Source organism: Cryptomeria japonica, chromosome 10 (genome assembly GCF_030272615.1).
Source record: "Cryptomeria japonica chromosome 10, Sugi_1.0, whole genome shotgun sequence".
In the NCBI taxonomy this organism is placed as follows: Eukaryota; Viridiplantae; Streptophyta; class Pinopsida; order Cupressales; family Cupressaceae; genus Cryptomeria; species Cryptomeria japonica.
The window spans coordinates 734,406,335-734,478,423 of NC_081414.1; the positions used below are offsets into that span (position 1 = coordinate 734,406,335).

Genomic DNA, 72,089 nt, shown 5'->3' on the forward strand with positions numbered 1-72,089 from the left:
TAATTTTAATAGAATATACTATAAAGTCACAGTCCAAACCCAGTGCTTATATTATTAGGTAGATTGATAGCACATATTTGTCTAGTATGAACTATTAAGCAATGTTCCAACTTCCATTATAATCACTGTAGATATTCTTGTTGAAAGGAAGATCTGACTTATTGGCAAAAGGGTCCATGGATATTTTCCTGTTTCCTCTCAGACAATAAGAGCGTTATCCACCAATCTAAATAAAGGTTTATCCTATAGGAAAGGAATATGAACTTCTTTACCATCCAAAATATTTCTCCTACCTCTGAACTAGCATCGTCTTCTCGGAATCCTGACTATAATATGTTGAATAAAGACTTAGAAGAAAGCCATACTCCTTGCTAGCCTTCATCAAAAGATTACACCCTCTGCAACTAAGAGAAAATACATGCCAAACATGAGATGCTACCATATACCATTGTCCAAGTGGGTGCTACACTTCCACAAGGAAAATTCCTAGATAATATATCACTACAAATTTAAGTTGGTGAGAACCTTGGTGTGAATCGAAGCATTTAGAGATTGTAGCTATGTGCACTTTCACTATATATGTGTGCTCAAAATTAGGTTCGTTGTCAACAATGTGGAAATTTTGAAAATTACTGCTTGGCAATCTATTTAAAGAGCTGCTATTAAAAACTTATATATAGAGTGATATCCATGACAGAACGTTAAACTATATCCAATTCCATGGTTTAGGAATGCCAGACAATAAAATCTAATCAATCTTAGACTTTGGAATAGGGTTTTCTACCTGAGAATTTATTCTGCTCATCCACCTCAAATTAGCATGTTATCAAACATTTCTACCATTTAGTTTTCCATTAAGATCTGATGCTTTTTGGGCGAGACATTCTTTCGTTTTTTTTGCTCCAGGGTATCCCTGCAACCCAGGCCAGCACCCAGCCTGCCTTACCTTCTTTACTTAAATGTATGTATAAGGTCATACACTCTTTATTTACATATACGTATAAGGTCATACAAGACCAATGCTTTAATCAAATCTTGCCATAGTTCATACGATCCTGAAGTAGTCTCCCATCTGCAGTATGTCATCTGCTTTAAATAGTGACCCCATGTTCCAATACCATCTGATTCCTACAAAATGTATTGCCCTAAAAATTTGGGGTTATGAATAGACTGTTTCCTATTGAAGTTGATCTCGAACAAAAATATTTTCTAATCTTCCTAGCATGCTTTGGCACATCCACACAAAGGTAATACAATCAAAGAACTTAGGCATCCACTGTCAATAATATAGAAATGAACTATGGGCACATCTGATTTACTACAAACTGTATTGGCCTAAAATTTTGGGGTTATAGATAGACTATCTTTCCTATTGAAGGTGATCTTGAACGAAAATACTTTCTAAATTCTTCTAAACATGCTTTGGTACATCCACGACAAAGGTAATTTAATTAAAGAACTTAGGCATCCACAGTGCATAATATTAGAAATGAACTTTTGGGCAAACCTGTGAAGTTTTTTGAATTCCAGATCTTTATGATGAAAATTAAAAAAAAGTTAGCATTTGAGATTATAACTACATTTCAACTTTCATTCTATTTGAGATTATAACTACCATTTAGAAAAATTTCTATTTGAGATTATAACTACCATTTAAGTTTTTTTCTAAGTTAAAGAACCTGGTAGTCCAAGGCAACAATCATTTTTTGTATCTTTGAATGAAACAAATCACAATAATCTTATTATGATTGAACAACTGAAATTCCACCATTAATCTTACTACTCAATCCTAGCATGTGCAATTAGTTGAAGACTGACAGGCCTTATTTATATTCATTATGGGCTTACACATCTCCATGGCTCTGTTCTCAGAGGCTTATTTTACAACTGAAACAACAACATTGCTTCCAACAATTGATGGTAATTTTCAGTAAACTTATGCAAAATTTGGTATATATTAAGGATTTCACAAGTTATGTAAATGGTTGGGTGAAGCTATTGAAAATATGTAATATCTTGTATAGTTTTTGGACTATTTCAGAACCACTGAAGCAACTGGTGGGCATTCTGCTTCTAATAAAAATTATCCTTGCTCTAACGAATCATAAATAGAGGAATCCAATGATTTAGGTATGCTCTAACTAATCATGATCCTAATCAACAGGTTAGGGTTCTTGAAGATTGCCTTCGGTATTTTTAATTGAGACCTGCTATATTTTTTTAAATGGACAATTTGAAGCACAAAAAACTATAAAACATCTTTGGATCGTTCCACTCAATGTAGAACATTTTTCCCCAGATCACATGAGCAATGAGCATAACAGGCCTTTTCACTTTGACCCTAATTTAGAGTTCCATCAAATATTGTAACCCAAAGCTCATCAATTGTCAGGTCCTTACAATTATGATTAGTGAGAGCAAGGGTAATCATCACACAATACCCACCATTTGGTTCACTAATTTCAGTTTGCAAAACCTACACAAGATAGTTCATATTTTCTAAGGGTAAGCTAAATTGTCAAGTCAAGGATAATCATCATACAATATACAACACTAGGTTCACTATTTGAGAATGTGTAAGAATTAGGTGAGATAGAATGGCTAAAATGTCACGTCCTTGGAAGAGGCAAGATGTGAAGAGTAATGAGTAATGAGTAATGGTGTGAATATGTTAATAAAATCTTTTATCTTTAATTTTAAATTTGACCACCAGCTATATGACAAAATATTAATATTCAATAGTAAACACAATAGTTTTGAAATTGCACTATCTACTTTTCAATTTAAGATAAAAGACAAGTATTTTAAGAAAATGTTTTGATTTACTAATTTGAAATGAAAGAAAAATGATTTGTTAATTATAGCTGAAAATTTGATAGAAGAGGGCTGAGTAAAGATATGGATCTTACATAATTAGATATATAACCAACAAAAATTATAGAAAAATAAACACAATTTTTTTTCTGAAAATAAACTATAATTTTTATTAGGTATATGTGTATACATTTAATTATCATTTTAAAAATTGAATAATTAATCAAAAATATAAAAAATAAAAAATTATATTTTTAAGCCTTAATGTAAATATGTATTTTTTAAATTATTGGTAGACCAAAATATAATCCCTTTTTAAAATATATTTTATAGTTTTTAAAGAATAATAATCTTTTAAAACTATATATATATATATATATATATATATATATATATATATAATTTAATATTACCAAACTAATGAAGGGTGGGTTTTTTCAAAAAAACAAAATTAAAAGTGAATAATGTAGAAAGAATCAAATTTATTTGTCGATATATGTAATAAATAAAATAGTTTTAAACAAACTAAAATAACTTTTAATACATAGTGGCTCCAAATTGATATTTTTAGACATTTTTTAGACATATATTTAAGATATCTAAACAAATTATGATTAATTAGAACATAACAAAATTATTTATAGTTAGCTACAATAAAGATGATCTTTATTAGAAATATTACAAGCATGATGCCTACCATTTGATTCACTGATTTGAAACAGTCCAAAGACAACACATAATAGAACACATTTTCAATAACTTCTCCCAACCATTAACATGTAGCAAATGTTACAAAAATTTACTGAAAATTATAAAAAAATTACTGTAAATTACCATAATAAATGTTGGAAACAATATGTTGTTTTAGTTGTTAAACAAGCCTTTAAAAATAGATACCTAGAGAAATGTAAGCCCATAATCGATGGAAATGATCAAACTCAATAAATTTTTTGATATTGGTGCCTTTGTTTGAAATCTCAAGACTTTTGTAATCTAATAGTACTTTGAGTCATGTAATGATCATTGTGCGTTTAATTCCATGAGTTTTAAGTCTCCCTTAAAGAAAATTTCAAATATTATTTTAAATGTCAAATTTTTTCACTTCATATTGTTCTAGGCATAAAATAATCGAAGCTTTGTATGGTTCTAGGAATTGGCCACACCCTCAATTATTTCCATAGGATTAGTGTTCAATCCTCTGAAAAGGTATTCGATGGAAAGACCTTTTCAAATGTTTTTAATTTTTATTATTCAACACTTTGAAATTGTTAGGGAGCTTATTAGATTGACGAAAACATTGTATTGGTGCCAAAAGAACTTTAGTCATATAAAAATCCTTATTGATCACGTGAAAGTAAAATTCAAATTTTGGAATGAGGGAAAACATCCAGTCATAGCAAACTTTAAACAACCACAACCAACTTAAAACTTGTTTTGTTTTGATCTCCTCCACCCAGATCTTGAGGTAACCCAAATTACCTACATATTTTTATCTTTTTTTTTTTTTTAAAGTGGTAAAAATTTATTATTCACAAGAGAGAGTTATAAAGCAAGAAAGGTCAATAAGTCCAAAAACAAATAAACAATTAAATATTCTTATTTTTCACAACTACTTGTTCAAACAATTGAGATAACTCCAAAGGCAAAGCACTCTTATCCACAACATTCCAATTTTGCAAGTGTTCAAAGCCCATTTGGTCAAGAAATTGCTACTCTATTCCACTCCCTAGCAATGTGAAAAAAGGTTACATATTCTAAGGACCTACTCAACCTAAGAAATTGTCTAATAACCATAGATAAATGATGATTAGTTCCATTTAGGTGTTGCATATTTAACATATTCACCACAACTTGTGAATCAGATTCATAGATAATCCTTTTTAAGCCAAGGACACAACTTTCTCCACTGCATACAAGATGGCAAAAGATTTCATGAAGTTATTCGTACGACACCCTTTGTAAATAGAAAAGAAAAATTGAACAACACCAAAACTCTCTCTACCAACATCGACGATACCAACATGGCCAAGATTTCCTCTAGAAGAGCCATCAGTGTTTATGTTGGAAACTTCTTGAGGGGGAAAAAGCCATAGACCCACATGATCAATCTTCCTCATATCTTGTCTAGCTGGTCTACATCTTGTCCCAATAGAAATACTAGCCCTCTGATAAAAAATGCTATCTTTTAAAACCTTTCGTTTATTATAAATCATCTACTTTGTAAAATTTGAATTACCCATTATTTGTTCTAAATCCTCTCGAACAATACCCATTTTAATGTTTGCTTGAATATAACCTCATCCCCATCTCTTTTTCACAACATTGTTTCCCCTCAAACCCAAATATAGTAATTCTTGCATATTTCCAATTCCCCCACCATGAAATATGCAGAACATGGGCATGAGAGGGAGTCATTTTTAGACAATCCATTATCAAATGTTCGCAACAATAAATTAGGGCATCTTGAATATTCATATTCAAGAATAATGCACAGGGATAAGAGAATGGTGACAACAACTGCTTTTGCTGGGCGGAGGAACGATTGCACCCCCTAGCCCTGCATTTCTCTTTCTTTCTACACATGTGGGGGGTGTTTGTGGGGGCGTCTGGGTGTCGTGTGAGCTAGGGGTTTCGCTTAAGGTGTGGGGTCTTTGCAAAGCTTTTTTGGTGGGTTCTCTTCACAACCGTGTGCGATTGATTTGGGAGGTGTTTTCTGTAAGCGTAAGGAGACTTTTTTCTGGGGGTTTGTACGGGTTTTGCTTGGGGTTGGTGTGTTGGAAGCACCTTTTCTGCAGGATGGAGAGGCATCGGGTTTCCTCATGTTTGGTGGTTGTTAGTGCTGTGACGAATGGTGGCTCTTCTTCGAGTGTGCATGTGAGGTCATCGAATTCGTTTTATGCGAGTAAGGGTCCCAAACTTAGGAAAGTGAATGGTTGTTTGTTGAGGTCTTCGATTTTGGTCATCCCTCTGGAATCGGTTATGGAAGATGTCTCTTACTTGAGTAGACATGCTCTAAGGGATCTATATTTCTCTATCAGCATTGGAATTCTAGATCCGTCATTCTTGGCTTGTCAAGGGTGATATGGAGATTATGCTGGCTGCAAATAGTTATTTCATGGTTGTGTTTCAAACGTGGCTGATCGGAATCGGGTTTTTGAGGGAGGGCCCTACTTTAACAATCACACATGCTTGTTCATTAAACTTTGGCATGTGGGCCTTAATTCGGCTAAAAAATTGCCCTCGAGGGTTCCTGTTAGGTTCGTCTCTCGCAAATTCCATTGGAGTTTTAGAGAGGATATTTTGCAAAGAATTGCTGCTCTTCTTGGGAACCTAGTTGTCATAGCTCAACAAACCCTCACTAAAAAGTTTAATTACATTTGCTCATATTTGTGTAGAGATTGATCTGAATGATCCCTTGCCAGATTCTTTGAAAATTTGCCTAGGCTCTTTGTCTTGGGTTCAATAGTTAGATTATGAGTCTCTTCCTTTTTAGTGTTAGATTTTTCATGACTATGGACACCTTTAGCGACAATGTCATAGGGTCAATAAAGCTACTGGAGCTAATAATTCTCCTTCTTCCCAGCTTCGATGAGGGATAAAGGGGACAAAGAAAAAACCCTTGTGATAGATAGTGGTTTAGTTAAGGATGGTTTTGTGACAGTTAAGCCTTGGGATAAGGGAAGGGGTCAAAAGAGGTCTTATAGGGATAGGTAGAATGATGAGGACTTCAGTCGTCTTGAGGTATTGGAAACTTTGGCCTTGAAAGAAGGGGGTTCCAATTGATGTGTCTTTTGGGGCCACTACCATGGGTATGGATGACGTACCAGAGCTCAACCATCACAACAAAATATAGAGAAAAAACAATAGCCCCAAGATCCAACTCATAGAGTTCCTTTACAACCTTAGTGGATGGAACATGAACAACAATATGAGGTGAAGAGAACAAAACCATCCTTAATAATTCAAACTGATCAACTCCACATGTTGATTTACTAAACTCCATCTCTTTCTAGGTAGAAGATATGGGTAAAAATTGATTCACATTATTGTAGGCCAAATTGGAGGAAAAAGCATCTATATAAGGGAGGAGAAACCCTTTATGCAAACCCAAAAATAGTTCTCCATCAATGATCTTCAAGAAGGATATGCAAGAGAAGTTCATCCTCCTCTTCAACTTAATCATACATTGAAGAAAAGCCCTTAGCTCTATCCCCATCAAAGGGTGAGCCATAGGTAGGTAATGAAAAAGGCTTCTCAACTTCCTCCACTCAGTCAATAGCCCAAACATCAATCTATTTACCATCCTCTTCAATTGCATCGTCAACACCATCAATTTTATCTACAATGACTAAACTAGACACCACTGTTGTTAAGGTTCGAGACTCACATAAGAGCTCACCTTCATTGTCTTGTACAAAATATTATCTTCTACACCACCATCATCTTCAACATCCTCCTCATTCCCTTGCCCACACTGGAGGGCAAAGAACTTCCTATAGCCAGTAGGTTTTTCCCTTCCTTCCTTCGAGCTCATTCATCTAGATTAAATTGTCAAGACATTTTTCAATGAGTTACATAGGGGGTGCTGATAAAGACACAATAGATAAAATAATCAAACATCAAGCATATGGAAAATCCTTAGAAATATGACCTAAACAAATAATGCTAGATATGAGTAAAGATTATGCTTCTTGGACTATTGTTCAAATAAATAGTCTTGAAAGAATTATTTAATTAAGAAAGTGTTATTTAAATATATTGAACAAATTATTCTCAATGTCAACTATGATGTCTAGTAAGAAAGATCTATTTCGTTTCTTTACAAAATTATAGGGGATGGTAAACACTTGAGCACCATGAAAATTGATATTATTTAGCATAATTATTCAAGTGTCAAAGCTGATTACACCAACAATCAAACAAATTCAAAATTTACAAGGGTGTATCTTCTTAAAAAAAAAAGTTCAAAGCTACAAAAGAGGCAACTCTTGAGCAAAAAATTTAAAGACTATTTAATTTTTTATTTTTTATATTAGCCATTTATACGATTCAACGTATATTCATTTTATTTACTACTTAAATTGAAAAATAAATACTATATATTTAATGTTGTAAATAAAAAGTAGTTATAAGTTAGTAATTGGGAATGAGCCTATGTATAGTAAGCTACTCGATGGACTTTTTGGATTCTCACAATTTTTTAAAAATAGTTTGGGAGATGTATACTTTTGCAAAGAAATATAAAATACTAAGATTGTGATATCATGGTGTCTTTTGTATGTCATTTTAAATTTCTCATATGTTAAATTGACATTGGTATTTGTACTCGCTAGTTTGTTGTGAAATCAATTATTCTTATTAAAAAAATTTATGGACTATACAATATTGAAGGTGTATACAATTGTATTTTGGAAATGATAGATCACATATTTCAATCATAAACTTATATTTTCAAAAGTTAAGACTTGTGAATTTTTTTCTCTTCTTTGTTTTGTACATGTTAAATATTCATCAAGAATGTACAATAAATTTGTAGTGAAACCAAATCTTCCTTTCATGGTGAAACTATTTATGATTGTCATTCACCAAATGCATGAAACTTGAATCAACATTAGTATGCTTGATGTTAGGGTTTCCTAAAAACATGGTCTTTCTAATTTTATTTAGCTTTTGGTATTTTATGTTGAGGAATATCTCAAAAAACTAAATCTTTATTATACAAGGTAATTGCTCCTCTAAATGTTAGTGGAAGTTATTAAATAATAATAAATTTTTCAATTGTTGGTAAAATTATAAATTACACATGTGGCAAGTTATATCAAGAAATTGTAGTGAAAAATCTATTTCTCAATACATATTGATGCCATTTCCTATTTAATTTTGTATCCATTTTAGGGAAATGTATTGATACATGTACATTTTGACAAATGATTTAAGTTTGTGTAAAGTTCGGCTTATTACTCTAGTCTTCACCCATCTCTATACTCATATTCCTAATTATTTATCCCCCAACTTTTCCATACACACACATACCCTAGTAAACATACATAGACTATACATCCATTACATCTATTATAATTTATCTATTATCCATCTAGATTTGATAGTTTCTCGACCTAGATCATTTCTATATTTATAGACATAACCCTTAAATCTTCAACATTTAAATTTAAAATTTAGCTCTTGCCTATTCTATTAGTTATTTCAAATTGATTGGACACATATTTACACAATTTGATGTTAGGTGTTTGTCTTTAAATGCATTAATTTGCATCCATCTCACATTCAAAAAATCTTTCCTCTCTCATACATAATCTTTTATCTTAGAAGGATTCAAAGTGATAACTAAGGAAAAAACTATTCAACTTGGTGCATTAAAAGTAGAAAATTTACATACATCATTCTAGGGAACTTATTGTCTTCAATCTTTTACATGCGTTTGTTTTATGACCCAGGTGAACATGTCCTCTTATGACATAATGCCCAACCTTCCAATTTATTTTTAGATATTAAGTCACTAAATATTAGAATAGAGTAAAATAGACAAAGATCACTTAGATGAGATAGAAAGAAAAAGTACACACTAAGTAGGGTTATATCCACACATTGAAGATTAATTTTTGATTATGGAATAGACCTAGACTTATGAATTAGAATTGAAAAAGAAAAAGTCTACAATACAATCCAAAATAATATATCATGTCCCTTCTTTCCTAAGCTAAAGACAACATTATTAACTAAATATATAATAAAACCACTTTTAAATTTTAAACTTGGTGCCAAATGTGGTCCATGTGCATTAAGAAATGAAAGATGTATCTACAAGTTACTTTCCTCATTTTGGTCATAATGAAATCAAAATTTACTATTATTTTTAATTTGAGAAATCCAATTCAAGGATGAAACCCATTGGACAAAATTAGGTAAGGTGAGGATGAAGATCCTCTCCTCTTCTAGGCAATTTCAAGTAGGGGTTGTAGGCATATTGATCGGTTACATTAGGATTTTTAGGGATACCTGGTATTAGGAAATTTATATATGAATCACTTTAGATTGTGCTTAGGCCATAAGACACAATGGCAAACATCTTGAGGAGATATGCCATTATTTTTATATAAATAATTATTGGAAAGATCACTAATCAGTAGACAATGGAATGAAATTTCTTGCAAAACTAAGCACTATCAGTCACAAGATAATAATGAGAATGTCATTGCTATTATTTTTATTTTTGAAGGTCACTATAAGGTAAAATGGTCCTCGACACTTAAGTGTTACTTCTATTGGAGGTGAAGCACTACAAATCAACAATTTTAGATTGGGTTAGAGAGATCATCATAGGAAGGTTGGAAATATTGCATCACAACCATGATTTGGGCTTTGATGAATTTTCACTAGTATATTGCCAGACTGACCTTATTGGCTTGTATCAATCCTAATTTCCTTGCTAGGAATGAATGATAAAATTTGGGGAGACAAGTAATAATAACCCACTTGTCCTAACATTAACCACCAAGGTTAATTATGACATAAGCATTAATTTTTCACAATTATTGGGCACTTGCCACCACAAATTGATGTAATCTATTTTATAAACTTTCTCTAATTTCTAGATTTGTGGATGTAGTTTATTTTTTTATTTTTTTAATTGAATATATATTACCAAAAGAAGATACAGGCCAAAAAGAGCAAACATACACAAGATGTTTCCAAAATACTTAGTAACATAACATGAGGCATATTAAAGATCAATCATTCTTTCACTTGCTTTGTCCCATTCCAAAAAAATTAATAAAAAATTTAATTGAAAGAGTAATGACTAAAAAATTATAATTAGATTTCACTACTTCAACTTCAATACAACATATTGGAACCTTTAAGACACATATCTTCAAATATCTTCAAGAAACATCTTATAGGTGTAATTGTTCCAATTTGTTTTCTAAAAAATCATGTAATTGTTTGTAATTTACTAAAAGGTGTTAGTTTTTATAAGAACTTATCTTGTTTTTTGGCATTTAATTTGGAATTCTAGGCCATTTAATAATCGTCACTTTAGTTGTCTCATAACATAGGATTAAGACATGTGTCACAATCTTGTCTAATCCTATCCCTTAACCTTGTTTTTATAAGGAAGGAATCATATGTACATTTCACATTAAATCAATCCTTCAAGCATCTAATCAAGAAAGCTATTCTTACCATTTTCTCTATAATGAAAGGTTATCTTTGTTTTATAGGTGATCCTAGGGTGTGGAGAGTTCACAATCCAACTCCTACATTCAATAAGTTATTACAATAAATAATTTACATCACACTAGTCACAAAATCAAACAAAAAAAAAACATTAATATACTAATTTCAATATTAAATTTTATATTTAATTAATTCAACCACTTCCAAAAATAATCTACTACCAAAATAAAATAAAAATAGGTTGCTCAAATTATAAATAAGTAAAGTCAATTTAAAAAAAGTAACATGGAATTACACGATAGTTTAGTTACAAGTAATTTATTTTAAAATTGATTTTATTTTAATATTATTAATTTTAAATAACCTCTTTAAAAATTAAATCATCCACTAGAAAAAGTAATTGAGTTATATATAGATATTGTTATATTTGTTTTTAACTAATTAATTATAATATGTTTAACCAGTACATAAGTGTGTGTGTGTATATCATAATCGCCACACACACACACACACACATGAAAAATTATAACTATTAAACAACTCTAAGTAAATAAAATAGTTTAAAATAATTCTTCAAAGTTAAAACTATAAAATACCCAAGCTCCACCTTCTAAGGATGTTGGGCTAGTGGATTTGGAAGAGGATGTGGTATCAGAGGAGTTTGATTCCTCCTTGGCCTCGGAGTTTGACTAGTCTCCTATTGATTCTGAGGAGGTTGCCCCCTTTTCCCCCAGCCCATTAGGAGCCTCCTCACTTGTCTAGGGTGTTTCTACCCCCAATCTTGGCATGATAAAGTGTCTAAGATGGCAAAAGAAGTTGAATGGCAGGATGTGATCATTCAGTAACTCCTCTCTAAATTTGGCATGGCCAAAAAAGATAGATAGGCTTGAAGCGATTGTTGATGTTGAGGCTCAAGGTGACAAATGGGTGATGAAGGATAAGAATGAGAAGATTTGTAAAGTTGCCAATGATATGACAAAGAAATTGGATAAATGGGAGAAGTTTGAGGTGATGCTCAAAGACCTTAATGCGAAAGTTCCTCAGAGGGACGAGAGGACTGTTGTGCCTGAGCTGAAGGAGAATTAGGAGATCTTGAAGAAAAAGGTCGAGGAAATGTTTTCTTTGAGGCGAGCGATGGCATTAAAGAATATGGTCTCTTTGCATGCCATATGGAGGAGATAGAACGAAGAAAGATGAAGAGGAAGAGACACATGGAGTCTCTCTCTGTGGCGATGGAACTCCTCACCTTTGTTGTCAAGGTCACCCTAGATTCAAGCACTTTGGCCTCTGCAAAAGATTCAAATGAAAATATCTCTTTTTTCTGAAAAAGTTAAAGTGTTGTGTAATGGATGGCGTGATGGTAATGCCCCCGCTTAGTAGACCATTCCTTTGTGTCTTTGGCAGGTGGTTGGATGTTTATTGTTTTTTGGCTTTGTCTATTTTGGTCTTATACTAGTCGTCTCTTGGGTTCTAGAGTGTTTTGGTGTCCTGTCTTTTTTGGTTGGGTGTGCACTTCACCCCGAGTAGTTGCTTTATAGTGGTTATGTAAAGGTTTGGGCCTATCCCACTTTAATTAATCAGAACTAAAACTATTAAATAATTTCTACCTATATCTATATAAGATAAATAAATAGTTAGAAAAATCTATGAATAAATTTAAGCAGTATATTTATCTTTAGACTTTTTTATAAAATAGTTAAAAATTTTCTTTATAAAAGATTTATTAAATAAATTATGATATAAAAATAAAAATATATACTTTTTAAAATAAATATATTAATAGATAGAACAAAATTACCTCATTGATTTTTTTTAAGACTAATAAACCTAGAGGATGGATCTAAGGTGGATGATGAAGAGGAGATGACAAATCTCTTCATTGATTTTTTTAAAAAAAAAAAAACCTATGACCCAAGGGATGAATTAGGATATGAGTAACATGCTAGAAATTATAAGTTATTGAAGATTCGGATCTCCTGGACCTCAACAAGAGAATTTCTATGTAGGAGGTCAAGACTGCTATGTTCTCCTTCTCTACTAACAAGGCCCCAGGCCTGGATGGCTTCCCTCTTGCTTTCTTTCAAGACTTATGGGATATTGTCGGGAATGACCTATTTAATGCTGCTAGTGACTTCTACATATCATGTAATCTCCTTAAACAACTTAATGCCACCTTTGTTGCTCTTCATCTGAAGAATGACAATGCTATTTCCACCAAAGATTTCAGGCCTATTAGTTTATGTAATACTGTGCACAAAATTATATCCAAAACTATGGCCAATAGATTATAACCTTTGCTTGATAAAATGATCTCCAAGAACCAGAAAGGATTTGTGGAAGGAAGACATATTCTTGATGCAGCCATGGTGGCTCATGAGATGGTTCATTCTATGGATTGCGGCAAGAAACCTTCGATGGCTCTAAAACTTGATATTTCTAAAGCCTATGATAATGTTTCCTGGGACTTTCTCCTTGAAGTTCTTAGGAGATATGATTTTAAGGGTAAATTTTTAGACTTGATTGAGCAATGTGTTTGTACCCCCAGGCTCTCAATCCTTTTTAATGGATGCCCCAAGGGTTATTTCTCCTGTGGTAAAGGGCTAAGACAGGGTGACCCCCTCTCACCCCATCTCTTCATTATTATTGTTGAAGTGCTAGGGATGAATTTTGAAAAACTTAAATGTGAGGGTGCTCTCAAAGGCTTCAAAGCTACCTCATCCCTAAACCCTATCACTCCTCAATAATTTTTTGATGATACTATCATCTTTGGTGTGGCTTTTATCTCTGAGGCTAAACTTTGGAAAAAGACCTTGGATATTTATGCTTCCATCTCTGGCTAGTGTATTAATTTTGTTAAAAGAAAACTATTTTTTCTAAATATCAAACCCTCTCTCCAAGCTAAAATACCATCCATTCTTGGTTGCCAATTTTTTACTCTCCCGGATTCCTATCTTGGTTTACCCCTATTCTCTAATCGCTCTAGTCAGAACTTCTGGAATGGCTTGCTGGAGAGATTTCAAAAGAAGCTGGCTGATTGGAAAGGGAAACTTCTCAGTTTGGCAGGTAAAATTCAACTTATTAAATCTTTCCTTCAAAATGTGCCTATTTATTACCTCTCTCTTTTCAAGTTACCTGGTGTGGTGGCGGAGAAAATTGAAAGGATACAAAAATGGTTCCTGTGGTCTGGTATGGAAGAAAAAAGTAGACTCTCCTTGGTCTCTTGGGACAAAGTGTGCAAACCCTAGAATTGTGGAGGATTGGGAATTAGAAAGATTAAAATATTTAATAAAGAACTTATTACTAAGATAGGCTGGCAATTATCAGAGGAACAAAAAGACTGGACAAAGATCTTGAAAGCTAAATATTTCCCGAGTAACAATGGGGAAAAATTTATTTATCAAGAGGAGCTCCCCATGGGCTCATCAACCATTTGGAACAATGTGGCCAAAACAAGACAAGACGTCATAAGAAATGGGAAGGTAATTATAGGTAATGGAAGAAAGACTATTCTAGAAAGACACTTGGGTGTAGGGACAACCTTTGGATTCTCTTCCACATCTAAATAATATCAAGAAGTTTCTAAATTGTCATCTGGGGGGACACCTGTGAATGACCTCCTAACTTGGAACTGGGGTCTTGCATCCTGGATTGATTTGAGCAGACTTGTCTCCTCTGATCCATATGTGCTCCCATAATTCAAAAGTATAATCTTGAAGGAAGTTGTTGACCTCTCTGCCATTCTACCTAACTACTCTCTTTACACTCCTAGGGGGGAGGATGACTGGATTTGGAAATGGAGTAATTCTGGCAAGTTCACTATTAAGTCTGTCTGTCACCTTTTGGCGGATAACAATAAAAAAGATGATTTATGGAAAGCTATATGGATAAAGGGGTCAATTCCTAAAATTAACTGTTTCTGGTGGGCGACTTCTCATGGTCAAATTCTTACTATAGATAACCCAAATAAAAGGGGTTTTTTCTTGGTCAACAGGTGTGAACTCTGTTATATGGACTCTGAAAGTATTGATCACATCTTTCTACATTGTAGCTTTGCTCATGAAATATGGGATGAAATATGAAGGAAGCTTAACACTTATTGGGTGCAACTTAAGTCTTTCAAAGAATTCAATGAGGCATAGCAGTTTTCCCCCTACTCCCACTAGATTGCTAAGAGCATATGGTAGAAAACCCCCCTTTTCTTTCTTGGAACATCTGGAAAGAACGCAACAACATGATATTCTAAGGTGAGAAGAGAAGCAACAAAATTATTGCCAATATAATAATACAATAGATTAAAGAAAATGTGAATGCGAATGCTATTGGTTTCACCAAAATCCTCCCCTCTCTACTCGATCTCAGGCTAAAACAAAGTTGGGGAATTCGACATAATTTTTTGAATGTAAATTGGCAAAAAATGATCCTGAGAACCTCATGCTCGTGGCTACCCCCAAATGTTGGATGGATTAAATGCAACTTTGATGGTTGATCTACAGGTAATCTGGGAATATTGGGGGTAGGAGGTTTAATCTGTGATCATAGAGGGTTTTTAGTTGTGGGGTATGGATCTAGTTTAGGTACTACCACTAACAACAAGGCGGAAGATTGGTTGGCTTGGATGGGTCTGCAATGTGTTTCTGACATCACCGGAAGAAATGTCATTCTAGAAGGAGATTCTGAACTCATTGTCAACTGTGTCAATAATGTCACCTCTCCTCCATGGGAAATCAAGGAGATTATTGGTAGATGTAAATGGCTGATAGAGTTGTTTGATGAAATTAGAATACAACATGTCTATAGAGAAGGTAATAGGTCGCCTGACCTTATAGCGATTCAAAGTCTCAATATGTTGGATTGGCAGGTATTCAAGTTTGAGAATAGCTCTAGAGAGCTAAAGGAAATCCTCGCACAAGAAAGAAGAATCTTAAGAAGAAGGCGGGAAATGGAATAGAGAAGATAGGTTGAGTTTCTTCAAAATGTTTTATGTGCGCGCTTCTTATATTTTTTAAAATTATCATTAGGCTCACCAAGGTGGGAGGCCTTTTCCTACATAGGAAAATTCAAAGTCAGAAGAAAGAGCGGGATGAAGTTATTCTTGGCTGGAGTATTGGCTTTTTCAAATTTTATACCTTGATAGACTTTTTTCAATATGGTTTTTATATGGTGGACCCCTACATGAGCTTATGTAGGCAGGAGATGACTCAGCGTCATGACCCCATGGGTTCTCTTTCCAGTCGGATGACCTACGTGGTCTATGACGTGGACAAGAACTTTCTCAATGTAAGTATGATGGCTTCGGTTGAAGATTACTCTTGGATCAGGAAAGTTTTGGCTTTCATGATAAATACAAGGTTAAACTTAGATTTTTACGCTACCTTTCTGAGTAATGATTTCAATTGGTGTCACACATGCAAGGACCTCAGAAAGATTAAATTTTGGTTTGATAATTTTAAAAACTTATCTTCCAAATGTAGTAGGAGATGGGGAATTGGTAATCTTTTGTCTGTTCGCTTTCACAAAATCTCTGTTCCCACTGCTCATACCAATTCTGAAATGGGGGGCCCTCTCAAATGCACTGAACCTAAAAATTGTGAAGGACTTAGAGATAATAAGGAGTTGTGGGATATTTTTCATGAAGCGGATTTTACTCCTTTCTTCTTGGCAATTAAAGGCTACAACAAGGAGCTCTCAGCCAGGGTCTACAACTCTTGGCAGAATGGGAAGGTCGCGGTTGGTAGAATCTCCTTCACTGTTACTCCTGAATACATTGCAGAGGTTACCGGTCTTTAGAATGATGGTGAGCTGGTGGAAAGGAAGAGTGTGGGGGATTACAAGAAGTTTATGAGGAGATTTTTTAGGAAGGGCGAGAAAGCGGTGCGTCTCCAAAATGGGTATGATCGTTCTTCTTTTCCTCAACCCTATCTGCTGGTTAGCTATTATGTTATGAGGTATTTTACTCTTAAGGGGCAGCACCCAACTGTGCATGGGTACCACTTCCCTATCCTCAACCATTTTAGGAATTTGGAGAAATTTAATATGCCCTTTTTTCTCTTTTCCTCCCTTAAAACGTGTATTCAAAATGGGGCAAATCCCCCTCTCCATCAAGGTCTCATTTACTTGATGTACAAATTTGTTGTTGATCATTCCCCAACGGTTACCAGTCTTGCCCCGGCCTCTAGAAGTGTTGGTAACTCCAAGAAGTTTTATACTAAAACCCCTAACCTACCGCCCTCAATTCTGAAAACCCACAACTCTCTCAGCCTTGCTGATTCTATGATAACCATTTCTACTGGTTAGGTTGCGTTCCTTGAAAAGGACTCCTTGGAATTGGCCTTACTTGACATTAACCCTAATAAATGAAAGCTTGAAACCCCCAAAAACACCCCGCGAAAAGAAAAGAAGACCAACACTGACTCGATTGGGCTGAGTATCACCATTGACTTAGAGATGCATAACTCAGAGAAAGAAGAGGAAAAATATGAGAATCAGGAAAAGTATGACTACGACTTGGGGGAAAGAAGGTCAGCCCATCTTCAGGCTAAAGGGAGAATTAATTATGAGAAAAATGAGTTTAAACAGGTTAATACCCCCCTTCGGGAAATATATGAACTTGATGAGGAAGAGGATTTGAAGGATAACCCTAAAGATGAAGATTTCCAGGTGAAGGATGAAGAGAAGAATGATAACTCCAATAAGGATATGGAGGAAGAAGAGGAACTACGGAATGGGAGGAGTAATTTTGAAAGTGAACCCGAGGATGAAGAGGAAAGGGAGGATGAGAGTAGTAAAACGAAAACTAAACATGATTCCCTGCTTAGAAGCCCAGTGGACCCTTACAATTCAGAAGAAGATGAAATGGTTAAATTCTCTCCCATGTCTACAGATCATGATGAAAGTTATAAGATGAAGGGGTAGTTAGTTGAAATCAAAGAAAGATTGTCTACTTTGGAGCAAAAAAATGAGGAACATGACAAGAAGATTAATCAATTATGCGATGTTGTTAATTCACTTTGCCAAATTATTGATGGGGTCATGAACAATGCTGTGATGGGGACAATCTATGGTCATGGCAGAATTCAGAGGAATAAAAAGAAGAAGACTAAGAGGGGCGAGTACGAGCTGAATGAGGAGGAGGACACAAACCAGGATGATACATGGATTTAGAAACTGGGAAGGTTAAAGAAAAATTGGAACCTACTCAAGAAAGATAAGTTGTTCTTAGTTATGTTTTTGTTTATGCTTTTAAGGTTATGACTTGTCGTTTTGAGAACAATTGTGGGGTTTGCGAACCCCTTTCGATTAACTATTTGGTTTATGAATTTTCTAGAAATGTTAATGTTAGGTTTAATGCTGATATCAACTCTATGATTATTATATAGATGTATATTGTAGTAGTACGTTGCAATTTACATATCGACAACATTATTTTTTAAATATTTGTATATTGTGTTCAATTTTTTATTTTTTTTATTTTTTAAATATTTGTATATTGTGTTCATACGATTGTAGTTTCATCACTCAAAATCTTTGATCAATAACTTAGCAAGAGTTAGGTACCATGCTTTTGTAAAATGCTCAATAATTATAAGGATATTTGGTGAAAATAAGGAGATAGTTCAATTGTATAAGTACATGTAGAGGGGGTATCGAAAGCGTAAAATAGATATTTAAAAATAAAATTATGGGTGTTTATTAATATCATGTGAATATATGTGTTATGTCATTAGTCTATTAAAAAACCCTAGGTAGGTTAGGGTTTTATTGATATATTAATTGACTATATTTAATCTATAGTACTAGTAATGATAACTATTTATTCCAACAATGTTATCATAATAATAAATAACATATAACTTATTTGGGTACTAGAAAATAAGTTCTCTTAGGAAAAATTCCCTTTGTAGATTGGATTAACAAAAATGAATGATATTGAATACAAAACATGTGAATGGCTTATATGGTGATGATGTGAATCTAATTCTTTATTTCCTTTTAGAAATCAAATTATGTTCTAATTATTTTCTCTCCTTTTTTTCATATGAATCATGTGCACATTGAGTTTATTTCAATATTGTGTTGCAAGCTGTTCCTTCTATGGATGGTCTTGTTGATTGGGAATTCACTACTCTTGTTCCTACCCCAATTCTTGAGGGTATCGTTGACACGTCTAATCCAACTTCTATACTTGGCTCCTTTGGCAATTAGTTTCAATAGTTAAGATCTCTCTCCTCATGTCTTTCCCCTGATTGGGGCCTTAGAGTTGGTTTCCACTCCCCTTCTCTAGTTTTAGTGGTTATGGACAATGATATTTCATGGACCATAGTCCAAAGAAGGAAAAAAATCTTATGTTTAGAATGTTTGTTAGTTACACACTTGAGCCAAGTGTGAGATAATTACTATGTTTGGTTATGGAATTGTTTAACATTTTGTCTCTATCTATTCCTAGTAGTATTGTTGCAATTGTACATTAATGAGTTCAATAGGCAAGATTGCAAATTGTACCACTTTGTTCTTAGAACCTATTACTACTTTTGTGCTTTGTAGAAGGGGTCCTTTAAAAAATCCATTTTACCTTAACAAAAAAATAATATGTTACACAATATGTGCCAAGTCAACTCAACATGACTAGCAGAAGGGCATGCAAAACTTAAAAGTAAGTTTTGAACATTTAACTTAAATTTCGTTCCCATACAACTTAGGATAGTGGTAGGTTAATCCCATGCTAAAAAAAGATAAAACTCAAGGCTAAAATGGTAATTTGAAGGTAAGAGATAAATTTATGGAAACACATGTGAGTGAATACAATAATGATGAGAAAATAATGTATGAATGAGAATTAGTAAATATTAAAATAAATAGAAATGAACAAAAATTGTCTAAAAAATATATCACTTGTCAATATGTTATTGCATTAAACAACTCAATTAAGAATGTTACAAACATGACATATATATGCTAATTTTAGTTTCTAATTTTATATTTGAGCAATTTTTCTCTTAAAAATACTTTTTACCAAAATAAAAAAAAAACTAAAGATTAAGTACTTTATTAAGAATTTAAAAAACTACAAAAAATGCAATTGAATCATACTTTAAGTAGCACAACTATAATTAATTTTTTTTATGTTAAATACGTCAAAAGATATCATTATAGTCACAATTATTTTATTTGTCCATTATTTAACTTTGATTTTTAAAACTATTGAACACATAATAGTTATTTACCTAAAATAAGTATTGAGCACATAATAAATTACATGTAGGGAAAGTCACACGAGGAGAACTAGTTGGTTTATTGTTATAGATTGCGTATAATCATATGAGCACGTCTCTCACTTCAATTTCTATGAATTCACAAGCTGTATCTTCATATGGAAGTTTTTGTTTATTGGATGTTTCCATTCCACTGATTTTGTTGTATTAAATTCAATGAAACGGCCGACGAACAAGTATAGAACTTCACTCCGAAACATCCAGAAGAATTTTACAAATATATGTGTCTCTATGGCAAAACTAACTTTAAAACTAACTATCACTTTAACCAACTCTTTAATATATATGCTATTAAGCCCTTTGATGGACTCTCTGAGAGACTAAAACCAACTATCACTTGAACTCAACCCTTTAAGAATTTAACTACATTGAAGCATAAACATTGAAAGTGATTTATATAAGTATTATTCAAATCCTTATAAGATTATTTAAGTTTTTTAATCTAAACATATGATTCTTGAATATCAAAGGGGTTGTAGTCAATTCATAAGACCATTTGATTCTCATGTTAGAGACTAATGTTTAAATCTTCCTAAGTGACATCTAAGCATTAGATGTTATGCTAAAGTAGCATCTTCATAGGTGATGCAAGAGAGGTGCAATATCTATCTATGTGATGTAGGTGGAGCACATGAATTTGTGTTGTGAAGGAACAAATTAGTTGTCCCAAAAGATGGATTTGGTGAAGTGGTAGTCCCAATATATGAAGAGCGTAAGAAGATCTTAAGAGAAGATATATGTTAGAGGAACTATAGCATCCCATAGTTGATGTAAGAGTTGGAGGAACATAGATAAAACTAGAGAAGGTATGAAGGAAGATATGTTTGCAAGTGGTGTAGGAACTAGATGAGTGTAGGAGCATACATGAAGTTTGAAGGAGGGAGGAAGAGTGATATCCTCATAAGTGACATAGGAGGTGGAGGAAAATATGAGGAACATAGAAAATGGAGGTGTAGAGGGGCGCAAGTGAAAGGAGTGTGCTATCATTTCAGGTGGAGCATTACTTAGAGTAGTACCTTGCAAGTAGAATTGTAGTAAAATAATATCCTCATTGAGTGGAAAACAATATATATATAGGTACATCAATATTTAAAGTAGTATATTGATTGTAATGGGTGGAGGCCCCATTACTTAACCCTCATTAAATAATCTAAAAATCCACATGTACTTCTTAGTTGGAGTATTTCAATAACTTTGTTTTAATTTCCCCACAATTTGAGGATTTTAGTAGAATAATTTTGGAATTGTAATCTTACTAAGGAGTTATAGGATAAAAAAAGATTTCCTATACTTATCTATATTTAATTTAAAAATATGAATAGGAATAGATCCAAATAAAAATAAGTTAAGACTAATATTTTGAATAAGTAGAAATTATATTTATGATGGAAAATTTTTGTGTCTGTTATTCATAATTATTCAAAGATTCAAATTTACTTATTTAATACATATGATCTGCATTAGCCTATTTATGTCAAAATGTACAAGCTCTACTAGCTCTTTTACTTTCAACTGTTTCCTTCCTTTGAAAAATTTATCTTTTGATGCTTGTCAAAAATTCTTATTTCACATGAATTCAGGTAATGTTGGTTTTTCATGAGTTATAGATTTTGCACATTGGTTTGCCTAAATAATCGAAGCCAAAAATCTACCTTACAGTTTTTATGTGACATGCTTGTAATAGCATCATGATTTTCCACACCTAATGAGCATAATTTGTATAGGCTACCATATCACGCTCCCTTTCTTATAGATTTTAAACATCATTATTCTTTGTTAGGTACATGACTCAAACATCATTTTCATTCCCCAATTTATAATTTTATTAACAAGTAACAAATGTTTGGTTAATGCTCAAATATGGAGAACATTGTGGATTTATTTGCATACACAATATGAGTTATTTCATTACTTCTTCACTATACATTTCTTTACTCAAGTACTCATATGAATATTATTCTAAGTAAATAGTTTTGTTGATGATATAAATAAATATATACAAGGTTTCATATAGCATGAGGATCTTGAATTAATATAACTAGTAATTATAAAAATGGTATCCAATGTTGTTATAAGTAGCTTTGAATTTTTATCACCTTCATTTGTTGTGTTGCCTATGATTTTGTGATATCTACTTCTAGAAAATATGCCTAAAAAATAGGTTTCCTTATTTTGAATCCTTTAAATGAAGATTTTTGTCTCGTATAGTGGTGTAATTTAAATTTGTTCTATAAATAGCTTTTTACTAAATTAGTGATGGTTGAATTCTCTATATTTAGGTAGAGTTTCTTTATAGTTTACAAGACAATGGGAGTTTTTTATTACATTTTAATATTTTTTTCAACTTTTTTTATATTAATGATTAAATGAATGTTTGGTGTTTGATATTAAATTTTTTGATCAAAAAGACCATTGAGATTTAAAATGATTGTCGGAGATGCATGAAATTTTTCTCCACTAAGATTGAGAACCAACTATAGATAAATCATTCAATAAAGGTTTGAAGTTGTTGATATGTGATACTGTTTAATCTTCTTCAACTTTACATAAATAAAATAATTTCCTTCATAGATATAGCCATGTTGTTATGTTATTCATCTCAAATATTTGACAAAATATAAACCCTCCTTTTATATTTATAGTAGTTACATGCATTATTCTGAATCCTTTAGGTTGAGCAATATTGTAGTTAATTATTTGTCATCTCTTAACTCCCTCTGGATTTTTGCTTCTCTATTAAGGGTGAATTCACAAAGCTAGTTCCCACTTTTGCCAACGAAGGAATTTGGCGAAAGTGGGAACTTCGATTTTCTCGGTGTTCGAGCGAAATGGCAATGTTCGCTCGGACTACCCCTGGGAGTCCGAGCGAACCCAACTGCAGACCTGGGTTCGCTCGAACCACGGGTAAATTTTGGGTTCAAGCGAACCCACTTTAATATTAATATTTTAATGGGTTCGAGCAAACCCCCCATTCGCTCGAACCCCTTTCAGTTAGGGTTTTTTTTAAAATTTATAAATAGCGAAAAATACAGTTAAAAGGTCATTATGAAATTTGTCTTTTTCTGTTTGGTGGGGGTTGGATCGAACCAGTCGTCAACATCATGTCACCGAGCTTTGTCTGTAGTAGTTAGCATCTTTCCTATTTCAGTTTTCGACCTTTATTATATCAGGTGCACAAAATAACCCTTTGTTTGGTTTAATAATGTCTTTTTTTATTAAATTTGTAAATAATTTGTTTGTTAATTTATTTTTTAATTAAATAATTGTATATAGTTATTGTTTTTCAACATTTTAGAAAAATGTTTGATAATTTATTGTTTTTCATTATTTTAGAAAAATGTTTGATAATTTAATGTTTTGACTGAAATGTGTCAATTTGTTTTTAAAATTACATAATTGTATAGATGTATATTTTTTTCAACATTTTAAAAAATTGTTATGAAAAACATAGAAAACTAAGGTAGTAAATCAAAACTTAGAAAAACATTAGCAAAAAAGAAAATTAGAAAAATGTTGCAAACGTAAATATAATAAATTAAACGTTAGAAAAATTAATAAATTTTAATTTAAATAAACATTAGAAAATTTAGATAACAAATTTAAACAAATTAGACAAAATAAATTTCCTCTACAATGTGACCCATTTTCACATCCTATTACACGCACAACATGACCCCTTAAGACCACATATGCCCTGATGACACTATACGTTCCCTTAGGAGGTCATAGAGGATCACATATAACATACTAGTGTACATGTATGACATTCCCTTTAGGATCACATCTAGTGTCCTAAGGGGTCATACGTGGTCCTAACACATGCGTGACCCCTTAGAACCGCATATGACCCCTTATAAAATTGTAGTGTGAACGACATACCCCTTAGTCCATCAAATAGTGTCTTAACACATGCGTGACCCATTACAACCGCATATGACCCTTTATAAAATCCTAGTGTGAACGACATACCCCTTAGTCCATCACATAGTGTCTTAAGGGGTCGTATGTGGTCCTAAGGGGTCACACATGCATTAACACATGCGTGACCCCTCAGAAGGTCACATAGGGCCCCTTATAACATCCTACTGTACATATGTCATTCCCCTTAGGATCACATAGTGTCATAAGGGGTCATATGTGGTCCTGAGGGGTCATGCATGTGTTATAACATATGCATGACCCCTTAGAACCGCATATGACCCCTTATAAAATCCTATTGTGAACGACATACCCCTTAGTCCATCACATAGTGTCTTAAGGGGTTGTATGTTGTCCTAAGGGGTCACACATGCATTAACACATGCGTGACCCCTTAGTAGGTCACATATGACCCCTTATAGCATCCTACTGTACATATGGCATTCCCCTTAGGATCATATAGTGTCCTAAGGGGTCATATGTGGTTAGAACCACATATGACCCCTTATAAAATCCTAGTGTGAATGACATACCCCTTAGTTCATCACATAGTGTCTTAAGGGGTCACGCATGCGGTCCTAAGGGGTCACACATGCATTGACACATGCATGACCCCTTAGTAGGTCACATATGACCCCTTATAACATCCTACTATACATATGACATTCCCCTTAGGATCATATAGTGTCCTAAGGGGTCATATGTGGTTAGAACCACATATGACCCCTTATAAAATCCTAGTGTGAACGACATACCCTTGAGTTCATCACATAGTGTCTTAAGGGGTCGTATGTGGTCCTGAGGGGTCACACATGCATTGACACATGCATGACCCCTTAGTAGGTCACATATGACCCCTTATAACATCCTACTGTACATATGACATTCCACTTAGGATCATATAGTATCCTAAGGGATCATATGTGGTTAGAACCACATATGACCCCTTATAAAATTCTAGTGTGAACGACATACCCCTTAGTTCATCACATAGTGTCTTAAGGGGTCATATGTGGTCCTAAGGGGTCACGCATGCATTGACACATGCGTGACCCCTTAGTAGGTCACATATGACCCCTTATAAATCCTACTGTACATATGACATTCCCCTTAGGATCATATAGTTTCCTAAGGGGTCATATGTGGTTAGAACCACATATGACCCCTTATAAAATCCTAGTGTGAACGACATACCCCTTAGTTCATCACATAGTGTCTTAAGGGGTCGTATGTGGTCCTAAGGGGTCACGCATGCATTGATACATGCGTGACCCCTTAGTAGGTCACATATGACCCCTTATAACATCCTACCGTACATATGACATTCCCCTTAGGATCATATAGTGTTGTAGCGTCGTAAATTGTACGCACTTGCTAGGGTGGTACAATTTCACACCTAGTTTAGCACCCGCCTTGGCGCATTTTGCATTTTGCATTGCATTTCCTCTTTAGCACTTAATTAATTAAATTAATTAGGTCTAAGGTTCTATTTCATCATCTCCCATATCATAAAGTTGGGCCCTTTTCATTAAAGTGTGCCCCTTTCATTTTATTCCTCCAATACATCATTTAATCAAAAACCCTAATTAGGTCCTATTTTGAACTTGGGGGCTTGATTTTGGGGGTCAAAACATCTCGAAATCACCTGTAACTTCGGGATTCTCTCTAAAATCATCATATTTGACGACCCTGAAAATTTGGTGAAAAGTTGTCGGGACCATGGTGCTCGGAGTGCACACGGTCCCGGACATTTTTCCCAAAATTTTAGGAGCGCAATCCAATCATAAAATAAAGCTTAACCCCAAGAAATTGGCGGGCGATTCAATCTCTAGGTCGGCCAAAAGTTGAAATTAAGACCTAGGGTTTCATATATAAGAGCTCTCTTTCTTCATTTGAAAGGATCGGGAATTTTTGGTTTCAAGGACCTTCTATGCAGCGAAAGAGCAGATCTTTGAAGACTTCAAAAACATTCAACATCCATCCATCAAGCATTCATCAATTTCATTCATCCATTTAGGGCTTTGAAGACATTGAAGAGCAATAGGGGATTATCGACTGAAGATTGGCTTGTACCCCTCCCTTGGGGTTGGGTATGATTTCATGTTGTTTTCATTTCTTTGCATAAGCCTCATTATATCATTTGTATTCATGCTTTAGATCACTTTACATCTTGATTTGGAGCATTTACATTATCATTTACAAGAAATTAGGGTTTACTTTCTAGGTTGCTCTAGTTTGCTTACTTGCATTTTAGGATCTTGCACACACACAAGGTCTGCACACACGCTACTTTTACAATACAACTTGTCTATTCGTGGAGGTGGAAATCACCAAAGCGGGGGTTTGACTAAGGCAAAACCCTATATAGCCACCCACCATACCCTTTCAGATATAAGTGCAGATTTTGGGATTCAGACGACGCCGCAAATTGCAGATCCGACGGAAGCAGACGAAAACTGAGCTACACACCGAAATTCAGGGTAGAAGACTAGGACAGGGGCGTGGGGTGCCCTGGTCCTGCCAGGACAGGGGCGTTGGGCACCCTGGTCCTTCTGTCAGACAACAATTTTCAGCATTTCTGACAGTTTTCTAGGTTGTAAAATAGCAGTTTCAGGGGCAGAATCAGGACAGTGGCGCCCGCGCCCCCGTCCCGAACATTTTCACTCAGATTTTAACTCCGGGTATGCATTTGCATTCCTTTCTTGTCCTTGTGTTTACAACTTTCCATTGTTTAATCTCAATTTTGCAATCTTGTTATTAGTTCATACTTACACTTTAGGGTTAATAGTTGAACTTGCATCATTCTATCTATCATTTGCAACAAAGGAATAGAAATCCTAATAGGTAGCCCGTGGCTCTCTCTTCCACAAAAAGAAGTAGCCAATTGTGTGATACCTCTAGGCTCTTTCGTATTCCACAAGTGTGTGTTTGAAAGTGAGATTAGGGCATGTTTGCTTAGTGTCACTTTTTCCCCCACACATTTTGGTGAACCCAACGTGAAACTCCAATCTTCTCTAATTCTGATTTATGTTTTCAAATTTGAGTGTTTATGCTATTTCAAAATCAAATTTGTATTTACAAGTTTTAATTTCTTGCAAGATTAAAAAATCTAGAGGAAATTTTTGCTAAAACCCTAATTTTTCAAATCAAAGTTGAACTTGTGGATAGCTTAATTGGGATCAATAATTTCAAATCTGATTTAGGAACTCATTTGAATCATAAATTTCATTTTCTAAATCTTCATTCTAAGTTCTTGAATTGGTTGAAATTAAACATTTCCTTCTATTTTTGCATGTGTTATCATTTGAAAAAGGAAAATTGTTGTCATGATGCATTCATTTCATAGATGTGATAATGGGTTAGCTTCCCTTGTTTCAATTTTTCCTTCTCCTAAAGAACCTCCCCCCATCTATAACAACATTTTAGTGCTTAAAAGAGTTTCTACCAATCCCTTTGAGACTCTCCCATGCTCTAAGGATGAAGACTTTAAGAGTGATCTTGACAATTCTCCTAAAATGTGCCCTTCCTATTTAGCTATCCTAGAGGAAAAGAATGATATCATAAACACCTTTCTTAATGTTACTTCACCTTCCCTACATGATGCCTCTCTAAGTGAAAAGGTATTGATGGACATTGACTTATTTTCTCCTAAAGTTGGTCCTTCCAATGGGGGCATGTTAGTGCAACAAGAGGTTGGGAACACTTCTTTCAAAGATCTCCTTCCTAAGCATGAATCTTTGGAGAAATATGTTCATGTTCCTCCTAAAAACCACTCCCTTCATGAGGATCCTTTTGTGCAAGAAGATGACATGATCCCTACATTTCCTAGTGATGGCATTTCCTTTTCCAACAAAATTCCCACTAGAGATGATGAATTAATGATAAATGCTTACCCTTCTCCTAAAGTTTGTCTTACCCATAAGCATCCCTTAGAGAAAGAAGATGAAATAATAAGCAATTTCCTTAATTATCTCTCCCCTAAAGATCATATTGAACACATTTTGAGGAAAGAGGATGAGTTTAACACATCTATTGATGCTCTCCCTCCTAAGGATGAGGAATTAATAAACAATGTTATCTCCTCTCCCGAAATTGACAATACTTCAAACATTCCTTTCAACAACTTCGCTATTTGGGATGAACCATTAGAAGAAGGTGTAGACTATTCTCTACCCCATGAGAGAACCCTAGCCAAAGGGGATGAAATCAAGATTGAAAACTCCCTTGATAGTTTCTCACCTTCCTTGAATCTCAATTATTCTCCCTCTCCTCAACTTGGTTCTACTCATAAGGAAACCCTAGTTCAAAGCAAGATGGTTAACATCTCTTTCAAAGATCTCCCTCTCAAAAGTGAGACTTTAGAGAGTAATGTTGATCCTTCTCCTAGAGAGTTTATTCCCCATGTAGATCCTTTGATGATAGAGGATGATATGACCTTTCCTAGTGTTACTCTTCCTACTAGAACATCAATGCCTACCCCTTGTCTCTCTCCTAAAATTGATTTAATCCGTGATAAGATTTTAGTGCAAGAGAAGACTATCAACAATTCTTCCAACACTTTTGTTCATTCCTCTAAACCATCCTCAATCAATTTGATACATGTGAATGAAACACCTAACAAACCTCTCTTCACTGTCCAAGGTGCTTGTCCTTCTCAAAATTCTCAACCTTTAAATAAGCCTATCTTAGTGGTTCAAGGTGGTTATGCTAATGATTCTTTTTGCACTCCTAACAAACCTATTATTACTGTGCAAGGAGGTTATTCTACTAAGAGCCCTTATGAGTATGCTAAGCAACTAACTAGAGAGAGTTATAATGTGGTTGCTCATACCTATAATACTAGAAATAATAGGCAGCCTAATCCTCCTCCTGTTACTCCAGTTTCTCTTCCTAATCCTCAACCAATTCTTCCGCAAGCTCCACGTATTTCACAAGTTCTTGGTAAGGAATATGATCTCATAGAACAACTTAAAGCTACCCCTGCTAAGATATCCCTTTGGGATTTGATCCAAACTTCTTCCACTCATCATGGAATGTTACAAGATGCCTTGAAAGATTTGAATGTTCCTCTACCTAATACATCTAGTAATATAGTGTCTTTGGTTAACTCTGTGATGAATCCTAAAGCTCAAATTGTGTTTACTCAAGATGAGTTGCCTACTAGTGAAATTCAACATCAATATGATCCCTTGATGATTGTGGTTATCATAAATGACACTGTTATAAGACGAACACTGGTAGATAATGGTTCTGGCCTTAATTTGTGTAGCATTAATCTATTGCATAAGATGAATGTGGATACATCCCTTATTGAGCCTGACTCTCATCCCATTCGAGGCTTTGATAATGTGGCTAAGTCTTCATTAGGTATTATCACCTTACCCATCACAGTGGGACCTGTTACTTTGCCTACTCCTATCCATGTTATGTCGGGAAATCTAACATACAACTTGTTATTAGGGAGACCTTGGATTCATAGTATGCAAGCTGTCCCCTCTACATTGCATAGACAAGTTAAATTTATTTATAATAATAAGACATATACCTTGATAGGTGATACTAATTTTCAAGCTTGTTTGCAAACATCTACTTCCAAAGGGAGTTCTTCTAAGCCTTCCTCTTCTAGTGATGACTTGTTAAACAAGATACATATGGATGAATCATCACCCTCTGATAATCAAAATTCTTTGGATGAGTCTGAAGTTCCTGAAGAAGATTCTTCTCAACTTGAATCTACACATGAAAAGGCTTTTGATCCTGAGAAGGTTCTCGCAGAAGATGATTGGGGATCTCTTGATTTCAATCCCACCTTTGTAGGTGAGTATAGGGTTCCTCCTAGAGAGCTTAAAGTTAAAAAGAAGGAAGAAACTAGAGATCAATCTGTCTTACCTGAACCTATGAGCAATAATTTTGTGGCCGCTTCTCAAATTTCTTCTCCTCACATCTCTAATTCTAAAGAATTTGATTCTTTGTCTTATGAAAAACCACCTTCTCTTTCTAAAATGGCTAATCGTTATGGTCGCGGTTTTCATATTTTGGCTAAGAGTGGCTATAGTGGAAATGGTTGTGGCACAAATGAACAAGGAATTAAAGTTCCTTTAGAACATAACATGCATGAATATTCATTTGGACTTGGATATAATCTTTCTAAGCCCACCAAAGCATCTAAAAGACCATCTCTCAATGTGAATTCTATATTTAGTAGTGATGATGATCTCACTTCAACTAAATCATCTTCTACTTCTATCAACTCTCATTCCCCTCATAAGGAAATCTTGGCGATGAACAAATCTCTTTATGACTCCCCTCAAATTTTTAAATCCACTTATGAATCTTTATCTCCTATTCGTCATAAAGTCCTTTCCTCCAGGGATAAGGCTCTAATAAATTACACTCATCTTTCTTCTAAGATTTCTCGTAACTGTCCTTCTTCAATTTTTATCACTTTATACATGTTTTTGATCTCACTTATAGTTGAGCATTCAGCATGTCATATTCAAATACCTCATTCAATCTATCATGTCTTTAAATAACATTAATGGCTATTATGTTGCTCATCATTATGTGACATTGGTAGCTCATTTACTGGGGGCTCATTGTCATTCATGATGGTACAATTTCAAGTGCAATCATATTTTTGAAGCAACATAATAGCCTAATTTTTCTATGTTATCTCTTGTTCCTATGGGGTAATAGTGTGGAAATATTGATCATCTTTGCTTTAGAATTCTCTTTTCCTAGATATGGGAGAAGATGTGTATTCTCTTTCTTATCCTACCCACTTCTTGTGAGGAGCATTTTACATACACTAATGTCTTGCTTGCATGAACTCATGTGAGTATGTAGTAAATTTTGTTCATGTCTAAATCTCTCCCTGGAAGATTGAGTAAGTCCTTCTCATTGACCTTATCCTTGGGAGGCAATGATCTTTTCTTATTTTTATCTAAGGATCCACTTTTTCCTGTTTCATGGATGGTGTGAACTTTATTACTTGATGTTATTCCTTGTATGCATTTGTTGTTGTTTGTTCAAGGATTCTCTCTTACAAGAGGTGTAAAGTCATTGACTACAACCTGTTTTGCACTTGGTAAAATACATCCATAATGAATTAACTCTCCCAATTGCGTTAAAAAGAGCGTCATCCTTCATTAAGAATCACTTTCACCTCACAAAAGAAGGAAGTATTGCATTCTTATTCTATTCTTTGTCTTATTCTAGAAGGTGTTATATTTGTCTAAGACAATTCCTCTCGGGGATAGGTGTCTTTTGTACAAATATCTCTTCTCCTCTAAGGATCTCCTTTACACATACTACAAGATATCCCTTCAACTATCTTATCCTTGCTTAAAGAGTGCAAAACTCTCTTGCTTGGATCTATGACATTGTTGCATTTTTGAGGTATCTTCTTTTGTGATGAAGGTAAGTATCCTTGTTCTACTTTGCTTATGACATAAACATTACACTTTTTGAGCAATGGGTCATTCTTGGAACCAGAGCACAGACTCTTAGAGCGAGATGTCTCTATTTTTATTTTATGCAAGGTGATTATTCTCGGAACTAGAGCACAGACTCTTAGAGCGAGATGTCATGCTTTTGTACTATACATATACAGGTTGTAGCATACTCAGGCATAGACTCCTATGAGGTGCTTCTAACCTCACTTACACACACATGCACAAGGTTGAGTGGAACTAGCGGCATAAGGCTAGACTTTCTCACTCTCCTCCCTTACATGGATCACCTAGACAGACTCTAGGGGCTAGTTTTCCATGTCCTTTTTCCCATGGATCACCTAGACAAGATCTAGGGGCAAGAAGTCCATGTTTTCTCTATCACTATTCTTCTCATGGATCACCAATGTGTGTATTCATGCTTTTTTTCCTTTCTTTTCTTCTCTTTGCATTTTGTTTCCATTTACATCCTTCATCTTGCGTTAGAGAACTCTCAAATCCTCACACTCTTTGTTGTGTTGGAATTGAGATTTAGTCCGCTTTCTTACCAAATGATTCTCCATTAGTTTTTGATCTCATATCAAATCTTCTTGTGAGCATTTGTCATCAATATTCTTTAACAATTCGAAGTGGTAAACATGATACCCTGTTTCAACTCACTAAAATTAGCAAGCCGAAACAGGGGGGGGCATATAGCTACCCTTGAATTTTCATCACCTTCCTTAGTAAGCATTAGGTGATTTTGTGATCTAACGTGTGTTTTGTAGGGTGCGGTTCCTAACTGTGTACTGCAGATACCGCTGGGGGCTTCGTTCGACAAAATTATGGATATATCCTTTTTCAAATAATGTTTACTTTTTTGTACTTTAGCTTGCATATGCACGTAGTGTTCATATGACCGCTAAAGTGGGGGCTAAATGTAGCATCGTAAATTGTACGCACTTGCTAGGGTGGTACAATTTCACACCTAGTTTAGCACCCGCCTTGGTGCATTTTGCATTTTGCATTGCATTTCCCCTTTAGCACTTAATTAATTAAATTAATTAGGTCTAAGGTTCTATTTCATCATCTCCCATATCATAAAGTTGGGCCCTTTTCATTAAAGTGTGCCCCTTTCATTTTATTCCTCCAATACATCATTTAATCAAAAACCCTAATTAGGTCCTATTTTGAACTTGGGGGCTTGATTTCGGGGGTCAAAACATCTCAAAATCACCTGTAACTTCGGGATTCTCTCTAAAATCATCATATCTGACGGCCCTAAAAATTTGGTGAAAAGTTGTCGGGACCATGGCGCCCGGAGTGCACACAGTCCCGGACATTTTTCCTGAAAATTTTAGGAGAGCGATCCAATCATAAAATAAAGCTTAACCCCAAGAAATTGGCGGGAGATTCAATCTCTAGGCTGGCCAAAAGTTGAAATTAAGACCTAGGGTTTCATATATAAGAGCTCTCTTTCTTCATTTGAAAGGATCGGGAATTTTTGGTTTCAAGGACCTTCTATGTAGCGAAAGAGCAGATCTTTGAAGACTTCAAAAACATTCAACATCCATCCATCAAGCATTCATCAATTTCATTCATCCATTTAGGGCTTTGAAGACATTAAAGAGCAATAGGGGATTACCGACTGAAGATTGGCTTGTACCCCTCCCTTGGGGTTGGGTATGATTTCATGTTGTTTTCATGTCTTTGCATAAGCCTCATTATATCATTTGTATTCATGCTTTAGATCACTTTGCATCTTGATTTGGAGCATTTACATTATCATTTACAAGCAATTAGGGTTTACTTTCTAGGTTGCTCTAGTTTGCTTACTTGCATTTTAGGATCTTGCACACACACAAGGTCTGCACACACACTACTTTTACAATACAACTTGGCTATTTGTGGAGATGGAAATCACCAAAGCGGGGGTTTGACTAAGGCAAAACCCTATATAGCCGCCCACCATACCCTTTCAGATATAAGTGCAGATTTCGGGATTCGGACGATGCTGCAAATTGCATATCTGACGGAAGCAGACGAAAACTGAGCTACACACCGAAATTCAGGGTAGAAGACCAAGACAGGGGCGTGGGGCGCCCTGGTCCCTGGGACAAGGGCGTTGGGCACCCTGGTCCTTCTGTCAGACAACAATTTTCAGCATTTCCGACAGTTTTCCAGGTTGTAAAACAACAGTTTCAGGGGCAAAATCAGGACAATGGCGCCCGCGCCCCCGTCCCGAACATTTTCACTCAGATTTTAACTCCAGGTACGCATTTGCATTCCTGTCTTGTCCTTGTGTTTACAACTTTCCATTGTTTAATCTCAATTCTGTAATCTTGTTATTAGTTCATACTTACACTTTAGGGTTAATAGTTGAACTTGCATCATTCTATCTATCATTTGCAACAAAGGAACAGAAATCCTAATAGGTAGCCCGTGACTCTCTCTTCCACAAAAAGAAGTAGCCAATTGTGTGATACCTCTAGGCTCTTTCGTATTCCACAAGTGTGTGTTTGAAAGTGAGATCAGGGCATGTTTGCTTAGTGTCACTTTTTCCCCCACACAAGTGTCCTAAGGGGTCATATGTGGTTAGAACCACATAGGACCCCTTATAAAATTCTAGTGTGAACCACATACCCCTTAGTTCATCACATAGTGTCTTAAGGGGTCGTATGTGGTCCTAAGGGGTCACGCATGCATTGACACATGCGTGACCCCTTAGTAGGTCACATATGACCCCTTATAACATCCTACTGTACATATGACATTCCCCTTAGGATCATATAGTGTCCTAAGGGGTCATATGTGGTTAGAACCACATATGAACCCTTATAAATGTTGGGAAAAATGGTGTCTCAACCTTGCATTTATGTGAGGTTACTATTTATAGTAAGTTTTTATTTGAGCACGAAATGGTGCGAAACTCTCCCTGAAGCTTCTGGTTGGCTAGATAAGCATTCCGGTAAAGTTTCGTTGCAAGGTCACAGCTAGTTTTGAAGATATTAAATTTTTCGTCTTGGAGGGGTGCAATAAAATATTTAAACTTAATTTTGGGGACTTTAGAGGCTCTGAAACGCCCTGAAAAGTGGCCGTAACCGGCGAAGCGGGTTACGAGGTGATAGAGCACTTCGCGAGCTTTCCGGCGCTTCAAACGGTTCGTCAATCGGACACCCGGTTCTCAAGTTATGGCCTCCGGAAGTTTGTACTCCTGAAATAGGAAAAATAATTTGTATCGGATACATAAATGAGCTGTAAAAGGGAGCGACACATGTTGATGTGTGCTTTAACATGTCATAGAAGGGAGATAAGGTCGGCTACACCTTATTGGGTGGTTTTAGCCCATGGTTTTGTAATACCGTTTGACGGTTTCTTGTATTGTATCTCCTATTTATGAGGTGTGTGAGATAGAGGTTGTGTGTAAGAGTCCTATGGCTATTGAGTTGCCTCTGAATCTCTGATTAGTGATACTCCTGCGAAGAGCTTGTTGTGCGAGTATTTTGTAATCTGTTTTTGATTGCTGTCATAGAAGGGAGATAAGGTCGGCTACACCTTATTGGGTGGTTTTAGCCCATGGTTTTGTAATACCGTTTGATGGTTTCTTGTATTGTATCTCCTATTTATGAGGTGTGTGAGATAGAGGTTGTGTGTAAGAGTCCTATGGCTATTGAGTTGCCTCTGAATCTCTGATTAGTGATACTCCTGCGAAGAGCTTGCTCTGCGAGTATTTTGTAATCTATTTTTGATTGCTGAATAAAATATTGAGCTGCTTTTGGAGGGTGGGGTTTTTCTCCCGAAAGGGTTTTCCCCACGTAAATCATTGTGTTGTGGTATGAATGTTATTATATCTATTTCTATTTTCTGTAACTGTTGTAATGATCTGAAAAGTTTTGCATTACCCTCCTCTCAAGGTTAGTGTAGGAAGTTGTTTCCGCTACTTTACTTCCTTACAATAAAATCCTAGTGTGAACCACATACCCCTTAGTTCATCACATAGTGTCTTAAGGGGTCATATGTGGTCCTAAGGGGTCACGCATGCATTGACACATGTGTGACCCCTTAGTAGGTCACATATGACCCCTTATAACATCCTACTGTAGATATGACATTCCCCTTAGGATCATATAGTGTCCTAAGGGGTCATATGTGGTTAGAACCACATATGACCCCTTATAAAATCCTAGTGTGAACCACATACCCCTTAGTTCATCACATAGTGTCTTAAGGGGTCATATGTGGTCCTAAGGGGTCACACATGCATTGACACATGTGTGACCCCTTAGTAGGTCACATATGACCCCTTATAACATCCTACTGTACATATGACATTTCCTATGTGTCCTAACGGGTCATATGTGGTCCTAAGGGCTCACGCATGCATTAACACATGCATGACCCCTTAGTAGGTCACATATGACCCCTTATAACATCCTACTGTACACATATGACATTCCCCTTAGGATAATATAGTGTCCTAACATATGACGTGATAGATCTCTCTATTCTTGAATTTTTTATGTATGTCAAAGATTTAAATATGTACACGTGTTAGATCTCTCTATCTCTCTGAAATATATGTTATCTCTAGATCTGAAATATATGTTCTCTCTCTCTCTCTCTCACTGAAATATTTGAAATTTTTACATGTATTTTTTGAAAATGAAAATGATCTCTCTCTCTCATGAAGATTTATATGTATATAATCTCTCTCTCTCTGCTTATGTATTTATTTTAACTTTATGACATGTACCTAGATAGATGGCATCCCAGGATATACCTTCGCAGGCTCTTGATCAGGATCCACCTTCGTAGGCTCCTAATCAGGATCCACCTGCGTAGGCTCCACATCAAGAGCCACCACAGCAGGATCCCCCCTTGCCTGACATTGCTACTATTTTTCATTACAGTGATTGGGAGTTTCATAGGTTGAGGGCCATACTAGATGACCCTCGTACTGATGGCGTGTACAGGAGTATGTGCATGTCCATTTTTGACAGTTTGCGGACATTGAGGGACCACTTAGTATCTCATACCTCATTCTCACCTAAGGTTATAGAGGATATATATAGATAGTTGAGGAGTGAGGTGAGGGGTCCTCATTCTTTTGCTGATGTGGTGGGGGTGGTCTCGAAGGAGACCATCAAGGAGAGATGCTTCCCACAATATCAGGAGAAGAGTAAGGTGAGGGGATATCAGGTTACTAGATGTATCGACCTATAGGTTGCATCACTGATTTACCCACGATTCTTAGCTGCCCATGGCCATTATCCTAATAATGACTAGATTCCATTATACTTTGCACAACAGGTATTTGCTAAGGTTCATTGTCAGATGAAACCAAACTACCTTCATATTCTAGGATATTATGGACAGGGGAGGGGTAGGATTGTTGATAGAGATGCATATCGTAGGCGTGATAGAGCTCTGCCTAGACATAGGGACCTTGTTGGCTAGAGATTTCCTCCAGTAGTCCCAGCCATGGCACCCATAGCGGATCACGTTGTGATTGCTTCTCAAAGAGAAGCAATTGGTAGGATTGGACAGATTGCATCAGCAGCAACCACCATATCTTCTGACAGGGTGGGCAGATATATGATGAGTCGACCACGTTCATGATCATCCACAGATCATGCATCTTCTAGTCATGGGGGGGCTTCAGATTCAGATGATCGGTATATTTCTGCTGGCATCCCCTCCCCAGATGAGGTAGCAACTATAGTCGGAGGTAGTAGACATGTACAGATGTCGCAGTATTTAGCTGAGGACCTACTACATGCTTATAGTTTTATTTCATCTCGACTTGGGATACCATTGGCTGATGTTAGAGAGGAGATTCTCAGAGATGGTCAGGCTACAACGGCATCGATGCATACCCCGAGGCAGTCAGGACATTCTCATCACTCTACGCATGCTCCAGGCACTGACCCACCTATAGATCACTCTGTTGCTACAAAGGAGGAGCTACGAGCTGATCAGCTCCATATCATAGATGAGGGCCGGTTGGATTCATTTGAGGAGGAGATACGAGCTGATTAGGTACATATCATAGATGAGGGTTTGGACTCATTTGAGGATTAGCTAAGAGATTTGAGCCATACTGGATTTATGGACATGCTACTACAGTCAGACACTTCATCCACGATGCCACTCATCTAGTTAGCCCCTTGCACTCCTTAGTGATACGTACAGCTAGAGAGAGATATGCAGGCATGAGTGATGTTGTTGATATGATCACGGGACAGGATCAGACTATACAGCCTACTCCAGGTGATACACAGGTATGTACATGTACATGTGCGTTTAAATTTTTAGAAGATGTGTATACATGTTGCAAATTTGTACCTGAAAAATCTATATATATAGATCATGTTTAATAAATAATCTAGAGTTCTAAGTTTTAATTTGTAGATCATTTAAATTGATTGTGGACTAATCCTTAAATTGACAGTTAGCTCATGTCACTCCTTCCTTGAGCTCTGAGCATGTGCGTAGGAGAGATTCTTTAGATGCTGTTAGTGTACAGGTTAGTTATGGTTTTTGGTGCATATATGTACATGTATGTATGTAAATGCATGTTACAATTTATATTTAAATTTTTATTTAACTCTACTTGGATTTGATGTACATGCACATCTAAAGAGATAGATATATTATATTTAATATTTAAATAAATTCTACTTTTGCAGGACTCCCCCTCAGATGGTCGCTCAGTTCGTAGCCGACATGATCCCTGTTGATTTGCTCCAGACTTTATAGCTCATTTACATTTATCTTTTTATATACTTTCATATTATATATATATTCATGCACGTACATGGAGTTTAGACTCTAGATTATACTTTATACTTGGTTTGTGTTTGACTCTAGATTATACTTTATACTTTATACATGAAGTTTAGAATCTAGATTATACTTTATACCTGGTTTGTGTTTGACTCTAGATTATACTTTATACTTTATACATGGAGTTTAGACTCTAGATTATACTTTATAAGTTTTATACATGTTTGATTATATTAGATTTATACATGTTTGATTATATTAGATTTATACACGATGTTTGATTAGATTAGATTTAAATACACATTTGATTAGATTGTATATTTCATGCATGTACAACGAAGTTTAGACTTTAGATTATACTTTATACCTGGTTTGTGTTTGATCAGATTATACATGTTTGATTATATTAGATTTATACATGTTTGATTAGATTAGATTTAAATACATGTTTGATTTTCAAACAAAAGAGTATGTATGAAATGAACAAACTAAACTTAATAGGTCATGTATTGAATAGTTCACATGGTATGTATATTACATAGGTATGTATATTGTAGGTATGTGAGCTTCTAGGTATGTATATTGTAGTTAAATAGTTCACAACATGTACATGTCCTAATTTCATATTAAATATCAATTTTACAAATGTACATATTACATTCTAATTTAAATATGCATTTTTTAATTAAATACAAATACAATTACATACAATTAAACATGCACATTTAAATACATCCTAATTTGATATAATGTATAAATAAACTTTAAAAATATTTATCCTTTAGTTTCAAAACAAGTTACTTGAGATCTAGAATTTATCTTGATTATATTAGATTTATACATGTTTGATTAGATTAGATTTAAATACATGTTTGATTTTCAAACAAAAGAGTATGTATGAAATGAACAAACTAAACTTAATAGGTCATGTATTGAATAGTTCACATGGTATGTATATTACATAGGTATGTATATTGTAGGTATGTGAGCTTCTAGGTATGTATATTGTAGTTAAATAGTTCACAACATGTACATGTCCTAATTTCATATTAAATATCAATTTTACAAATGTACATATTACATTCTAATTTAAATATGCATTTTTTAATTAAATACAAATACAATTACATACAATTAAACATGCACATTTAAATACATCCTAATTTGATATAATGTATAAATAAACTTTAAAAATATTTATCCTTTAGTTTCAAAACAAGTTACTTGAGATCTAGAATTTATCTTGATTATATTAGATTTATACATGTTTGATTAGATTAGATTTAAATACATGTTTGATTTTCAAACAAAAGAGTATGTATGAAATGAACAAACTAAACTTAATAGGTCATGTATTGAATAGTTCACATGGTATGTATATTACATAGGTATGTATATTGTAGGTATGTGAGCTTCTAGGTATGTATATTGTAGTTAAATAGTTCACAACATGTACATGTCCTAATTCCATATTAAATATCAATTTTACAAATGTACATATTACATTCTAATTTAAATATGCATTTTTTAATTAAATACAAATACAATTACATACAATTAAACATGCACATTTAAATACATCCTAATTTGATATAATGTATAAATAAACTTAAAAAATATTTATCCTTTAGTTTCAAAACAAGTTACTTGAGATCTAGAATTTATCTTGAGTACATTAAAATTCAATTCATGTGGGCTGAACCACATGTGTACTTTGGATTATTAAATGTATATATAGTTCATACCACATCAAGTGGTTCACAACGCTCTTCAATAACACTTAATATTTTGTCATGATCTTCACTATCTAGTCTCCACTTTTGAGACCGCCCTAGACGTGGAACTGTTTGAAGAATTAGGCCAACAATAATGACCAAGTGAGTATACTGATATACCTTGTTGTCAATTTGGTATTCAGTGAAATGAATCCCATGTTGAACAATTTTAACTTGTTTGAAATATGTCCCTTGCACGACAATTGATCCTGCATGTACATGTATATAAGAAACGTGAGAAATTAAAAAAATTCACATAAGCGATTTATACATGTACATATTCAAATCAGAACTCAAACCTGTGGGAAATGACATTCCATCACTCATCTCAGATTTTGATAACTTCTTTCTCTCTTCTGTGCAACGCAATAAATAATAACTAACACCTTCTATATTTCCACCTTCTGCTATGACTGCAAAAATATCTCCTGCAATTTGACACAAGTTAAATAAATTCTAAGTTATATGTCATTTTTAAGGAAATGTTTACATGTGTACGTCACATGTATGTACCTTTTTTAATCAATCCTGAAATATGATCGTAATCACCAGAAATCAAAGGAATGTCTTCAAAGTTTTCATCCTCATTTGAATCCTCGTATGTGTCAGAAACATCTAGTGGCACCATTTTCCATTCACTAACATATCCAAGCTCTTGGTTCTTGCAATCAACATAGTTTTCGAAAATGCATTCAGAACAAAAACATGAATAATCCCTAGTGTATAATGTCCATGGGCGATTATCTGTACTCATGACACAATGCAAAGATCTTGTCCTCTCCACACTCTTGCATCCATGCATTGATTTTCTATCCACATCTGCAAAATGTACATGTGTACAAGAATGTACATGTAGATCAAGTTGTTAAATTAAAAAAAATTAAATAAAATACTAAAAGAGAACACGTACCGGTTATCTCCCAAAACACTCTATATGGAATGGGCCTGCATGTTCTCGATGATGATTCCCCAGGATAATTAGGTTTCTCAAAGTGTTTCTTACACCATTCAACAACATCACGTGCATCTTCTATATGTTCTCCTATGTACCTTATTTGATGCTTTCTTAGAGCACATTTGATACAAGCTCCTACACCATCATGTTCACCCTTTCCATGACCACTCTCAAAAAAACTTCAAACATGTGGTATTTTGTCATTTCGATGATATCTACATAGTGCATAAAATGGCCTCGAAGATTTGAATTGTGCCGCACATCCATCAGACCAAACAAAATGTTTAACTATTGTTATGCCTCTATCTTTCAAATATTCAAAAAACTTCTTAAAGCAATGTTGTACAAAAAGTGCGTCATGCTCCTTATCATCATTGATATAGAAGTGGTACTCTTTCTTAATGACACAATTTTCAAATGCACTATCAACACCATCCAAATTCATCTGTGCATGTCTATAACACACATGCACGAAAATAGTGATTTGCTTTGAAAAGTAATACTCTGATTGAATCTCTTTTTGATGTGCAAAAGAGTAATTCTATGTGAAGTCAACTACAGATAGAATAGTTCCAAGTGGGAAAGTGTCTCTTAATCTTTTAAATTGTTCTACTTGCCACTTGGCAAAAAAACCATGACATATGTATGGTTTTATCAACTTATGAAAATTTTCCATCAATGTTCCAATAGGTATTTCCTCTTCTACATAATCTAGCCTTGTAGATTCCTTTCCAAATTTTGTTTCAAATTTTTTGTACTTGTAACTCTTGCAATTTACCATCTTCCTCATGTCAGTATCTTCATCTCTCAAAGGCAATTTAGCCAAGTCCCTGCATGTTCCACAAATTCATCTTATGCAATTTATTTGACCGGTTGCATTATCATCTGATTTATCACATAAGATGGATGCTATGAATTGACTTGTTTGTTTGGGAGGAGCATTTTCATAACCATCACTATCTTCTCTAATCTTTCAAAACACCTGATAGTACAAGTCAAATTCGTTGTGATAACAACAACAAGTTTCAAAAACTTTGTTTAACTTCACATAATATGGCCTTAACCGTTCAAACATGGTTTGTCCAATCTTTATATGAGGGTTTGTTTTAGTAAACAATACATACAATTCATGTTTTGTTGTGTCTATCCAATGTTTTACATGGAGATCATAACGATCAGGACCAATCCTTTTCTTGATAACATCTCTACTATTTGATGAAGGGCGAGTATTATCATTCCAAAAACTTGTCACAAAGTTCCTAACAATGTCTTCAATTCTATCAAAACGAGGAGCTCTACACATAATTGCCCAATTCCCTTCTGAGGTAGTATCATCCAAAATCTTTCTTCTTTTAACATATTTAGATATTGTCCTTCTACTAAAACCAAACTTAGATGACAGTGAAGAGATTTGTCTTTTTTGAGGCAATCTTTCATTTACTAAAGATGTCAACATCACTCTTCTTGAAATGGTCTTATCTAGTTTTTGAGATTTTTTACCAATGTTCACCAAACCTTTCTTAACATTATCAACAATAGATTTTTGTAGCTGAGAATATTTCCTCTTTTGACTTGTTGTATCTATACCCAACAATTTCATTGGATCTATTAAGTCTTTATGAGTAAGTACAATTGATAACAATTGAGCTTTTTCTAGTGTAGTATCAAGATTGTTGAAATGAGACATTATTTCTTTTCCACTTTTATTCATTGACCTCCTTTTAGTATGTCTAGGTTCTTCATTGAGACGTTTCAACTCATCCACATCCATTTCAAGTAAATGATCTAAATTTTTATAAGAAATATTTCTCTTCACCTGTTTAGCTAGATCGACAATATGCTCATCCATATCAGTGGTAGGAGGTAAGGAGCCTGACCCCTCTCCTTTAAAGGTCTCCATTGGTTCAACTTGGACAATCTCCTCCCTATGTTCATCAACTATATTGTGTTCTTCAACAGGTTCGTTTGCCCGTTCTGCACATAATTTAAGAGTTTGTGTAAGGTTCTTGAATTAATCAGAGATTATTCAATTAGGTTTAAGAATAGGGGTGAATTTGGCTTAAAGCTTTACATGTTAAAATTAGCCCATTCAATTTGGTTTATTAAATTTAATTACTTTCAGGACCTTATTGTTATAACTCTAATTAAATTACCTGTTTAGGTTTAAAGTTCAATTTGTTCTCAGGTTAGGATTAAAGTTCAATCTCTAATTTTGAGCACTAATTTAACACATAAAATAAAATTTTGATAAATTAGAAATTCCAGTTTTCAAAATTAAAAGTACAAATATTTTGATGCATGCATACGATAACTTAGGTGACCTCATATTAATTTGTTATGGACCATAATGTAGGTGGACTATAATTTGTCACATGTCTGTATATTTAAGACCTATTATTGTATAATAGACCTCCCAATCTGAAATGTTTTTGCATGTACACGAAGTTGAATATAAATAGTTCACCTAAATTATTCAACATGTTTAATAGGTTATAAATTTATGTCACATTTAAGACCTATAATCAATGTAATAGTCCTAATAGGCCTTATTATTAAAATCAATATGACCACATTTGAAAAAACATTTCACAATTAATATACTTAACTACCCTTAAGACAGATATATTATGTGATATTAAAGGACCTATCACATGAAATTACTTGTACATGTAGATTAAATATTCAATATATATAATTTAGAACCTAGAAATTATGACATAATAGGTCTTATTAATTTTATGACTTAATAGGTCTTATCTATTATAAATGGACTTAATTATATAGGAGAAAAATGCAATTACACAAGAAGCAAGTTGATGGAATTTGAAATTTGCAAATACACATGTATTATCTCAAATTAATTATGCTTTCCAATTAAAACAAAATTATTTTTAATCCTATTATTTCCAATTAATTTAATTAAGATTTTTAAAATTAATTTTCATTAAAAATATTAGATAAAAAATATTGAGTTCTAATTAATTGATACGTAATACATATTAAATTAAATAGAAATAAAATTAAAAATACATACTTGCATCATGATATCTTTGTCTTCTTTGTTCTCGATATCTTTCTTCCATTTCGGGAGAATAATTCCTTGAAGTCTTATTTTGCCTTCTCTTCTTGTTCCCCATGCTTTTACAAAAAACCTTCAAATTATTGCCTTCAAAATAATTTTCAAATGTCTTCTCTCATCAAAAAAAGAAAATTATTTTAATCATTTGTGTGATAAAAAATGAAAAAAATTATGGACATTTATACGACTCCACAAATGAAAAAAAAAATAAAAAAATGCGTTGGCCAGAGTTCGAACGAAACCCGACAGTTAAAAATGGTTGGGTTCGCTCGAACATGACCGTTACAAAAATGTGCATGCCAATATCGAGCCCCTTGGTTCGAGTGAATGGGGGTTCGCTCGAACCATTTGGGTTCGAGTGAACCCTCAAATTAAAGGTTTCTCCCAAAAAATTTCAGAGTTCTGAAGAATTAATGACTTTGGAGCTCTGGTTCAAAGAACGAATGAAATAATCTTGATAACCCAAAAATATTAGATGGTAGTACTTGAAGCAAGCTTTCCAATGAGTATAATTTTGTTATATTTTGAATTTATTATGTTCTTGTTTTTTTAATTTTATGGAAAATTGGTTTTTCACCGAACATGAACTTCTCTGTTCAACGCATTGGGAAAAATAAGAAACTAATTCAAATTTTTTTTGAAAAATGTCTATGCCCCTGATATTGATGTCTTCTTTCTAACAAAAAAAAATAAATTGAATTTCGATTTATATAGAACAAGTTATGTGTTCAAACGTAAACCTATGTTTGAATTATGACTAGTCGGACTTCAAAACTTTATAAAATGAAAAATATTGAACATATCACTATAAAACTAAATGCAAGCCTTGGATATTGATGTTACAAACCAAAATTCGAAAGAATTGAGTTTTTATCATTTATAGAAAAAAAGTTATGCATTTCGGGAGGCACATCACTCTTTAAAAATGTAGTTTGTTGTAAAAAACTACTTTTCGAGGGAGATGGAAAATTTTAAAAAAAATCCTTCAAAAAAATTTGAAAAAAATGTATATAGAATCTACAAATAAAATGCTAGAAATCACTAATTTACATCATCTTCAAATTTTTAATAGTTTAAAAGTTATAGTTTTCGGAAGTTGAAGATTATTTTAAAAATGTACATCTCAGTGTCAAAAGTGGCAAAAAAGTGGGAACCATTATTGTGAGTTCACCCTTAAAATATTTTAATTTAATCCATTAATTGTATTCCATATATTTATTCTCTAAATTAGCATATTTATCTTCACCTTCTACAAATTTATGCCTTTTTCCATTAAACTTCTCCACCATCCCAATTTGTTTACTTATGCGGTCCATCATTATGCGAATCTAAATCTACCCATCTAAGAATAAACCGTTTTCTTAAATCTACACATTTTTCTTATCCATGACGTATCCCTCATCTTCTCTTCACTATAATGTTAAAAATAATACCATACTCACAATATGACCCTAAATTTATGAAAACTATGACAATAATATAAGTAGAGAAGAGAAAAATAAATAGGTGTACTCTTTTTTTTTGGATAGGTAATAGGTCGTGGCCGGATTATTTTATTAATTTTAAATTTTTTTACATTCCCAGTTCAGTGTGGGCACTGGTATGAAAGAACCGGGTAAGAAAACCTCTGGTCTTGCCCAAGGAATAAACTCTTGGTTACAATAAAGGAATTACATCCATTGGCTATCTGCCATTAATTACAATACAATCTTCAAAGATAACATCCATTGTCTATCTGCCATTGAGAACAATACAATCTTCAAAGAAACAATCTTTTTTACATGCTCTTCTAGACTTCAAACATCCGATACAACTACTCTAGCTTCCTTGTCATATATATGTTGCTACATTACCTATTCTGCCAGAGATTGGTTCATATACTTACTCTAAAATCTGGATACAATCCTTTACCAAGCAAGATCACGCACCCTATAGTTCGGTGAATCACTAAAAAGTCAATGATTTGTAAGCTTCTTAGTAATCAAAACCTAGTCTGAGAAATAGTCCTCAATTGCTCCATGGTCCTACTTGACTCAGACCTGAACATGCAATCTATTTCCTCATGCATAGGTTGGTATTATATGCTTCTAAGTATTATAAGAAAATGCATGAAGGAGTGACATTACTACTTAAGCTATACTTTATCCAAAAAAACATATATATTTCTAGTGTGAATAGAAACTTGAAACTCAGAGCATTTATAAATAATGGACCACATATCTTCTTACAAGCAGAGGTAAGTAGATAACTTACTCTTTTTCAGTTGATTGACATTACCATCCTAAATTGAATCCCATAGTAAGAGATAAAACTATTATCTTATCTCCCATAACCGAAGTGCTTACCATAAGTAACATTCCATAATATAGCTAAATAAATAAAACGAACAGTCAACAAAATTACTTACTTGAAGATTTTAAAACAAACTCACGTAGAAACCCACAATAGAGAATATACATACATACATACATGTGTGTGTGTGTATACATATATGTATAGATATATGTATGTATACATGTATACATATATATACACATATATGTATAAATGTATATATATATATGTATAAATGTATATATATATGTTTACATGTATACATGTATACGAAACAGAGAAACCTTAACTCCTGCTCCAACGAAAACAGATAAATACACTTTAAGTGTGCGCAGGTGCTAACCGAGCAAACAATTTCACTCTGCCTCTACGCAGGATCGAACCCCATTGTTCCCAATTTCTTGCCAATGACGATAAGCCAGGGAACCTTGGATCAGGAAACCTATCCTACATATCGATGACCACAGTGCTGCCCTTCATTTCTCACTAATGATTACAGAAAGAGAAAATTGTTTCGCAGTTCGAGGATGTAGCTCACATGGTAGAGCGCTCGCTTTGCATGCGAGAGGTACGGGGTTCGATACCCCGCATCTCCAATTCTTTTGTTTATCAGTCTTTTTGTCAGATTCGTTTTATGTTTACAACATCAGGCCAATTAACCTCCCTGGTATTTTCTTTCTCTTTGCACCAGTGGTGTAGTGGTAGAATAGTAACCTGCCACGGTACAGACCCGGGTTCGATTCCCGGCTGGTGCATTTGCGTTTTGTGTTTTTCAAATACAGTACTGTTTTAATCTAATTAGAGCAACATTTAGTACTAGATGAAACAACACTGCAACCAAGCTTAATGTCATTGGTCGGTTGTTTACTTTCTACCTCACATAATAGGAAACATCAAACTTCAAATAATCTAGAGTTAGTTGATTCACCACATTGGTTTAATGTCTGGATCAAATCCGAAGACGGAGTACAACAGCACGGGTCTACAGGGGTTTCATATATTCCACGCAGTAGGTTAACCGGGTCAGGGCTTAGAGTTCTTCTCCCGGAGAGGCTTTTTGTGAACTACCGACGGAAACTTAAAAGGGTTTCACAGATTATCCGTTTGCTTAGTTTGCCAGATCCGTGGTGGAACCCTCCAACAGCATGCTCTCGATTCATTTGCTGTTAGATACAGAGGCCATTTATGAAATTGGGAACCCTAATTACCCTGACCTTAACAGGTTTGTTTATCAGGTCAGTTACTGTCTCTCATATTTCCTGCAATTAAAGACAAGAATATTTATGGTTACTGCAGGTCTTTAATTGTTTCAGTTAGGGTTGTATTCCCCCCCATTGAAAGTTCATGGTCTGCTGTCTCATGTACAGAGAAGATGTTGTCACCAAGGGTTTGAATGCCGATTGATGCCCTACTGGGTTCAATTACCCTACTTGGTTTGCCGAGTCAAAAGTGCAGAAGGTTTAAGCCTTAGCTTTTAATTGAGGTTTTGCCTTGTCCATTGGCTATTGCACTAGAAGCCCTTGATCATAAGTAGAGGCCATTTTCAAAGGGTTCTAGGAAAATCAGCTAGAAAACACCAACAACTTGCATTAAGGATGAGGATTCACTAGATGATGAACTTTTTATTAATGATTCTTTTGGTGGTGCTAATAAAGCATTAATATTATAAGCTTTGATATCTAGAAGTTGGCAGTGTAGGAGGATGGAGAAATTTCCATAATATTAAGTTAGCTTCCTTTGAGATAGTGTCTTGCTTGAGAACATTTTTAGATTTCTTTGTTCATGCTGACAAATTTGAAGAATTTAAGTATTGTGAACATCGATTATGGAGACAGATTCAAGGTTTTGTGTTGAGCTCAATATGCATCGTTGTCCACGATCTTCCAATATTATGATAAAGAATTATACCCTTTCGATGTCATCAGACAATGATAGAGATCAATTGTATCTCTTAGGTATTGTTGTCAAATAATTCAAAACTGTGATTCGAGAGTTTGCGACTAAGAACTTAAAAATTCAACTTGAAGTTACACCCTTTGAAGGGTCACAAGGCATGCTGATGGAAACCTACTTGATTCAAGATTTGTTTCTTCCCGAAAAGATCTTCTTGAAATGGGTATTCAAATTATGTAATTTGTGAGTTTTGTTGTGTAAGACTTGAAGGGGTTCCTTGGTAAGGTAAATTTGATATCATTTCAGGAATAATGTATTAAGTGGGAGAATGTTAAGGTAATTATGCATTGTTTGTTGGTTCATTATTTTGTTCTATTTGTAACCATTCAAGAACTACATAATAAGTTCTTTGTCTCCTTGTATATATGCACTTGCATTGATTGATGTAATGATCAAATCATTTTAAATATTCTCTCTCAACCTACGAATAAACCTTTATCTTAAAGTTACGCATTTTTATTATTCATGGGTTATTGTTTGTTGGTTCATCATTTTATTCTATTTGTAACCATTCAAGAACTACATAATAAGTTCTTTGTTTCCTTGTATATATAAACTTGTCTTGATTGATGTAATCATCAAATCATTTTAAATATTCTCTCTCAACCTATGAATAAACCTTTATCTTAAAGCTACACATTTTTATTATTCATGGTGTACCCTCATGTTCTCTTTACTATAAAGTTTAATTAATACATATTAAAAATATGACCCTAAATATATGAAAAGTATGGCAAAGAAGATGAGAAGAGAAATAAAATAAATATAACTCTTATTTTGATTAAAAAGACTAATTTTTATGAACTTGTTACCCCTCATTTTCACTAAGTTTAAATTCCCTTTTTAAGTCAATAAGCCTACTTTATTTGTTCCATGCATTAAGTCCTTTAGTTTCTAATTTATCCAATTAGTCAATCATCCTTTTTCTTCAAGTGTCAAGTCTTGGCAAGTCCAAAATGGGCCCCACCTAGCTTTGTCGTCTTATCGCTATGTAATAGAAGCTTAAGTCACTAGGTTTCATTGACTTTGAGTCTTATTCCACCCGACACCCAATCCTTGACAGTATCGCGTCAACGGGTCCCTCACAAGTTATATCAGTCGATCACACATTAGGGACTTTTCAGCACACACTTCTCTTGTTCCATAGTTCTTAAAGAACGCGATTGCGCGATACTCCGAGAGTGTCACGAACCGTATTTTCAATAATATTTTATTAGGAAACTAATGTAGGCTTTTCATTATGAATTGAAATTGAAATGAATATGAACGTTTATTCTGATGATAATGCAGTTTGTATGCAAATGATAAGAAATGATGTATGTACTTTATCATGCAATATGTAATTAGATGGCTAGTATTATATTTATTGGGGATCGTCATTGCTGATGAATTATTGAGTGCAAGTGTTGCAGGGACAAGTGAACGGAAATGACGACGAGAACATGACTCGGGTAGAGTTGTTTTAGCTTATGACTTCGGTAGACTAGAGGAATCTCACACAGCACAATAGAAAAGTTTGTTTGTGCATTTGTGACTTCGTCAATGCATTATTTTGATTAAAATGATTTGAGTAATTAGTAGTCATTACATTGATTTGGTCTATAAAGTGAAAGTTAGATGGATATTTAGAGTTATGAACATATCGACTTAACGTTCTTATTAAAGATGATTTAGTGTTATAGCATAGGAAAATGCAAATATTTTATGTTAATTATGGTTGACGTGATTACAATTGTATGGAGTTCATATGCATAAAATTCCATGATTGTTTATAAGTTATTTTGTATTTGAAAGTGAATGAAATGATCATGTCAATTTGAAGTAATAGTTTATAAGTATATATTACCATATTTATACTAAACTTTTTTTAAAATGAAATCGAACGTTATATATATATATATTCATATATTATTAATTTATTAAATATCATAAAAGTTTTAATTAGGATTTCTTTTTGTCTAACATTTAATAATTAAGTGCAAAGTATGTATTATTAAATATATTATTGTTGATGTTTTGAAAAATATATATTAATGCTTATGTGTTGAATAGAAAAAGTGGCGGGTAAGTCGACTGATAGAAGTCGATAGCCGACTTAACCAAACTACAATCAACTCCTCCACGTGGTGGCTCATAGATCTCTCCATATCCTACAATCATCTCCATATCTCACGGTGGCAGTAGGAAAGACTGCAGTCTCCACGGTGATAGTGGAGAAAGCAAACCATCTCCTCCACGATCCAAAGTCGACTCAACTGCAGAAAATAACGGTTAGAACTCGAGCACCCAAACGTGTCGATAGGATAGTTAATTAGGGGTAGATAGACTGGGGAGTCTCTTAGGAAGGAGTAGATGTGGGGAAGTCAAGTGAAATATGTGTCAATGATGCAGCCAAGGTGTCGAACCCATAGCAATATCTAAGCCAAGAATACAACAGACAATGTAGAGAAAAATAGTTTAAATAGAGGCAAGGGCTCGAGAGAGGGGGAAGAGAAAAAAAGATAGGAAGATAGAAAGTTAGAGCAAGTTAGAAGAGAGAAAAATAGAAAGATAGCAAGTTAGAGCAAGATAGAGGAGAGAAAAGAGAGATTAGAGAGAGAAATTTAGAATAGAGACAGGAATAGAGGAAGAATCAATAGAGAATTTTGAACCATCGATCAAAGAAGAAGTAGGCAGACATAGAGGAGGCAAGCGAGACGTTACCATGAGCTAGCATCGAAGCATAAGGAGGTAGGATCTTCATCTATTTTTGGTCATTTTACATTTAGAAATGATAGTGAAATGGTGCTATGGTTAGTAGAATGAGATTTGATTTATGACATTGCATGTTTACATTGAATTTGTTTTATTATTCTTTTGAATAGTCATATAGGGAAAACATTAGGTGGTACATGGGATGAAATAGCTATGAAATGCATGTATATTGTTAAAGAATGGTATTTAGTGCTAATGGGTTAGAATAGATAATCATTTAAAGAATGTGTACTCAAATATAAATCATTCATATGAAAATATCCATACTTGTACTACACCTTCTTCATTTTAAACTTAGTTGAATTATCTTTTTATTTAGAAATGAAATTATGTTTGCTTATCAAAATTGCGAAATAGTTATTCTACGAAAGATTGTTTTCAGATATGTGGGAATGAAAAAGTGCTTTATTTATGAAAGTATTAGAAAAGATGTTAGTTTTATTAGACAAAAGATTGTTTTCTTTATGAAATTGTATTCTTGATTTATGTGAACCAAGATAGATAGGCTTGTGTGTGGGGAAAGTTACCTTCCGGGATGGGTGCCGAATATGGAAACTTAGAGAGAATAGTTTGCTTTTCCAAACTATCTATTTTTGCTATGCATGGCATTATACTCGACTGAGTAAACCAATTGAATACACCATTGAAATAGATGGAGTTATTTTATTTATACTCTCTACCATATCCTTGATTGATCTTTCTTGTTTCTTATTAGAATTAGAAAAATGAAAATGCGTGTATCATCTAGGCATGCACCAGATTCCATCTTGTCTTTCGAATTATTTTGCTAAGCAATTGGTGCAGGGTTGGGTATTCTTGATTGACCAAAAATTTTGGGGAAGTGTAAGCTTCAAGGTTGGGCAGAAAAAGCGCCTGATTCTTATTCTCGTCTTCATTTGAAGTGACTCAGACTGGAGATCAACAGATGCTCTCTCTTTCATTTTATGTTTTGATTATAATTATGGAAATAAAAATCCTAAACATGGTATAAAGATATTGTAATGAGATATTTATACATTTCGTTGTTATGAAAATTTCCTTATCTTCTAATAAATCTATTATTGTTATTTCGATTTAGCAAGCTTGGTTTAGATTAAAAGAATGAAATAGACTTATTATCTGATTTATGAGTTTATTTATGAATAAAGAGTATATTATGTCTTATTTGGATCTAGAATAATTTACGTCTTTATATTTTGGTATCAGAGCCTAGGTTGTATAACACTAGGACCTATGAGTCACTTTACAAGTTGAACATTGAGAATAAGAACTTTTTGTTGAAACTTACAGAGATGGCATGAACAAAACAAACAACTCACAAATCAGTAGCTGGTTATGTTCAATACCTAAGGGTAAAAAAGGATAGTATATCTCCTATCAGGCCTATTGTTGATAATCATCCAAGTGAAGAATGGATAAGTGAGGAAGAAGATGTTCCTTCCATAGAGAAACAAGTTTCTGTTGAATCAAAAGAGAAAGACATTTTTGAGATAGGAATAGTCCCTACTGAGTCCCTTGAGGATAAAACTGTCCCTATAGAGGAGGAACCTGAGTTAGAATATTCTCCCATTAGGCTAGTTGTGATTAGCTCTAATGAGTCAGAGGGATATACCCCACTTAGTGATGATGAGTCAAAAGGTTATACCCCACTGAGTTCTAGTGAGTCTGAAGGATATACTCCCTTGACTCAACCTAAAGAGTGATGTATTTTTGTAATGCCACTAATATCTATCAATAAATTAAGATACTATTTTATAATAAATTTGAGTTGAATATATTTTTATATGATTCCTATGATAGAAAAATATATGTCCTATGGAACTTAGTTCATTTAACCATGTCGGATATCATAAAACTTGGATGCTATAGATGTGCAAATTATCTAACTATGTGCTATATTAGTATTATATTTTCTTTTTCCTTGTAATAAATATGGATATTAGTCTCTATGGCTATATTGTAATGGTAGATTTATAGGAAGTTTGATTAAGTAGAATCTATGGATATCATAACCCTTGCAAATATTTCTTTATTTTTCACTAAGATATATTAACATTCCTTGATGCAGGAATTTTTGAATTACAATGGGTTCAAGGACCACAAGGGTTGGGTCTAGTAATGGAAATGAAAGACTCGGTCAAATCCTTGATCTACTAAACCAACAAGCTGCAAGAATGAATGGAATCAAACAAGAGGTTCAAAGGGTTGGTGAAGTAAAAAATGAAGCTCCTAGGGTTGAGAAACAACCAAATAACCGAGCAAAGATTGAAGGAGAATTGTCTAAGGACCTGGAAAGAATAGCCCCACCAAAGTTCGATGAAAAGACTTTTGGTGAGGGTGCAGAGGCATGGGTGATAGAGATGGAAAAGTACTTTGGTCTCTGCAACATGTCCAACGAAACCAAAGTAGTATGGGCTGCTTACCAACTTACTGGAGAAGCTGCTACTTTGTGGGATAATGAAAAGTTTGAAAGAAAGTTGCAACCTGAAGATGTTGCTTGGGATTTATTTTTGCAATCCTTTAGGAAGAGGTGGCTTTCTCAGTTATTCTTCAATAAGAAGATGATTGAATTTTAGAACCTAACAAAAGGTGGCATGACGGTGACCCAATACTGGGAGAAGTTTACCAACCTTCTTAAGTATGTTCCACAATATTAGATGGATGAATGATTTCACATTCAAAAGTTCATCTTGGGTTTAAGAACTCATATTGGAGCAGAAGTGGATATACATAACCTCCTGACTATGGAGGAAGTATTTCAGAAAGCAACTAAGCAAGAGCAAAAGTTGCATCAGTTGGCGAATCTCCGTAATAATGTGAATACCAGACCAAGTTTTGGAAATAGGGATTTCCAGAAGAGCAATAACAACAAACAAAAAATAAGGAATCTGAAGAGAGGACCCAACACTCAAGACAAAGGATGAGTGAATCAGGATGGTAATAAGAGAGAAAATAGTAACACCAATTATACCAACCACAATGCTCGACAGAACTTGGGCATAAAAAGGTCAGGTGCTCATTTAGGAGCTAAGAACGGGTGTTACAACTGTGGAGCAAATCATTATGCCTCAAATTGTCTACATCAAACCCCCACACAAAGAGGAGCAAGTCAGCAAGGAGCTTCACAACACCAGATTCACATAGCAGTTGACAACCGTTGGGCTGATTTTCAAGCTTCACCTATACAGATGATGAGTAAGCTTTTTGGGCAATCAGTTTCTATTTTAATAGATACATGAGCCACTGAATGTTTTATTGATCCTAAAGTAATTTCTAGATTATCTCTTAGACCTGGTTATATTTCAAATGCATGGATGGTCCAATATGGGAATCGAGTAGAACAGAGGGTAGGTTCTTGTTTATTCTGCATTGAACTAGAGCTTTCCAGTTTTCAAACTCAAGTTAACCTTTATGTGGCACCATTAGGATCGTATGATGTGATCTTAGGTATCAATTGGCTAACTGAGAACAAATCTGTAGTAAACTGTGAGGATAAGGTCATTAGGTGTATAGATGATTTTGGGAATTCAGTTGAAATTCTTGGGTCCCAAAAGCCTCTGGAATTGAGACATATTTCAGCAATGCAACTCAAGAAAGCCCATAGGAAAGGATGTTCCATAATTGTTGTCATGATAAGCGAAACTATTCATCAAGAATGTACAATAAATTTGTAGTGAAACCAAATCTTCCTTTCATGGTGAAACTATTTATGATTGTCATTCACCAAATGCATGAAACTTGAATCAACATTAGTATGCTTGATGTTAGGGTTTCCTAAAAACATGGTCTTTTTAATTTTATTTAGCTTTTGGTATTTTAGGTTGAGAAATATATCAAAAAATTAAATCTTTATTATACAAGGTAATTGCTCCTCTAAATTTTAGTGAAAGTTATTAAATAATAATATTTTTTTCAAAAGTTGGTAAAATTATAAATTGCACATGTGGCAAGTTATATCAAGAAATTGTAGTGAAAAATATATTTCTCAATACATACTGATGCCATTTCCTATTTAATTTTGTACCCATTTTAAGGGAATGTATTGATACATACACATTTTGACAAATGATTTAAGTTTGTGTAAAGTTCGGCTTATTACTCTAGTCTTCAGCGATCTCTATACTCATATTCCTATGTATTTATCACCCAACTTTTCCATACACACACATACCCTAATAAACATACCTAGACTATAGATTCATTACACCTATTATAATTTATCTGTTATCCATCTAGATTTGATAGTTTCTCGACCTAGATCATTTCTATATTCATAGACATAACCTTTGAATTTTCAATGAATTCACTTGCATCCATATCACATTCAAAAAATCTTTCCTCTCTCATACGTAATCTTTTATCTTAGAAGGATTCAAGTGATAACCAAGGAAAAACTATTCAACTTGGTGCATTAAAAGTAGAAAATTTACATACATCATTCTAGGGAACTTATTGTCTTCAATATTTTACGTGTATGACCTAGGTGAACATGTCCTCTTATGACATAATGCCTAGCCTTCCAATTTATTATTAGATATTAAGTCGCTAGATATTAGAATAGAGTAAAATAGACAAAGACCACTTAGGTGTAATAGAGATAAAAAGTACAAACTAAGTAGGGTTATATCCACACATTGAAGATTATTATTTTTATTATGGAATAGACCTAGACTTATGAATTTGAATTGAAAAAGAAAAAAGTCTAGCATAGAATCCAAAATAATACATCATGTCCCTTCTTTCATAAGCTAAAATCAACATTATTAACTAAAAAGTACTTTTAACACTACCTATATATTAATTAATAAATATTTAAATATATAATTAAACCACTTTTAAATTTTAAACTTGGTGCCAAATGTGGTCCATGTGCATTAAATTATGAAAGATGTATCTACAAGTTCCTTTCCTCATTTTGATCATAATGAAATCAAAATTTACTATTATTTTAAATTTGAGAAATCCAATTCAAGGATGAAAACCATTGGACAAAATTAGGTAAGGTGAGGATGAAGATCCTCTCCTCTTCTAGACAATTTTAAGTAGGGGTTGTAGGTATATTGATCGGTTACATTAGGATTTTTAGGGATACCTAGTATTAGGAAATTTATATGTGAATCACTTTAGATTGTTCCTAGGCCATAAGACACAATACAAAACATATTGAAGCGATATGCCACTATTTTCATATAAATAATTATTGGGAGGATCACTAGTCAGTAGATAATGGAATGTAATTTCTTGCAAAACTAAGAACTATCAGTCACTAGATAATAATGAGACAATGGAATATAATTTTTTAAGGCCGCGATAAGGTAAAATCATCCTCGACACTTAAGTGTTATTTCTATTGGAGGCGAAGCACTACAAATCAACAATTTTAGATTGGGTTAGAGAGATCATCATAGTAAGGTTGGAAATATTGCATGTCACAATCATGATTTGGGCTTTGATGAATTTTCGCTAGTATATTACCACTAGTTAATAATAAGGACTGACCTTATTGGCTTGTATCAATCCTATTTTCCTTGCTAGGAATGAATGATAAAATTTGGGGAGACAAGTAATATTAACCCACTTGTGGGCATTAACCACCAAGGTTAATTATGACATAAGCATTAATTTTTCACAATTATTAGGCACTTGCCACCACAAATTGATGTAATCTATTTTATAAACTTTCTCTAATTTCTAGATTTGTGGATGTAGTTTATTTTTTATTTTTTTATTGAATATATATTACCAAAAGAAGATACAGGCCAAAAAGAGAAAACATATGGTATCAAATTAGTTACATATGAACATAAACATTGTAAGATGTTTCCAAAATACTTAGTAACATAACATGAGGCATATTAAAGATCAATTATTCTTTCACCTTTGTCCCAGTCCAAAAAATTTAATAAAAAAATTAGTTGAAAGAGTAATGACTAAAAATTTATAATTAGATTTCACCACTTCAACTCCAATACAACATATTGGAACCTTTAAGACACATATCTTCAAGAAACATCTTATAGGTGTAATTTTTACAATTTGTTTTCTAAAAAATCATGTAATTATTTGTAATTTACTAAAAGGTGTTAGTTTTTATAAGAACTTATCTTGTTTTTTGGCATTTAATTTTGGAGTTCTAGACCATTTAATAATCGTCACTTTAGTTGTCTCATAACATAGTATTAAGACACGTGTCACAATCTTGTCTAATCCTATCCCTTAACCTTGTTTTTATAAGAAATGAATCCTATGTACATTTCACATCAAATCAATCCTTCAAGCATCTATAATCAAGAAAACCATTCTTACCATTTTCTCTATAATGAAAGGTTATCTTTGTTTTTTAGGTGATCCTAGGGTGTGGAGAGTTCACAATCCAACTTCTACATTTAATAAGTTATTACAATAAATAATTTACATCAAACTAGTCACAAAAAAAAACAAAAAAAACAAAACATTAATATACTAATTTCAATATTAAATTAATTCAACCACTTCCAAAAATAATCTACTACCAAAATAAAATAAAAATAAGTTGCTCAAATTATAAATAAGTAAAATCAATTTTTAAAAAGTAGCATGGAATTACAAGATAGTTCAGTTACAAGTAATTTATTTTATTTTAATATTATCAATTTTAAATGACCTCTTTAAACATTAAATCATCCACTAGAAAAAGTAACTTGTTTATATATAGATATTTTTATATTTGTTTTTAAGTAATTAATTATAATATGTTTAACCAGTACATAAGTGTGTGTTTACCACACACACACACACATATACACACACACATATGTATACATATATATGCTATATACACATATATGTGGATATATACATATGTGTATATATGCACACACACACACACACACACACACACACACACACACACACACACACACACACACACACACACACATCTTGAAGAAGTAGAGAAATACAACTTTAGAGATCCTAAGAACACTTGCAAGTAAAACACCCGTCACAAGAATAGAATGGAGGCAAAAAAGAAATAATGGCTCTGAAGAAAAAGATTATCATTCAGATAGGGAATGAAAAATAAATACAATAAAATCCTTATAAAAGATGAATATGCAACCCTAAAGAAACCTTAAAGGGATAAAGTGTATTTAATAATTAGAACAATTATTAAATACCTACCATATTATTAAATGCCTAAGTTTAGCTTAAGCGTAGAGGATAATAGACTAATAATCAAATAAATAATTATTGGCCACAACATGATAACTCTAACACCCCCCTTTAAGATTAACTTAGGGAGTAGTTGAAAACAACTAAGGACTAAAATATGCATGTAAACAAAATCCATGAAAGTAACAATGGGTCCCAACAACTAGGCCTGATGAGTTACCCAAGTACAAAAGATCTCTGTAAAGTGGAGAAATAGAGAAAACCTCATGACATTAAACTCTACTCCAAAAAGAGATGAAGGCTAGTGAAGCAATGAAGAAGCCTCCAAACTAGAGAATGTCCAAGAAAAAAAGGAACAAAGGATGAACATGAAGAACACTACTGAAGCATGAAGCTGCAAACACTGTCAAAGAATAACTGTTGATTTGAAGAACCTCCACTGAAATAGAAGATGATCAGGTAGAGAAGACTGTAATCTGCATGAGTGCCCTCAAATAACACTACTCGAATCAGATGGAAAACAAAGGCAAACAAATGAACTCGAAGATACAGATGGAAAAAACACCAAAGTCCGAAGAGCTGATCAATCGAAGATGGAAGGTTGCCTCCAAAAATAGGAATGAAAGAGTGTTTGTATGGTAAATGATCCATCTCACCGAAATGCATAGGTAACTAGCCATTGCATCCGCTTAGTACATAGGAACAAATACATAGCTCACTCCAATGAACCAAAGAAGCATTAGAACCAACAACAAATAGGAGAAACCCCCCCATAATGTTGACAAGGGAGAGGTGACAGGTACACTGAAACTGAATGCCAAGAAAAACTGCACGACAAAAAACCAAGAACATCAAGAGTGCAGCAGAAAGTACAAACACATATAAAGGTTAGTGTCGTGGAAGGAACACTCACTTGACACACATCATGAGGCTAATGTCATGGAAGGAACACTCACGTGACAAAGGTAGATGACAAACAAAGGCAAACATCAAACCCCCCATGGCACTTTATAATGGAGCGTGATTACAATAAGGCACAAGATGTGCAAGATCCCAAGCATGCAAAGCATAGTGGCACTTTATCTCAGTGCGTTTACAAAAAGGAAAATACTTATAAAATGATGTATACAATGCTCAAAGAAGACAAAAGAATGGAAATACAGAAATAAAAGCCAAAGATGAGTCATCCCACATAAAGAAAATGATCATAGGAGTTGAAACATCCAAGATATTCACCAGAGTGCATAAATGAAAAACACTGAATAAAATTTACCTGGAGAAGAATTTGGAAAGAAGGATCATACCACTGGAAGGTACACAAAACCAACTTTCCAATGATATCTCATGTGCCAAAAATGGAGTCCTTAGATGCTCATCTCGGATGGATGAATGCCTAATCCAAATGGATGGATGCCTAGAGTATGCGATTGAATCAAACACAATGATTAAATTAAACACACACAAAAAAAGAATGGTCAATTTTATTGAGTTAATTATGGTGGGTTATTACAAGTTATAACTATTAAACAACTCTAAGTTAATAAAATAGTTGAAAATAATTCTTAAAAGTTAAAACTATAAAATATCCAAGCTCTACCTTCTAAGGATGTTGAGATAGTGGATTTGGAAGAGGATGTGGTGTCAAAGGAGTCTGATTCCTCCTTGGCCTCGGTGTTTGACTGGTCTCCTATTGATTCTGAGGAGGTTTCCCCCTTTTCCCCCCATTAGGAGCTTCCTCACCAGTCTAGGGTGTTTCTACCCCCAATCTTGGCATGAGAAAGTGTCTAAGATGGAAAAAGAAGTTGAATGACAGGATTTGATCATTCAGTAACTCCTCTCTAAATTTGGTGTGGCCAAAAAAAGATAGATAGGCTTAAAGAGATTGTTGATGTTGAGGCTCGAAGTGACAAATGGGTGATGAAGGATAAGAATGAGAAGGTTTGGAAGGTTGCCATTGATATGACAAAGAAATTGGATAAATGGGAGAAGGTTGAGGTGATGCTCAAAGACCTTAATGCGAAAATTCCTCAGAGGGTCGAGAGGATTGTTGTGCTTGAGCTGAAGGAGAATTAGGAGATCTTGAAGAGAAAGGTCGAGGAAATGTTTTCTTTGAGCTGAGGGATGGCATTAAAGAATATGGCCTCTTTGCATTCCATACGGAGGAAATAGATCGAAGAAAGATGAAGAGGAAGAGACACACGGAGTCTCCCTCTGTGGTGGAGGAACTCATCACCTTTGTTGTGAAGGTTACCCCGGCTTCGGGCACTCTGGCCTCTGCAAAAGATTCAAACGAAAATATTTATTTTTCTGGAAAAGTTAAAGTGTTGTGTAATGGGTGGTGGGAAGGTAATGCCCCCGCTTAGTAGACCATTCCTTTGTGTCTTTGGTAGGTGGTTGGATGTTTATTGTTTTTTGGCTTTTCCTATTTTGGTCTTGTACTAGTTGTCTTTTGGGTTCTAGAGTGTTTTGGTGTCCTATCCTTTTTGGTTGGGTGTGCACTTCGTCCCAGGTAGTTGCTTTATAGTGGTTATGTAAAGGTTCGGGCCTATCCCACTTTAATTAAATAGAGCTAAAACTATAAAATAATATCTACCTATATCTATATAAGATAAATAAATAGCTAGAAAGCTCTATGAATAAGTTTAAATAATATATTTATCTTTAAACTTTTTACAAAAATAATTAAAAATATTCTTTTTAAGAAATCTATTAAATAGATTAGGATATAAAAAATAAAAATATATACTTTTTAAAATAAATATATCAATAAATATAACAAAATTACTTGAATATTATTATTTTTACTTGTACATAATAACTTCAAATTCATCTTAAATATCGTACAATTAAAAACATTCTTTATATATATAAATAAATACATATATACACACTTAAAATGGATAATCGTTGAGCACTGTATTTATTGCGTGTGGACCAAGTAGCTTAAGAAGAAATAGTTTATTTATTGTTGTAGATTTCGTGTAATCATATGAGCACGCGTCTCACTTCATTTCTATGAAAGCACAAGCTTTCCAAATATGGAAATTTTCGTATGATTGGATGCTTCCATTCCATTGAGTTTATTGTATTCAATTCAATGAATCTGGTGAGGAACAAGCATTGAACTTCACTCTGAAACTTCCCTCATGTGTATCCTTCCATGAGATTTTTTTGAATATATATATGTCTTTATGGCAGAGCTATAACAATAACAATCCTCCAACTTTGCATTTGTTTCAAAGAGCATCAATGTCGATAATTAAGAAGCGTCTGAAGAAAACTGTAAGAATCATTATTTTCCTCATGAAAAGCGGTCTTATCAAACGCAAGAAATCAGGAAAAAAATTGGCAAAGAGCTTTACAAGGTTGATGTTCCATGGCAAGCAGAGATCTTTGGCTCATTTTGGGCATTACGAATTCTCATGCAGCAGCAGAAATCGGCACAACTTTTATGAGGCTCTTACACAATCCCGTCATTCTTTTCATGCTGATGCTGTTGAGGATGTACATAGAAATGATAGCTTAAATGATGTGAATAATTTTATGTCTGTGGAAGAAGAAAAGATTGAAGAAAATGATGTAGATAGAAAGGCAGAGGTCTTCATTGCCAGATTCCACAAACAACTTAGATTGCAACGCCAGAGATCACTGTCCAAATACGAGGAAATGCTTGCAAGAGGTGCAGATTAAGGCCTTTGTTGTATGAAAATAATTGGAAAATTTGATATTATATTTTTTGAATTTTGTTAAATTCTCAATCATGTACAGCATTGCTGATGTTAACCACAAACCGTATGGATTGTATAGAAATAGATGAACTGTAATATAAGTCTTTCTTGGTTATGTACAATCAAATTTGGTTTAAATTCTGCTCAGATATGTCATTGGAAAGCTTGCGGGATGTTAGAGAAATGAAAATTATATACCAGTTTTTAAAATTGCAGAACAGAACAACTGCTGTTCTTCTGTTGGCGAATTTTAATTTTTTAAGCCAAACATTTTTATGGGGTTTTGGCCTGAATGCACATATAAATAAAAGAGTCAATTTTGGTCGATTACAGGATACCAATCAGCTGAGAAAAGTAAAGTGCCATCTCATGTGGGTATAATATTCTTGCACTTCTTCGCCATTGGATGACATAGTTGTGGACAGCACTATATTTTCCATAGTAGTGTAGTTTGCTTTAATAAAGCAGACCCAAGCACATTCAAAGGGATTGGATATATAGATGTATATTGTAGTAGTATGTTATAATTTACGTATCTACGATATTATTTTTTAAATATTTGTGTATCGTGTCAAAATGGTCAGTCAAGATTAGTAATCAATATAAATCGAAACCATCTTAAAAGCGATATCAAGAAAGTATGAAAAAGCATAAATGAGAAACATGAACATAAAGAAAGACTTTACTCATGATGCTCCCTATGCCATTTCAGTCTTCCTTGTCCTCCTTGTCTTCAAGAACCGCATTGCTTTGAGGTTGTCAAATGAAGAGTGGGAGATTGAGTGGGGTTAAGTGTGGAATGCTCTCAACTAGCATAACAACATGGATGATGGATGCATATATGATAGATCAAAATGGGCATTATGATTGTGCTATGATAAGTGGATAAAAAGCCAACATGAGGATGCATAAAAAGTGGATCAAAGGCCAAGCATGAGGATGCATCAAAAAGTGGACCCTTGATATGAGATAAGGGCTTCAATTTATAGAGTTGGAGGCTTGGAAATCGACAGTCAAGATTAAAAGGGTGATCAAGGGCTGAGATTGAAAGGGGATGTGGTCCCAGGTTTGAAGGCTTAGCCTTGTGACAAGTGTCACAAGGAGAAGTGGGTGCAAGGGTAAGTGTGCTCACACATGTGTGAGCAAATCTTGGGAAGTCTAAGAGATGACAAGTGGAAACATTTGTGGAAAGGTGTAAGGGCTAGTGTAAGAGAGTTTATGACATACGGGCCAAAAGGGGAAAGAGAAGGGTGACTCTATGGGGAAGAGCATCCTCACACATGTGTGAGAACCCCTTAGTCAAAGGTGATGTCGACATGTGAAGTGACTTGTGAGTCACATGTGGAGTCACATGTGGGTTTGGGTAGATGTGTAGTATTTTCAATTTGAATAAATACTAACATTGGTTAGGCTTTGGATTAATTAGGATAATGAGGGGATTAGATGATAGGTTTGTAGGAATCACTAAATTACCCTAATTAATCATGGATTAATTTAGCTAATTAGGATTGGGGATAAAAATAGAATATTCCATAAAGGTGAGTTTGATTTATTGAAATAAATCAATATTTGGAAGAAATGGAAAGGGGATTTAATTAAATATAATTTAATTAATTTAAAAGTAGTGGTAGGATTAATTAAATTAATCATGTGATAAAGACATAATTAATTAAATATTAATTTAGTCAATTTATGTGTCTACAATTTGTATATTGTGTTTAAATTTTTTTTATTGGGTTGAAGTCTTATGATTGTAGTTTCATCACTCAAAATATTTTATCAATAATTTAGCAAGATTTAGGTACCATGCTTTTGTAAAATACCCAATAATTATATGGATACTTGGTGAAAATAGGGAGATAGTTCAATTGTATAAGTGCATGTAGAGGGAGTATCAAAAGCGTAAAATAAAAATTTCAAAATAAAATTATGGGTGTTTATTAATATCATGTGAATATATGTGTTATGTCATTAGTTTATTAAAAAACCCTAGGTAGGTTAGTGTTTTATTGATATATTAATTGACTATATTTAATCTATATTACTAGTAATGATAACTATTTATTCCAACAATCTTATCATAATAATAAATAACATATAACTTATTTGGGTACTAGAAAATAAGTTCTCTTAGGAAAAATCCCCTTTGTAGATTGGATTAACAAAAATGAATGATATTGAATACAAAACATGTAAATGGCTTATATGGTGATGATGTGAATCTAATTCTATATTTCCTTTTAGAAATCAAATTATGTTCTAATTATTTTCTCTCCTTTTTTCATATGAATCATGTGCACATTGAATTTATTTCAATATTGTGTTGCAAGTTGTTCCTTCTATGGATGGTCTTATTGATTGGGAATTCACTACTCTTGTTCCTACCCCGATTCTTGAGGGTGTCGTTGACATGTCTAATCCAAATTCTATACTTGGCTCCTTTGGCAATTAGTTTCAATAGTTAAGATATCTCTCCTGGTGTCTTTCCCCTGATTGGGGTCCTAGAGTGGGTTTTCCCTCCCCTTCTCTAGTTTTAGTGGATATCTTAACAATTTTTTTATATGACTACAAGATATTTATTGACCCCTCAAGTAGAAAACACTCATATTAAGCCTATGTTATGAATTTCAAATGGAAGTGACTTCATATGGGTTTGTGTGAAACAATGTAGTTTAGTGTTGCATAATAAGCCTAGCCCTTATATTGATAAGACAAACCTTAGGACATCTAAGTTGGTGTATGAGGGTACACTTTGATTCAAGACCTCGATATCCTTGATAGGTGATTGTAAGGGTTTTGAGATGGTGACATTGAATTAGGATCAATATCAATGGGAGGCCGTTTGCTTGAGACATTTGCATATCTAAAAGCATCCTTCAAATCCATATTGCCTCATATGTTGCTTTAATGGTTCCTTAATACTTTGTTTATGTTGAGAAAAAAGCTACTGCATGTTGCTTCTTGTTGGTCCATGTGATTGCACTTGTACTAAAAACATATCTAGAAGTGGATTTCCTATCATCAACACAACAATACCCATTCTAAATTTGTGAACCCAATCAATCTAGGATGTTTGCTTTTGTTGTACAGATTTCCAAAGTCAAGTATCTCATTCATATATCTTATGTCCCTCTTTGTTGCAACCTAATGTTCTAGCTTAGGTGTTGTCACAAATATGAAAATGTAACTCACATCATAGCTCAAATCAAGTCTAGTGGTTGTAAGAGATATATAAGAATACCCACTAGTTGCTAGAATGTCAACTCATCGATAACCTTTTATTCTAATTTAGCTAAAAGCTTTAGCCCTTTCTCCATATGTGTAGACAAGATTTTACAATTTGTTATTTTGAACTTATTGAAAAAACTCCTAGCATATTTAGATTGAGAAATAAAATAAAATGACATGTCTCCCAAACTTCTACACCTCAGCAATAAATTTCATGAATGTTAGCTATAAGAGAAAAGCTAATTAAGACCTTGTGCTTGCCTCTATACGATATCCCCTCAATCATTTCATCATCTTGAACATCACCAACGAGTTTTTCGCACCAATTTGGTCTCTTTTTAGAAACTTTTCTATCAAAATCAACATGGCCATCATGACTTGAGATACATGTTTCTCTGTTGTTTGGATGTTAATCTAAGTTCTCCTCACGAAAGTCATGTATTGGTACTTTCTCAGGAGATTCCACATGCTCAAAATGAGATTCCCAATCAAAACTATTCCCTCTTTTGGTGGAGCCAATGGAAGATGAACACTTGAATCTGTAATCCTAAGCTCAGAAGAGAGTTGAAAAGGCCCAACTTATTCATCAATCACAATATCCCTATTGAATGTCATCTGATCAATGTCAACATCAATTAGCTTGTAGGATTTATTATTGTCATTATACCCTATAAGCATCAACTTCTAATTCTTCAAGTCTAGATTGGCTCTCTTTGTATTTAGAATCCAAACATATGCAATTGAACCAAAACCTTAAGATGACTCACCTTTGATTTCCTCCTAGACCAGGCTTCCTTTTGGGTCTTCTCCTTCATTTCCTATGTCAAAGATCTATTGAGATGATGAAATGTAGTGTAAACTACTATAACCCAAAACTTTCTAGGACCACTCTAGTTCCCCAATATCCACTGAGCCATCTTCATAATTGTATGTTTCCTTCTCTCAACTACTCCATTTTGTTGTGGAGTATAAGATGTTGTAAATTGACATTTGATACCATGTTTAACACAAAAATCTATGAATTCATTTAAACAAAATTCACCTTCGTTATTAGACCTAAGAGTTTTGATGTCACATCCTAACTTTTTCTCAACCAATGACTTGAACTTCTGAAATTCTTTAAATGCATTCAATTTTGATTTCCAGAAAAACACTCACATTTTTCTACTAAAATCATTAACAAACAAGAGAATCTTTGCACAAATGACACATTTTATATTCATTGGTCTACAAACGTCTCGACGAACCAATTGCAAGACCCTTAATGCTCTCCTAACCTTACTATCTAAAAAGGAATTTTGTGTTGCTTCCCTACTTACCAAGCTCCACAAACACCTTGTATCTATTGCTATTTTTCAGGTAAACCTTCTACCATATTCTGTGAAGCTAACTGAGAGATAAGATAGATTAAGATGCCCATAAAATAGCTTTAACTAAAAAAATAAAATAGCATTTCTTAAGTCTATCCTAAGACTTAATTGATCATTATAAATGAAATATTACAATATTGCTTTAATAACCCAATCCCAGAAAGTTAGTGGAACACAGATGTTTGGTGATAGTTATTTGCTTAAAAAAATGTAACACTTTCTTGGTGAATTATGGTGAAGATTTATTCCGAGCAAGTGAAAATCAATCCAAAATGTATTATGAAAATGAACACATTATCCTCTTGATTGAATGGTGAAGATTTATTCCAAGTGCGTGAGAACCAATCCACTCTGTTCCCCATTGTGTACAGATGCTCACAAAAAATCAATTCCTTATTAGAAAGAAGTGCACCATCTTGATGCATCATACATCATACAAAATAATGATCCTTTAGTCCAAGCAGTGGGGCTTAATACCATTCTGTATGGTGTACAGATGCAGCAGTATATTAACTTCCTCCTAAGAAAGAGCAAACTATCTTGTCATTACTAATACCCATGCACAGTATTAAATAATGAAAAATTATTCTTAGCAAATGCGAATCAATCCAAGCCATTCCATATGGTGTACGGTGTACTAGCACGATCAGTTCCTAAAGAGCACACTCAATGTTTTAGTTTATAAAATTAAATAGTCTTTGCATATTCTTCAATTGGTTAACTTAGTTGATCAATTCAACACTCGCAACAATCAATCATCAGTTCAGCTTGATGACTGATTATGTGGTTTAATCCAAAATTGTTGATTTGAAAAATCATAACAGATTTCCTTAAATTTTTTTTTAAATTATCATAAACAAGCCCTTAAGATCAACAAAGCTCAGATATTTACCGCCTTGTCCCATTTTGCAGATTCATAGTGATGCAGAATCGAGTGGCTGCTAAGGTTAAAGAGACTCAAGAACTGACCAAGGTAGCCCTCTTTGAAAACTGCACTCTATTTTCTGACCTCCATGTGTCTGATGATTTGGTATTTTCAGCATCTTGAACTTGTAGTGAACCAGTAGTTATTTACTGTGATAACTCTGCAGCTATTAACATGTCCAAGAATCCAGTTTTTCACTCTAAAACTAAGCATATCTCAATAAAGTATAACTTTTTGAAGGACAAGGTAGAAGCAAAGGAAGTCAAATTGGTTTATGTGAACGCTAAAGAACAAATTGCAGACATATTCACTAAACCGTTGTCTAAGTAATCATTTGAATACTTGAGAGACATGTTAGGGGTTTCTGCCCCTCCGTCAGAGACTTGATTGATGAAGTTTGTCATCAGTTTGGTATGTATTATCAGGAACATTATTCATTCTGACACTGATGAATGGTGCTACTACTCAGGGGGAGTAGTCATCTTTGAGATTCAGAGGTTTATATCATTGTTTTGATATTCTTGTCAAGTCTCTGGCATTGATGTCAAAGGTGGAGAGATACTGATGTGAAAATAAAAGAAAAGTTGTATACATTGGGGAGAGAGATTTGTTCAGAGCCTTACAAAGATATCATTCACTGGGGGAGAGCTATTGATTGTTGGTTGTCTTCCACAGGGGGAGACTTGTTTGGCATTTCTTGGTACTTAGATGTTTTTCACATCTAGTGTTGCCATCAATGTCAAAGGGAGAGATTGTTGGCATTATGGATGAATTGATTATGTGTTGCGTTGATTTTTTGTCATTGATGACAACACTAGTTGCTACCGGCAGACAGATTTACACTGGTTGATGTGGATGGTTACCGACAAACAGATTACCGGTATAAGATCTAGTGTTACTGGCAGAAGGGATTATCTGATTGGCACTTTCGACATGATTGGATCAGTGAAATATATTGGATTTCATGTGTTATATGCTCCATGAGCATGTTGTGGTTGCAATATCCCAAAATAAGGGAAATTTTTAGAAGCATATTTGACAATGTCTTCAATTGTTTTATGTCAGATTTGAATTTTCCATATCACCTTACAAATCTAGCAACAACACACTTGAGCCAAGTGTGAGATAATTACTATGTTTGATTATGGCATTGTTTAGCATTTTATCTCTATCTATTCCTAGTAGTATTGTTGCAATTGTACATTGATGAGTTCAATAGGAAAGATTGCAAATTGTACCACTTTGTTCTTAGAACCTATTACTACTTTTGTGCTTTGTAGAAGGGGTCCTTTAAAAAATCCATTTTACCTTAACAAAAAAATAATATGTTACACAATATGTACCAAGTCAACTCAACGTGACTAGCAGAAGGGCATGCAAAACTTAAAAGTAAGTTTTAAACCTTTAACTTAAAGTTCATTCCCATACAACTTAGGATAGTGGTAGGTTAATCCCATGCTAAAAAAAGATAAAAATCAAGGTTAAAATGGTAATTTGAGGGTAAGAGATAAATTTATGGAAACACATGTGAGTGAATACAATAATGATGAGAAAATAATGTATGAAGGAGAATTAGTAAATATGAAAATAAATAGAAATGAATAAAAATTGTCGAAAAGTATACCATTTGTCAGTATATATATTGCATTAAACAATTCAATTAAGAATGTTACAAACATGACATATATATGCTAATTTTAGTTTCTAATTTTATATTTGAGCAAATTTTCTTTTAAAAATACTTTTTACCAAAATAAAAAAAAAACTAAAGATTAAATACTTTATTAAGAATTTAAAAAACTACAAACAATACAATTGAATCATACTTTAACTAGCATACCTATAATTAATTTTTTTTAATGTAAAATACGTCAAAAGATATCATAATAATCACAGTTATTTTATTTGTCCATTATTCAACTTAAATTTTTAAAACTATTGAACACATAATAGTTATTTTAGGTAAATAACTATTGAGCACATAATAAATTACGCGTGGGCCAAGTTGCACGAGGAGAAATAGCTAGTTTATTGTTATAGATTGCGTATAATCATATATAGGTCTCTATGGCAAAACTAACTATAAAACTCCCCACGTTCTGCATTTGTTTCAAGGAGCATCAATGCTAATAATTAAGAAGCATCGAAAGAATACTGTAATAACCATTATTTTTCCTACATTGAAGAGTGTTATTAAGCCCTTTGATGGACTCTGTGAGAGACTAAAACCAGATATCACTTGAACTCAACTCTTTTAGAATTTAACTACATTGAAGCATAAACATTGAATGTGATTTATATGAGTATTATTAGGATCCTTATAAGATTATTTGTCTTTTAATCTAAACATATGATTCTTGAATATCAAAGGGTTTGTAGTCAATTCATAAGACCATTTGATTCTCATGTTAGAGACTAATGCTTAAATCTCCCTAAGTGACATCTAAGCATTAGATGTTATGCTAAAGTAGCATCTTCACAGGTGCAATATCTATATCTATGTGATGTAGGTGGAGCACATGAATTTGTGTAGTGAAGGGACAATGGATTTTGTGAAGTGGTAGTCCCATAGGAGGAAGAATATGGAGGAGCAATATATGAAGAGCATAAGAAGAGAAGATATATGCTAGAGGAACTGTAGCATGCCATAGTTGATGTAAGAGTTGGAGGAACATAGATAAAACTAGATAAGGGATGAAGGAAGATATGTTTGCAAGTGATGTAGGAAATAGATGAGTGTAGGAGCATACATGAAGTTGAAGGAGGGAGGAAGAGTGATATCCTCATAAGTGACATAGGAGGTGGAGGAAAATATGAGGAACATAGAAAATGGAGGTGTAGAGGAGCGCAAGTGAAAGGAGTGTGCTATCATTTCAGGTGCAACATTACTTAGAGTAGTACCTTGCAAGTAAAATTATCGTAAAATAATATCCTCATTAAGTGGAAAACAATGTATACAGGTACATTAATATTTAAAGCAGTATATTGATTGTAATGGGTGGAGGCCCCATTACTTAACCCTCATTAAATAATCTAAAAATCCACATGTACTTCTTAGTTGGAGTAGTTCAATAACTTTGTTTTAATTTCCCCACAATTTGAGGATTTGAGTAGAATAATTTTGGCATTATAATCTTACTAAGGAGTTATAGGGTAAAAAAATATTTCCTATACTAATCTATATTTAATTAAAAAATATGAATAGTAATAGATCTAAATAAAAATAAGTTAAGACTAATATTTTTAATAAGTAGAAACTAAATTTATGATGGAAAAAAATTGTGTCTATTATTCATAATTATTCAAAGATTCAAATTAACTATTAATTCTAGCTAGAAGGGATATTAAAATAATAATGAACTTATTATATTACTTTATTTTAAGTGGATTTTTTCAGACCCTTCTTAAAAATTGAATTTGTAATGGAGGATCTATAATGTCTTCTTCTCATGTACCATTAGCCTCATTCTCTCCACCAATTAGTACATTCCTTTTTCTTGATCTCTACCTTGATCAATATCTTGTTATAGTTGTTTTTCTGAGTTAGAATCAGATTTTCAGTATGTTTTAGTTCATTTGCCACACCCATGTATTTTATACAATATGATATCTTTATTGATTGTGATTGAGCCTTTAGCATGTGATCACACACTTTGTAACCTTGAAATCTTGATACAAAACCAATCTAATGGGACAATTCCAACTTTTTACATCTAACTTCTTCCTTTCTCATTAGTTAATGTGTACATATTTTGTACAACCAAATAGATGAAGGTGGGTTGCAATTAGTTTATTCCTTGACCAAACTCCTTATAGAATTTTCTCATCATTTCCTTGTTTGGAAGTTATTGCTAAGTTATGATTTAATAGAAACTAAACCATTTCAAAGTATAGCATGACTTAGCATTCTTCTTTTTTGTTCAACCGGTGTTTGACAATTTTATGTTCAACAATTTTATTCTAATCTGGGTTGTATGGAGACTTTCATTTCCTTTGTATTCCCACATCTATATAGAATTTTGTAAGAAAAATTAATTTATAATTCTGGCCATTATTTGTTCAACTATTTTTCTTGTTTATTTATCCACGATATTTTTGAAGAATTTTAACTTATCAAAAGCTATATGGATATTTTTTTCCTAAAGAAACCATAATTATATACCTTGAGAAATAATTAATAGGGGGTTCAAAATGATTTACTTATTTAATACATATGGTCTACATCAACCTATTTATGTCAAAATGTACAAGCTCTACTAGCTGTTTTACTTGAGTGCTTCCTTCCTTTGAAAAATTTATCTTTTGATGCTTGTTAAAAATTATTTTTTCACATGAATTCAGGTAATGTTGGTTTTCCATGAGTTATAGATTTTGCATATTGGTTTTCCTAAATAATCGAAGCCAAAAATCTACCTTTCAATTT

General features: G+C 33.8%; 1 protein-coding gene and 1 long non-coding RNA gene across 2 annotated transcripts; both read left to right on the forward strand.

The window, feature by feature from the left end:
* Positions 1 to 17,454: 17,454 nt before the first annotated feature.
* On the forward strand, positions 17,455 to 18,171 carry LOC131058817 (uncharacterized). Its single transcript, XM_057992412.2, has 2 exons — positions 17,455 to 17,918; positions 18,081 to 18,171. The coding sequence occupies exons 1-2, from the start codon at positions 17,455 to 17,457 to the stop codon at positions 18,169 to 18,171; spliced, it is 555 nt and encodes a 184-aa protein (XP_057848395.2).
* Positions 18,172 to 38,076: 19,905 nt separating this feature from the next.
* LOC131858717 (uncharacterized) lies at positions 38,077 to 38,491 on the forward strand. Its single transcript, XR_009359055.1, has 2 exons — positions 38,077 to 38,153; positions 38,317 to 38,491. It is a non-coding gene; the product is annotated as an uncharacterized LOC131858717 (long non-coding RNA).
* The last annotated feature ends 33,598 nt before the right edge of the window (positions 38,492 to 72,089 follow it).

What these genes read in the sequence shown, in the direction of transcription:
- LOC131058817 (XM_057992412.2), top strand. Translation starts at nt 17,455, where the DNA reads ATGCATAACTCAGAGAAAGAAGAGGAAAAATATGAGAATCAGGAAAAG. An exon ending in GAAAGTTATAAGATGAAGGG is followed by an intron (nt 17,919 to 18,080) that starts GTAGTTAGTTGA and finishes TGGTCATGGCAG; the next exon opens with AATTCAGAGGAATAAAAAGA.